Genomic DNA, 72,089 nt, shown 5'->3' with positions numbered 1-72,089 from the left:
ACACGACTTTCGCCAATCCTCAAAGTCCGACAGTAGAACACCACTAACGCAATGTTTTAAATGAAACAATTCTGAATTGTATGCCTGCACTAGACCTTAGCGCCCATAAATATGTGGGTGGAACTTTATTCCACCCCATCATCACACTATGATATGGTAATGACAGTGCTTTTCCTGTCCATTCATGACAAATACTGTCACTATTTAACTCTCTTCAAGCAGTATCTCATTATAATGGGGATGCTTTCTTTTTGTCCAATTCCCTCTGTCCCCTAGGTGGGAATTGGCGTAATGTGATGTGGTCGTCCCTTTTGAATGCCTGTGCCACATATTAAACTGAAGAAAGGCTCAGAGTGCACCCAGGCTAACTCTATAGGCTGCCTTGGAAGGAAATGTCCCTAATTAAATCACAATGATGAAATAGTATGAAATAAATACTGAGGACGGCAATGACAAAAAGAAGATAACAGTGGTACCTGTTTGAGCGTGTGAGCAGGGAAAGATAGTTTAGCAAAGGGATCTTTTTTTATTTCATGAACAGCATGTAGAATAATAATAAAACAACAAAAAATATCTTTCATTTGTAGGCATTCGAAAGGTTGAAAAAGATTTAAATGATAATTTAATGATATATTAATTAATTGCGGCGATATGTCACCGCATGTGCATTTTTTGTCCATGAGCATGCTAATGCTAGCGAAGCTAATGAGAGAGCACGCCATGTTTCAAGTCCATGGGCCGTTTTGAAGCATAATTGTGATTGATTGAATAATGGGCCTGTTCATTTTTATTTGATTGCGAGTTATCTTTGGCGGCTATTTCCACCAAGGAGGTACTTTACTTCACGGAGACGTGCTTAAGGGCAGTTTCTATGCATGTATAAACTATGACAACACTGAGTTGTTTGCTTTCAGAATAGTGGAAGTCAGTGCTTTTTTTCCACATTGACTTCCATTATAAAATGTCGCTTGCTGAGCAACTGCAACAGTGGTTATTAAAAATGTACCCTGTGAAGTCATTGTTTTTTGCTGTAATTACAAAACCTGGTACGCAACCTAACGGGGGTGTCCTTGATGTGCCCAACAAGTTATCGGTCGATGGGGTTCTCTGAAGGAGACTTTCATAGTCTTATTTATGTATTAATCTGACATAACTGACATCTTCAAAACAATCAAAACAAAAATCATACCATAAGTTCCGGCAGTATTAATGAGTATGTGTACCACATTTTTTTCAAGCTTTTCCAGAACATTCAAGGTACATCCAAATCTATCCTGACGGACCCCCAAAAAGATTCAGCATGTCAAATAAGGTCCAATACCAAATTCCAGTTTTTTTGTGCAACAGGGCAGGGTGGGTATGTACATTTACCTTTTGAATTTGGCAACTCAGAGGTGTTCAGGTTTGGAGTGGCTGAATTAAGCATGTTTGCCCTATTCACTTTCAGTATTCAATAATATTTGACAAGAAGAGACACATATGGGTGCATGTTTCAGTCAGGACTGGTAAGAGCAACATGGAGTCTTCAATGATGCAAAGCTGCCGCATTAAAGGAGGAGGAACAGTGGTCATATGATGAGGAACTCCTGCACGCATGACACTGAAATACAAAGCATACCCTGGCGCTCGGCTCGCCGCAACACTCAACCAGCATCTAGATGGGACCTTCGTATTTAAATATATATATTTTCTGTGTATTTTTTGGATTATGTTAAATAATTCAGCCTCATTTATATGTATGTGTGTGTGTGTGTGTGTGTGTGTGTGTGTGTGTGTGTGTGTGTGTGTGTGTGTGTGTGTGTGTGTGTGTGTGTGTGTGTGTGTGTGTGTGTGTGTGTGTGTGTGTGTTTGGGTTGGTGTGTAACTTGCCAGATATTATTTACTCGGCATATGGGCATCAGGCAACTTGAGTTTAGACTAGTATTTTCTCCTTTTATCCTTTTGACTGCCGGCTGTCGCCCTCAATATTTCATCACGTAGGACAGATTCAATTCACACTTGTATGGCCCTTTTCATATTCCTCATGGTTCTCAATAGATGGTGATTGAACACAGTAAATAAATATATATATATATATATATATATATATTAGTGCTGTCAGTTTAACGCGTTCTTAACGGCGTAAACGCAAACCAATTTTAACAGCGTTAATTTTTTTATCGCGCGATTAACGCTGTTTTTGCTTGGCAAACGTTGTAGTTTTTTCACCTACTGTCTAGCAACTACTAGTCACGTTAGAAAAACTACAACACCATACCGGATCTATCTACACCGGAAACAAAACAACAAGCACGTCGCACAAACTTGTTGGGGCAAGCAAGGATACGGAGCGGGTGAAAAACTCCTTAAAAGTGTGTGTGTGTTTGTTTTTTACTCTGTTCGAGTCTGCACGAGAGTTCAATGTTGTCATTAGCTGTTACGTCTTTCTGACGAATCGCAGTTCAAGGCCCACCTGGGCTGTACCACTTCGGGAGGGGCCGCTCAGTTACTCCCCTCTAGACAAAATGGACTTGTGTGTGTGTAGGCGTTATTCAATAACCTGGTAATGCGTATAGGCCTACGTACGGTAGGAATATTCATACTGGTTTAAATAATAAATGTTATAGCCCTATCTTTGCTGAGCAAGAATTTTGTTCGAAAGTTCAGTGATTGAAACAAATAAAAGCCTGGGCTATTGAAGTTTTACAGTAGGCCTACTACTGTCATGCACCTACCCGATGTCAAGTGGACCGGGTTGAATTCACTGCGGGTCTCTTATATCCATCTTACCAAATATATTGTAATACTGTCCTTCTCAACACTCTCTGATCTCACTAAAAAACTAGCAGCACGAAATTAAGGGATATTTTGAACAGAAAAAAATCTGTGATTAATCGCGATTAATCGCAAGTTAACTACTACATTAATGCGATTAATCGCGGTTAAATATTTTAATCGCTTGACACCACTAATATATACATACATTAGAGCTGTCATAGTGAACAGATTCAATTTTCATTCATTTTGAAAGATTTAACCAAAGGCCATTAGCCATCCTCGCTAAAGATGGAAAAGGAAAAGGGAGTTTTAGGTAATCTGCACAGTTTGCAAAGCCAAATTTAACTACCATAGACCTAATTAGTCTTTGAAATATCACCTCAAAGCCAAACACGCCACTGAAACTACAGGGCTTGGCCAATCTAAATGACAGGAGTGTGGTACTCAGCAAATAACGAAACCTGTAAGTGAGAAGGTGACTTATGCTTTGCCTAACTGGATAGCTAGAAACTGCCGCCCAATTAGCATAGTAGAAGACGATGGACTGAGAGAAATGATTCAAATGGCATCGGGAGACACCTCTTATAATCTACCCTCAAGAGGCACCATGTCAAGAATACACACTCTGTATGAAGGCAAGAGGGCACGGAGGATGAACATGCTTGAGCAAGCAAAGCACGTCACTCTCACAGGGGACCATCGGACTTCTGTGAGCAATGGCAACAACTGGGGCATCACAGTGCACTTCACTGACAAAGAATGAAATCTGAAATCATTTGCGCTGACTGTGAGTAAAACAGAAGAGCAACACTATGCTGAGGCATGTGCTGATCATTTTCTGGAGTTCCAAAATAATGGAAAATCAAGGAAAAGTTAATTGGAACACCTGCCCTGTATGGCCCACCATCTGCAGAGAGCGGTCACTTCCTTCAGGACAGTGGATTCCAAAGTGTTCAGGCCAATGTCATAAGATACTCGGGCACTTCAAGCATAGTCCATCAAACGCTCAGGAATAGCGAGTCGACAGAAGGAAGAATCATTCGTTCCGGAGGCTGAAAATAAATATTTATCGTGCTTTTTATGTAAAATGTGCTGTAAAAGTAGAGTTACATTGAATTGAATAAGACTTCTAACATTTATCTTCCATATCTATCCCTTGAGCCCTTTCAAGTATGCCAATCAGTATTTACACAGCCTGGGAACCAGACAAATCTCACAGACTCATGTTTAATTTGCTCTGCCGATAAAGTCTGGCTACCCTCGGTACAAGATAGATCGACCAATCACAACCGTTTATCTAACATGAGCTGGGATAAATATGATGATGGTGCAGAATAACACCCTAGAAGCATTTTCAAAAACAAAGATGGCTGCTGCTGGTGTAGAACGTTCTGTTGTTTCCGCCATCTAGGCAGTATCAACTGTATGGCAATTGTCAGAGTAAAAACGGAAATCTGGTTCACAGACCTGCAATGCGACGCAGTCACAGCTCTTCTCTGCTTCAAGCATGTCTTCTGTTTACAATGTTTTCCTCGCTCAGTGCTGCATGAACCGTCTCATTGCTATGATTAGTTGTAGGCCTATCCAATTGCGTCCAGAGGCATATTGGTCTGCGTCCGTTGGTGACGCCACTTTCAAATCGAAAAAATTAATGGAGGGGATCCAAACGAATTGCAGTTTGCAGTTTGTCTGCCAATGTCAGGCTAGTGTTAAAAGCCTGTATTCAGACATTTCCCCCAGACATTTGAGTTGTTTGTATCTCATGTCCAGAATGAAACATTTCATTTCAACGTGAGATGCTGTAGTCAACATTATATCACTGTTGGCTCCACTTACAGATCAATACAGCTCTGGGTGAGCATCACCATTCTGATCTGCAACATTCACATTCACAGACGGGGAAACGTCTTTTTTCGCATACCTGTAATAGCCGGATTCATAGCACCTCTATGAACTTTGATTGAAACGATACCCTATAAATGTTGACCGTTTAACCTTGTTTATCGCCTATTGTAGATCACAAAGGTATTCGTGGTCTATAGCATACAAGGTTCTAAAAAGTCATTTTGAAGTATATTCATTGGAATACAATGGAAACTGTGACCATTTGGCTTTGTTCTTTGAAGTATTTCCACAGATCAATAGGTAGTGAAACTTACTTTTGAATTCCACTGTGCTCTGCACCTTAAGTCACCACACACATCACCCATGTGTTTTCAAACTTCACCCCTTGCCTACCATATCAAACGTTGTCACAGCAACGATATATCCTTATTAGATCCTATTGGCTGTAAGCCACCGGCCCCTGGCCAAACACCCCGAGTCTGGCAGAGTCCCCCCCGCTTTAGAGTGTCTGAAAGAGGGTGACTTCAACAATCACCCGCCCCGCCTGCACCAGCGTTGTCTTTCCTTCATCAGGATCTTGGTCCCCAAACATAGCCACCCGTGGCTCTCCAGACTCCCTTCAATCTGGCCTCACTGCAAACTGCCTGGCAGGGGCTCCAAATCCCTCCAGTTTCTGCTGACTCCAAACCCATTCATTCTTTTTGACCTCTACATTTGACAGTTGTCCGCACCGTCCTCAGAGAATGTGTGGCTGAGTTGGAACTTAGGAGTACAAGTCTCTTCTTGTTTTGGTTCACAACCTTTCTACACAATGGAACAGACCCTTTATGCAGAGGGGTTATCGTAGGATGTCTATCCTACGATGACCCCTCTGCATAAAGGGTCTGTAGAGTTACATTGAATTGAATAAGACTTCAAGAGGGGTGGCTCATGACGCTAATTACAGGCATGCAACTTTTATGTTTAGTTTTTTATGACTTCAAGTCGTGCCCTTGTACATAAAATGCCCAGACCATATTAGAGTTATGAGCAAATCCTTTGTTAGGGTTAGGGTCCTAAGATGACGTGGGTATAAAGGGACTATTTGTCACAATGGGCCTTCTTCACATGGTGGCTATCTTGATTGTGAATGCTTGAAGGTAGCGTTTACAACCAGGATGGTTGCTCAGTGAGTAAAGGCCTATTCCCCAAGAAAATAGGCAAAAGCCCCTGCTCCCCACTTTTGGCGCAGCAATGTCTTTACTGACTCATTGACTCATGGCTATCGTGTGTAAAAAACGTAATGTATGGAAAACAACATAGTTGGTTGGATCTTTTCCATCTTTTCCGGTTTCAAACCGTTGGACGGTTCCAATGGTTTGAAACCGTCAAACCATTAAAAGCACGTTGAAACAATGAATCACTTGAAACTGTGCAAGGGGCCTCAAGAAAGCCATTGGACATTAATAATATTAATAATAATAACTAAATAATTGATAAAACAAGGAAATGTCATGACAAACACAATTAAATTGACATGAATTAAGGTTATGGGTAAATAGTTTCGGGTCTTTGTTCCAAGATGATTGAATACATTAAAGCTATCTTCACAATACAGTTCAATTTAAAACAAACAAACAGAGAGAAACACCCAAGAGGCTGACACAGTAAACAGTGCAGCTGAAATAGCCGTGACAACAGAGAGAGCCAGAGTGTGATGAACTGCTAAACACACGTTGTTGTTCCCACATGCAGGGGGAGAAAACCATGCGTAAGTGGCAGACCATCAGCAGCCATGAAGACACTGAATAGACAGCGCCACCACTACAACAGAATGTATTCTGGATACTACCCCACGGCTTCTCTCCTAGACTGGATCCAGCAGGAAGGATACTGTCCTGATCACTGGTGGGGTAGAATGGACATCAGGACCAGTGTCTGTGTCTGTTTGTGTGGGTTTGTATGTGGGTGGATGCGTGGGTGTGAGTGTGCATTAATGTTTGTATGTTTCCTTTGTTTTTATGTATGGAGGTAGGGGTTAGTGTGTGTGTGTGTGTGTGTGTGTGTGTACGTGAGCACTTGCTTTGTATGTCTGCTGCATGCTGAATTATAACAGGCTGTGCATTCATATGTATAATAGCAAACATAACAAGGATAATTGGACACTCCAGGGCATGGCGCTGTTCTCCTGACCAATCCAAAGCCATTAAAATGCAGGCTCAACTGGCCTTGCTGTAAAGCTAGCTTCGTAACGCCTGCTTCATAACACTAGTTTCATAACGCTAGCTTCAAAACGCAAGGCTTCATAAACTAGCTTCATAACGCAGGGCTTCATTGTTTTCTGAATATAATTTTGTATTCATCTGAACCAATCAAATGGAACAGCCTAAACAGCAGCTATTCTTGAGGAATTAGCTCTGGGTGACGTTAAATTGACTGTGTGTTGTTATAGGCATTCATGCATCCCCACTCTCCTTCCTCCTCTTTGTCATCACCCTTCTAGTCTTCAACTATGAAGTTTGGTTACACTTTATATTAAGGTACACATATTCACCATTAACATGTTGCTTATTGGCATGCATATGAGTAGATTATTTGCTCTTAATGAGTCATTATATAGGACCTATGTATGCCTTATTCTGCACGCAGTTAGTATGAAGTATAGTTAGTATTACGTTGAACATGAATAACAATCTTGATATACTTTTCTCAGTTTGAGCCTATAAAGTGGTAATACCACAAGAATATTCAATAACACTTTAAATTAGGGTCATCGTAATAAGCCTTTGTTAATAGGTGATAAGACACTTATTATATGCTTATATGCTTTACTGCAATGACTACGTGATTCATCCCCACATGCACAACGCATTGCAGCACTGTAGCCTACAGCTCCTTCTACATTAACTCAGATCAAGACTGTGAAGCATAACAATTTAAAGAAGATGGTCTCTGTAGCTGGCATCCTACTGTAGGAAGCCATTTTTTTACTGCCACTACCGCCTACATTGTACATCCACACATGATCACAGTGGTTTTGGCCGACTGAATATGGTTTCATGGTGTGCTCCTTTCAGTCTCTTTCTGAGTAGGAGTAAGTAATAAAGTTTGTTTGGAAAGACAAACTGGTGACCAGGGTCGAACAATATCTTCTTAACAGTGTGTGCTCATGTTTTGTCGGCAGAACCATGTTATTTGGAGATTTTCCTGAAGTTTTCATTTGTTAAATGTGAAGACTTTCACAATGCAGGATTCTGGGAATGCAGTGATGGAATCCGGGTCACACCTGTTCCCTAATAAATGGGCTCAAGATTCTGAGTCTGCCTGCAAGAGGTAGTGTGCAGGGAAGTGTGTGTGTGTGTGTGTGTGTGTGTGTGTGTGTGTGTATGCGTGTGTTTGCGTGTGTTAGCCACAGTGAACCAAACTCCCTTAGCAGTGTAGCGACTGCTTAAATAATTACACAAATGGCTGCCTTTTGCTCAACAGTTTAAGTGTTTGCATTCCAACTCTAAGGTAGCCAGTTTTGAACCTCACAGTGTGTAGCTCTGAAGACTGATATTAATGCAACGATGTGTGTGTTTTGTTTTGATGTGGGAGTGATATATTTCCACATGAATATCATTCCCATAATCAACAAAGTATACCAAACACATGGAGTGGAATGGAGTGAAGAATGAAGCAAATATTGTTATTGCAGTTGGTTCATTTCGATCCATGGTGAGAATACCTTTTTGCCATCAGTGTATCATCATTTTAAGGGCCAACTGCATGGGTACTGCACGTTTTCTTCATCTATATTCCCAGTTCCAGGGACTGATCTGCTCACTTAGTTTGTGATCTTCTACTCACTATTGGAGTCCTGTTTGAGGTGGTGTCACACCAACTCACACAGAGCACACCCAATCAGTGCAAACACACTTGAGTACAAAGAACTTTAGAATCAGGCTGTTGCTACAGAATATGGAAGCATGGAAATCTGTAGCAAGTATGCTTTGTCAAAAAACAGATCAGTCAAAACAAACAGTACATCTAACATCAAACAAGTGCACATACCCAATTTGTTATGGAATCTTCTGCCTCCATCAGTTGACAATAAATATATGCAAAAAACAGGGTTACATGCAAAAATGTGATAAGTTAAACCCAGAATTGGCCTAATAATTTAGCCGAAGATGCATCCAGCCACCAGTCTATTTAAATAGATTTCATACACTTAATGTAAATGGTAAATGGGCCCCAAATACACAGCACCTTTCCAACCAGTATCCACTCTCAGCTATTCCCCAATTATAAACACAGATGACGGATTCAACCGTGCAAGGCAAACGCCGGCTCGTCAGGAACAGGTGAGAGGCCTTGCTCAGGGACAACTCGGCACTCCGCACAAATGCACGTGGTTATGATTTGATTCAATGACGTTAATACCTTCATGATGAATATGGATACGTTGTGAAGCCGGGGAGAGGCAGACATTCCTCGTGTTGTTATATTTGTTATAGAAAATGGGTTTAATGTGGCCCAATGAAATGAAGGCATCATTACAAATACCGTTGATTCTAATGACTACAAACAGATGAGATATAATGTCATACGCAGGGGATAACAATATTCTCTGATAACAAATGCTGTCTGTATTATAAGTTGTGGAGGAACATCGTAGCCTTACCCACTTCATATTCCACGGGCCTAAAAGCAGTACGTTAGTTGGTTTGATCGGTTACTGTAGTTTAATCAACCTTAAAATTAGATTTTCTTATGAATGGCAAACCCAGAACACATTTCCATTCTAGCGGGTAAGCGTATACTTTCCATGCTTCACAAAGTCTCATTCACACCAGTAACAAGAAAAGGTAACTCTTTTTTCTACATTCAAAAACATGACAAGGAAGACATAATTTTCTAACACATTCTTTTTTATGTCCTGTAACTCTGTGGTCGTAGAAAAACTGGTTCCCTGTAAAAAGAAGAGGGTAACTACATTTTAAATGTGATTGGAAATCCTCGATGGGCCCTCTACGTGTAGGACATTAGGATAAGTGTAAAGTCTTTGGTTTATAAAGGCTTTTAATGCCAGATTTCAATCGGCTCCTAATTTTCAGAAAATTTACTCCTTGAAGACAATCTTGTGGAACGCTTCAGGATGGAGGGAGAGGGAGCGACAATGACCAATGATTGAAGTGAAGCTGATTATACTTAACATGTATGCAGACAAACCCAATGGGTTGACACAAAACTCGCGCATGTTTGCCGCTGTCTTCATGTCAAAACAGCCGTGAGTGATCGGACGAATAGGAAGGTAGAAGGGAGGAGGAGAAGCCAACATCAGTCAAAGGGATGCCGGTTGGAACTTGATTGGCACGAGGAGTCCAGTGAACATCAACGCATCAGGAGCTGTCAGGGTGTGAATTAATTGATAAATGCCCAGATCAAGTCTAATATAATCCAATCCATATGGTTTAATCACATTAGTCATTAAATCAATATCATATCATGGAAATTATATAATTCCAATGGATTTCATATTCATTCGGTTCTAATCAAAACTATCTACTATACCAAAAACAACAAACCAATAATCAAGGCATATTTTTCCAAGCCTTGCGGTGTCCAATGACATCGTGTTATCTTCTCTCTGTTCATCTGTGTGTTTGTGTGTTGCTCAATATGGGGATGATTGCTTTATTTTGTTGGAAAGAAGCAACAAGAGGAAAAGAGTAGAAAGTGAAAAAAGAGGAGAAAAGGAGGTGACAAAGAAAGAACATGTTATTCTCACACCTTCAAGGGTTTGGACCATTTGACTGTCCCTGGTTCTGATGCACCCAATATAAATACATTAATCTATTTATTACTATAGGATTCCCATTTAAGTATAGATGGCTGGCTGTACAAAGCACACATTAATCAGGCCACTGTATGTCTATTAATTTGCAATAAAATCCAAATAGTGTTTTGAGTGTGTGTGTGTGTGTGCGCGTGTGTTTGTGTGTGTGAAGAATCAATATTTGAGGTGTGTAAATCTATGTGTTTATATGTGCATATGTGTGTGTGTGTATGTATGCATGTCTAAGTCTGTGTGTGTAATGTGTATATGTGCTTATGTTTACATGTGTGTTTGGTATGTGTTGTGGCAACCCCAGTGGTCGGGGGCTGGGTCTCCCAATAAAGGATGCGCAAGCCTGGTGTCGGAACGAGGGTTTTTATTGAAGGACCGCTCAGGGGAATAACGAAAATCATACATCAACTGAGGTGACTTCCGCTATGGGGAAAAGGGGGGGGGTAGGGTCTCCGGCCGGCCCCGTCTTGGTGTCCGGCGTTAATGCTGCTCCCGGCGTCCTTCCGCTATTCCTGGGGGAAGGTACTCCATGAGTTAGGGCAACAGCATGTCGGTCTCACCTCTGCGTCTCTCTCACTTGACTGCCGTGTGCTCGGCCTTTAATGCCCTCCTGCCGCTGCCTTCCCCCAGGTGATCTCACTCCCCCTGATCGTCTGTTCCTGCTTGATTGCTGGGCGGTTACAGCCGTGTTGAAAGGGATGTATCTCCCTTGCACTACTTGTCCATGGAGGGGGCGCTGTTCCGTGCGTTGACTAGTTTCCTCCCGGTGTGCCGGCGTGGGGTTGCCACAGTGTCCTGTAGGAAGTCCGGGTGCACCAGTCCCAGTCCCAAATGCTTTCATTGCTGTGTTTCAGGTCTGCTCCTATGATGGAGGACGGAAATCGGGAGGGGGGTTCCTATCAAACCTGCAGTCAATCACACCAACTCAGGTGGGCCAGCCTGTCAGGGTGTTTGGGGGTTGGGGAGGTATGAAAATGATAGAAAAATGAATACTTGTGTGTGTGTGTGTGTGTAGGCTGCAGTGTATCGTAATTGACCTACTATGGCATTATACGTGGGTACTGATAACCAGAGTGCAATGATACATCATAATATTACATTTTAGACATAATACAAACCTACAATAAAGTTAGCTTCGTAATAATAGTGTGCAGCTGTGATTGCAACACATGCCACTCGGGGTGAGTGTGTTTGTGTGAGTGTGTGTGCATGTGATCAGGCAACCATTTCTTTTACAGTTTGACATTAACCCATGTCAAAAGGCACAAACAAATAACACTTAATGAGTGAACAATTAAGCCAGCGACAAATAGTTCCACCTTTAGCTGCACCACTTGAAATATTTGTGTGACAATATTTGCCAAGCACACTTGATTAGTATGCCGTTGGAGTGCTGCAAACACCCGCCCCCATGCCCCAGTCCCCCCGAAGTGGCATGAATCCCAATCACAACTAATAACAATTATAATTATGTTTTGAATACAGTCAGGTGGTCACCTGGTGAAAACGGATGACCAAGTTTCCCTAAAGGAATGGTTTGCAAATAAAACACAGGAACAAGCTGAATAGCATACGAAAAACAACAATCATTATGTTTACACTTTCCTGCTCTCCAAGGGGGAGACAAGAAAAAAAACAAAGAAAACCTAAGCAATATAATGAAATTGTGCATGTACTTGATGCAAACATATAGAAACATATGCACATACACACAAAGACAACCAACTAAACAATAGATAAATATACGACCAGCTCATTAACACAGATGCATGAGTCCGTGTGAGGAAAAGCCTTCCTGTAAAGCCTTAACATGAGATTAAGATTAAGCAACAGTCAGCCGACCTGATGCTCAGGGGAAGGCTGTTCCACGGCCGAGGAGCCACTGCTGCTGCAGGGGTCTGATCACCCTTTGTTCAAGGAGTGTCTGGGCTGCAGAGTGGGACCCTTCACAAAAGGTCTGGAGCTGAATGTTTTGTGTTTATTGATAAAGTCACATATGCTGTAGCTGTGGCATGTTCAGGGAATCCAAAGCTTACAATGTTAGGATTCCATCTCATGTTGGACTACATCAGATGCCCAGATTGACTTGGTTCCCTTCGTATTTTCACATTATTCTTGAGTTTTTCTTTGTTTACTGTTTGCTGTTTAACCTCTCTATCTGCAGCACATGTTACGTTCCCCCTCTCACACATACAGTACATATGCGTGTCAAATATGTAGAATAGCATCTTTCTTAAAAAATCAGTAGACATCCCGGTGTCTGTCATAACAACAGACCTTTACAAATCTTTGTGTCAGTTCAAAAAGAAGAAGCAAGTCCCAAACATCTGCCCTACTGTGTGATACTTGAGCCCGACTGCACCAGTGTCACGTGTTGTAACACTTGCCAGCAGCTGCCATATCTCAATTACCTTGATTCAATATGGTGATAAATGGTTTTTCAGGAAGACGTAGGCTCCTCTAAGCAGATGTTTTTTTTACAAAAGTATAACGGTAACGAGGAGGGTTATATAACACCACAGCGTTATGGGGATTTCGACAGAATAAGCAGATCTATAAACCTCTACATTTTACATTCATGCATGTTTTCAAGTCTGTGTATGTTGCTTTATGAGGGCGGGCCAATCACAGTACACAAGGAGAGGGTTTTCTAAGAACGCTGAGACTAGAACCCTCCTATTCAAGTCAAACGAACAACAACTCAACACCTGTAGCATTCATCAGCCCGGCAGGAACCTTGAAGTGATTCAAGACAAGGTAATCACAGAAAAATAACACCAATTAAGTCTATGGTCTATGAATGACAGACGGATGGACCCAAACACTGCCATGGATACTTCCTTTGAACTGCAGAGCGTATGCATATGCCTGGTTTCCTCACACACACACAACTCGGATCATCTGATGCAGAGTGTTAGCTAATGAGGCCAAAGGGGAGAGACTCTTACAGTTGCAGTGATGAGAAGCTTGTTTCCTCGTCCTATCCTCCAAACACTCCACCGCAACTCAATTACACTCATTAGGCGCCACTGGCCACGCGGCTCGCTGCAGCAGGTCACGGTCTCTCCACTGCATCTCCGTCTCTACACCTCTCGGCTTCCACATCCCTCTGTTGTCCTTATTTATTACAGAAATAAATTGATATTTATGTTTAATTCTAAATAAATAAGCTTGCAATATTCATAAGATTCATAACTAATTAATTAATTAATATTTTGTGAATATGTTTGAAGAGACCTCAAATGTTCCCGCCGATCGTTGATACGATGGTCTCTACATTTTGGATGTTGTTCGGGCTGGCCACGGATACTTGGCCGTGAACGCTGGTTGGAACGCAAGCGGCTATTGTCTCATTGTTAACCAATGAGAATTATTGGATGATCAGATGGGAGGGATGATCAGCTGTGATGGTTAATGGATGATCAACTGTGATGGATGATCAGCGGAGATGGATTATCAGGTGTGATGGATGATGACGATGATCAAGGTATTATTGATCAAGTGAGATTATTGATAAAGTGTGATGGATGATCAGGTGTGATGGATGATCAGCTGTGATGGATGATCAGGTGGGATGGATGATCAATTTGATGGATGATCGTCAAACAATCAATTGACTTCTCAGCCGATGGCCAATGGGACGTTATACTTTACATTAATTTCTAATAAAAATGTTCAAATGGGGTTCATGTTGACAGTATTCATTAATGCATTACTTAATAGGGTTGGGGTTTACCCTAACCCAGTGACCCTAACCCATCTCTTATTCATATGCTAATGCTTTATAATGATGCATTTTACTGCCTGTACTCATTTAAATTAATTGCTAATTAACGTGTCCTCTTCATTAATTGCTCGGATTCACTGCCCTGCTTGTTGACAGCCCTCTTTTGCCTTGCTGTGCTATGTCTCTTGGTCTCCCTCATCCCTTGGTCGCCCTCCTTACTTCTTATTCATATTCTTTAGCCCATCAATGTCTTTTGTTTTATACATCTGCCAGTCTCTCCTTGACAACCTGCCCATCACAGAGTCTCAGGTGCCACAAAGCGCCATTCAAATCTCTCAAATTCTCTCTCTCTCTTTTTCCTTTATCTCTTTTGATCAGTAGCAGCTGAATATTCTCTCCCTCTCTCTCTCTCTAGCAGCGCTGAATGCCTCATTACCTGGATGGTGAGGCCGTGAATTGGCATACCACTCACAAAGCTCTCTCTCCCCTCTCCTCCTCCTCACTCTCTCTCTTTCTCGTTCAGCAGCTGTGACTTGTCAGTGCCAACCTTGGCCCCCGTTGATCCACCCAACGCCTCTGCCTCTCTCTCTCTCTCTCTCTCTCTCTCTCTGTATCTGAACTTTACTCACTCTCCGGTCAAAGTTTCCTTTCCACTCATTGCACACTTCACTCCCTCAAGACCGTTTCACAACCTGACGTCCCTCCCATCTCCCTGCCCTTGTCCCCATTCCATTCTTTAACCTCGCTCCTACCCCTATGACTCTCTCCCTCTCTCTCTCCGCTCCTCTTTTCCCTAATTGCTGTCTTCTCTTGCTCACTCCTCTGGCTGGCATCCAAGCTCTTTCTCTCTCTCTCTATTCCTTATCCCCTGCTCCCTCTCCCCCTCTGTTTCTCATTGCTCTATCGTCCCTGTGCCTTGGCAGGGTCTAACACAATCTCTACCTACGGGGACTTAGTTTTCTGGAGAAAAAATAGAGAGAAAAAAAGACCAATCTGAAGAAAGAGGGCAGGTTAGAGAGAGAGAGAGAGAGAGAGAGAGAGAGATTTATCTTGTTGGCTTGATTTCAGTACTGCTAATTGGTTTATACAGCAGTCTTCCAAGCACTCCCTGATTCATTCTGTGTATATGGTGTGTTTGTGTGTGTGTGCATGTGTTTTTGTATCTGCATTTGCACATATACCTGTGCATTTTCGATTGCACTTCTTCAGCTATTTTTGTGTGTGTGTGTGTGTGTGTGTGTGTGTGTTTGTTTGTTTGTTTACTGCCCAGTCTCCATATACAGCTGTAGTGTCCCATCCACTCAATCCCTTCTATTTTTAAAACAAATATTTCTAAGTGTGTGTTTGTGTGTGTGTATCTGTTCATGCGTTTGTTGGTACGTGTGTGTGTGTGTGTGTGTGTGTGTGTGTGTATGTGTGTGTGCGTGTGTGTGTGTGTGTGCATGTGTGTGTGTGTGAGGAGTCATTAGGGGGCAGGGGGGTGGGACAAATGTGAGGGCACCTGAGCTGGAGAGACAGGGGAGACTTACGGACAGCTGACGCGGAGAGCCTGTGAAATCACAGTTAATTGTCGGTCTAACAGCGAGATATCTCAGGACAGAAGGAGCTAAATCTAATTTCGCTCTTTAGTCTGAGGAATAATATCCTTAGCCGCTGGGAAATCGGCGCTATGAATAGAAAATTGAATTGCGGGGGGGGACAAAATAACTTTGAATGGCTGGATAAAGACCAACAACAAACGCAGCGGTAAGACGGAACGACTTCCACTTGAATAGAATCTGTCAAGGGGCTTTATGCTAGGCTAGGCTAGGCTAGGCTAAAGTAAACCTCCCGCTGGGCCTCAAAAGGAGAGGCAGGGCATCGGCTGCTCTTTGAGACGGCATGCCAGAAGCTGGAGAACGCTAAAGTGGTGTGTGTATATAGAGGCTGACAAATCGGGGGTCAAAACGCAAAGCATCCAAAGAGCAGTGTTCATTTACCGTCCTATAGTTCTGCTGCCGAGCCATTCATGGAGCAGAGAGGACATGAGGACAGAGGGAACACAACAGTCCCAAAGTTTACTCTGGAATAAAAGTTGTAACCTTATTTTGAAGGTATGGTTCAGCAATACAAACACAGCAAAATAATATCAGTTAATTATTGAGTATGACTTAATATGTGTGATTTACACATATATTAAATAATCAGATATCAACCTTATATTAAATATTGACTGGAACAGACAAAGGCAACAGTTCGATTGGATTGGTTTTTCCATGTAGTTATAGTTGTCTATCGTACTGAATAGTTAAACAGTCAGAGAGCCTCACAGTCTATAAGTTATATAATTCCAACCAAGAAATCGTATTGGTCAACGGTTGTTACTATGTCTTTGCAAATACTGCAGTGGTTAACTAGGTGTCATGGCAGAGTAGTCTATGTACATGACTGACCCTCTACTTCCAGGAAATAAAGACATTAGCAAAACAATGTTCACAATAGGAATATATTTTGATTGAATATGTTGATTTATTGGTTGTTTATTGATTTATTGGTATGGCGTTGGTAATGACGATAAGCACACCCTCTCCTGTCAAATTGCCCAATTAAGGGTGTTGTTTCTTAACCATAGGTTCCAGAAATCCAGGAATATGAATCTATTTCTTAATTAGGATGTGTTTGGTGTCATTAGAAATACACACACACACACAAACACCAGTAGACATCAAGCTTCTGTCCGCCTCTTTTCAGAGTCCTGCTCTGTGTTACAGGAGAACACAGCATCATGCGCTTATTGATATCATGTGTCGTCTATAAGTCAACATCCTTTGTAATACTAGCAGTCTGAATGGCCAATGGATGAGAATGATGAGAATTTTACACAGCACTTTCTTCATTGAATCTAGTGCCAACAATCATAATACAATCGAAATGCTGCCATTGATTAGAGACAGAGAGAGAGGGAGAGAGAGAGAGAGAGAGAGAGAGAAAGAGAGAGAGAGATGCATTGGAAGTCAGGATAGCTAGCACATTGGATATCAATTTGGTTGGTTCCAAGAAGAGCTGTTTTAATGAGGCTTAAAAAAGATGTGCTCATGGGTAGGACGAGGCAGGCAATAATTCAGTATTCATTCGAAAACTGGCAGAGCTTTTTCACATGTATTTGTTAGGCCCAGGTTCCTTTTGAATGAAGTCCAAATGTTTTACCATGGCAGATTTATGGTTCTAATCCGCATTCACACTTCCACTGGAACCACACACATGCACATATACACACGCCAACATAAAAACAAATCAGAAAGTTATATGTAGTTTACCAAAAAAAACTAGCAAGTGTAATAAAAGGTCGCTGTGATATACGCTGATATGCATTTTGAGCAGGAAATTGAACACACAGGCACACAAAACACACACACACACACTCACACTGACAGCCTTGCTGGGACACCTTTTTAATATAGGCTCTCATAATTCACCTGCATTGCATAACTCACAGGAAGAGCCTCCTGAAGGATTTACTGGGCGGTGGGATGGTCTGGGGGCGGGGGGGGGGGGCACAGCCGGGGGTAGACTTTAGGATGACAAATCTGGTGGCAGCGCTGTGGTTTAACTGCAGATGGTGTGACAGCGAAGATGAGACCCTGCCAGAAGGTAGTAACGCCGTAAAGTGGCAGTGCACACTTTACCAACACACGCGGTAAACAAGGTAGAGAGTAATGCAGACGACGACGCCTGTCTACGCAGCTGTAGTCTGAGTGCCGTAAACTCCTACGTTCATCAACGTCACGGCATCCGCCTTTAGGGTTTAATGCACACCTGTGTGCACACAAGCACCCATGCACGCGGGAACCCATGTTCGCCCACGCAGACACGCAGATTTGGAACAGGCCGTGATTTAAGGCATATGCTGCCGGAGCATCGGCCATGTTCAGGATACACGCATGAAACACATATTATCCTCGCAACATTCATTCGAAAGAATTACCTTTCCCTAGATGATTTTAAATATTCATGTTCCTGAAAAGCATGAATTAGCGCTGACTGAAGTGAAAGACACCTCAACATTATATTTTAAACAAAAACATTAAAGGTAGCAAGGGAAATGAACACCTAAACAACAAAGGGTTTATTTTTAAAAGGTGGATATTCAAATGAATGACTCCTCGAGACTCTTGAAGTGTGAATCACTTTGCATCCGGTAAATTGGAGGCAAACGGATCAACGCAGGTGAGTAGACCCTTTTAAAACCCACCCCTTAACACCAATTATGGGTCTGCTTTTTATTTTATAATCTTCACTAGTTTAGTCTGCTTCCTGTGACCTGGTAGACACTGTTAAAAAACTTCCATCAGTTTTGGTTTTTTAAAATGGACTAAATTAGATACCTGATTTTGACAGCTATTAAATTACAATTTTAACATAACTAACCATAGGGTATTATTTGTTGACAAAAGTATCTTTGTTTGTCGCTATTTGACAATGTTTCCCTTCATTTCAAAATTACCGGAAAATCCTTTTAGAATATATTAGAACAATTATGTGATACATGTGATACAAAGATCCGGTATGAATTGATTCAATTAAATAGCTGATTTTGTAACATTTTAAATTGCTCTTAAAAAATAAAACAAAAAACCAACCACTAACAAAACAAAAAATAGAATACAATACTTGATTGACAAAAGTAACACCATTCTCAGAAATTGTTATGAACCTACTTTTGCTATGGCGATATTTCAGTCTCAAATATATACAATTACTGTTAATAATACATATAAATAGATATTATTGCAAGAAAATATATCTCTAAAGATACATATGCATACATAAACTGAAAAAAAGAAGTTGAACAGATTTTGACTTTGACTTTATTCTTTTATATAAAAGAGGATTATTTTTGCTAACGATTATTATAGTTAGAAAACTAAAGAAAAATTATATTATTTTGGTATTATATGCAAATGAGCTTACATTTATTGTTCTTTTTGTAAGAACAATATTATTTATCTGTAATTAACCATTTTTAACCAAACCATCTTTATACAATTTTAAAGATATTCTTTTGGTTTTATTAGAGGTTTATTAATCTATCTTAAGTAATTATGGTTAAGATAATGTTTTTTTTTTTATAGTTCATCTATGTTTTTAATCTGACAGTACTTTTATCTTCTTTTGGCTATTTTCCGGCACCCCAGCTTCCTGAAAATGCTTCCTGAATGGTTCAATGTATACATTGATGACAATATTTGACACCATCCTTTATTATGAGCAATATGTATAGTATATTTAATATATTTATAACAATTGGTGTTTGGTTTTCATCTTCAAAACAATTGTATTTGGTTTTCCAGTATTATTTTCCAGTTTTTTGTTCATCATACTGAACTTCACGTTCAAGTCCAGGAGGATGCTGTTCCCCAAAGGAGGATCCTTCTGATCAGAAACACGGCTGACTAGACTGCATCAGACAGTTGAAATAGTATACACTTGGCAGCTCAGGAAAAATTGTGGGAGTGCATCTCCTTCAACCAGGTCCGTTGACTGATGCTGTAGTTCCTTGATAGATGTTCTTCACAGTTTCTGTTCTCACTCCTTTCCTCCTGTAGGAAAAGCCGAAAGCCCAGGCTCTAGCAGAAGGCATATGGGATAACACCCAGCCTGGTCTAGATGTATGAACTCCCGGAAGAGCACCTATCTGTATCACTTACCCAGCGCTCTTATCAGACAACGCAGACCTTGTACCCACTCGGCTCCCGTACAGATAAGCTGTTCACTATTGATTACAAGCATAGTACCCATTGTAAGATGTTCATTCTAATGGATTACCTTAACATAGAAGGTATTTACACCCCTGATTTCAGATCAGCTGGAAGAAAAATTAAAGGGGTCTAACGCATGCTTCCCAAAGACTGTCTCAAATCAAAAATGTCGTAGATTGCAGCTAGTTGCAGTGTTAGAAATGTGTAAAATGATACATAGTCATTTCTTGTCTGCCTGGCAACTGTTGTGCATTGGGTAGCAATATAATCGATAGCCAAATCAGCAAGCACACATGACAAGTCTGCTTTTCTCTGTGTTTTTCAAACTGTTGCAGAATGAAGTGAGGGTGGTCTGCTGCGATCACTGCGGGTGTAACAGTCGAACAACGTTGCACTGTGGTCACTGGCACGAGTACTATGCAATTCTTTTGAATGCATATTTCTTGGCAAAAACGCAGATGTTACAGCCCTGTTTGAGCATTATTATAGTATGTTAAGCAGTGTCATCCAGACCACTGTCATCCACCCAAAAAGGTATGAAGAACATATATTTTGAAGGGCTCATTTGGTTACCCTGAAAGAGCCATAATCACTAGTGGACAGAGGGCGTTGCAGAACAAATGAACCTATTTTATACCATACTGTTAACTACTTAATCCTTATTGTAAAATAATGTTCAAAGGGTGTGCAGTATTTTTTGATAACGCCTTCCAACATTCCTAAATCAATCTGCTATGAATCCAACATTAAAAACAACCGGCAAACATAACTATTGATCAGATTTAGTTTGATGACACAAAAACAATATCTTCTGAGCCCAGTAGTAATATTTATATGGTGATGATATTATGGATTCAACTGTGAGTGAGAATGCGACTCAATTCAGTGGCCAGTAAAGCTAGTTCAGAACCAGTAGACCAGCTGATGTGTCACACATCAGTGTTTGAAAAGACCCAAGAAACCAGGCATGTGCTGAGGTGTCCCCGATGATTGCGCTAGAATGACCCTGGGTATGTGGGGGGAAGAACAATACACTTCCTGACAGAGATGTGGATTCACACTGTCTCTCTTCCTCATATCCCCTCAGAAGCTTCTAGGTAGCCCCATGATAACCTTCTTAAGATCCACAGAGCATATGTACACTGAGCTATCTTGTCCCCCCCCCCCCTTCTGTGTGACGTGCCCCCCTCTACCATGGACATGATGGTTTCTGGAAACAACACAGTTTCAACCACATTAGCCTTTTAATTAATGCATCAGATTGTGCAACCACCTTTGTCTACTTCTTGTTGACCTGAAGCGCTTTTTAACACATTTAAAAATGTGCTCTCAAAAGTTTTAAATATTTATAATGATATAATTTGGTCTACTTCTATTTCAAACCTCTTAGATTTTCTCTGTCTGTGTTTTAATCAGCATGGGGGTGAAGTAAAGGGTGAATGCTAGTGTTTTGAGAGGCAGGAAGTGAAGCAGAGAGAGGGAGCAGCCCCTCCGGCCCTCCGGCCCAGACCACGTCTACTCGTGTTTCTGGAGAACATGCCAGTGAGCCGAGGTGGCGGCTGCTGTGCTATCCGCCAGCTTTTCAAGTACATTTCACCCTGTAGTCCTTCATTTTTTTGGCAAACTACAAGTTGAACTCCAAGTTTGCGGTCGTCTGTCAGACGAGATTAATGCAGCGAGTCTTGAGAAAAAAAAGGCCACAATCTCAGTCATATGCCTGCTAAATATTCATATATTTGTCAAAACCAAAGAAATTCTACCAGTCCCTTAAAATATAGATGTGTTTGGCCTAGTCCTCTTAAATGATAGATGCAGTCAGAGGGGAGAGCAGAGTGAGCATTTTCAGTGTCACGGTAACAAGCTAGGGGCGGTGGTGCTGGAGATTCATTATGGATTCCTCTCCAAGATGCCACCGTGCAGCTAACATGCTAGTCCCACATGCCTCTCAGCATCATGAACATCATGAATTATTTATCACAAGAATTACACATTTCTACCAGGACGTGTGTGTGCGTATGTGTGTGCATGAGTATATGAAAAGACAGACAAAACTACTAAATGGGTTTTGCAATAAAGCAAAGGAGAGGCGTACGCAATGGGCATTTCTAAATCGACTTATATATATGTAAAATAGATACGTGCATAAGTGTATTTTTGTGCTTCTGTGCATGTGTGTGGCGTTCTGTGTGGCTTCTCTGTGCGTGCGTGCGTGCGTGCGTGCGTGCGTGCGTGCGTGCGTGCGTGCGTGTGGTGCTCCTGTGGGCGGCCGTATAATGACTCCAGCTGTTGCTAATGAAGATGAGTGTCAACAGGCCTTGGCCCACAGATGCCATTAATAATGGTTCTCCACAAACTGTCACACACACGCGCACACACACACACACACCGGACACACACAATAAAGAAGATCTGCAACCAGCCACCAGTGAAAATAAAACATATATGAGGGTGTCCATGGATGTTGCTTGGAGATGGTAATAATGTACATGCCACACACCATCTGCTTTTACTGGGTTCCTCCATAACAAGGACGCAGGGCGGTGGTGTTGGAACCGGTTTATCACAGAGGTAGAAGATAATATACAGAGCAGGCGGTGTACCATGCTGCCATGTAGGAGATCTCACTGACCAACCAGTCTGACTCTGGCCAGGTGTGGCTGCTTACACCAGCCATCATCCACACACACCCCACAGTGAGCTCAACTGAACGGTAGACCTGCTCCTCAACATAATGTGTCGGCTGAGTCATCTATCCCTTGCTATGGGACAATATGAATGAGTATTGATTAAATCCAAGTCCGGTTGATGCCCACTGTCTTCCATAAGCACATTGATTTAGACTATTCTACCAGGAGAGATGGAGAGTCTTGCATGTAATGTTGGCTGCTATTCATGCATCGGAGTCATCAAAACCAAAATGCGTCTCTGCTTTATGGTGTCTGGCGCAATTATTGTATCCGCTTAGAACAAGCAGCGAGGGGTCTGAATAATACTTGACTCACTAGTCATGACCCGGTGATGGTTGCCTCAAAAAGTGCAGTACAAATTCAGCTAGTAAATGTACTGAAGTCTGACCTTTAAACTGCCATATTTTTTTGTTTCACAGCATGCAATCTTCCAAGCGTTCTGCAAAGAAAACCTCAAACCTCCTTACTGAAAATGCCAATTTTCAAGCTGTTAAGATACCAGAGACACCAATTTTGTTCCCTTTCAAGCTATGCTTTTCAAAGACACAAACAACAAACATTTGAATTCAACTTCAATTTTCGCTATTTCAATTTACGCTCACAAAGAATCCCTCCCAGTTGTGCCACTTCTTGCCCACAGCAACAAGGAAAAAGTAACAGTTTCAGAGCACGTTCAGACTATTACCCATCTGTATTCTAATCACCACGGAGCCTGAAGGGAGAATTCTGCGCTTGCGTTGAATCCCCCCCACAGGAAAGGCAGCAGGAAAGACCAAATCCCCCCGGGCCTTCCATCGCCGGGGCGACGTCCGCTTGGCTTTTTGGAGAAGGTTGCAGGTAGGTCGGGTGGCGGATTTTGCGGTATCCGGCAGCTTTTTCCATGCAGAAGCACTGTTCACCCTAAGGCCCTTTTTATCTTGCTAGATACCAAAGACACCGACGCAATTCAATTCAAGCTCTTCCTTATTTCTAACCACACTCAAGTCTTCTCCCCAGTAGGGCCACTTGACTGTCCACAGAAGGAGAAAGCAACAACAGGGAAATAAGCAGCGGTTTCAAAGAGCCTTTGGAACTGTTGTCACCCCCATCGCCCCATCCTGGCTCATAAGCCCTCCCCCTGAAGGAAACCCTTATCCATCCTGTCCCCCCTACAGGTAATGGGGCTCTGCGGGCGTCCCATGACCCTCCCAGGGTCCCGGACGGGGCGGGCGACCAGCAGGACACAGGGGGTGAGGATGGAGCTGTCATGGGGGATTAGTGTGGGGGGGAAAGGAGGGGGATGGGTTACATAGCACAAATATAATAGCTTCTCCTTCTCCCCTGAGGAGCGGATGCCATCGATAACATTGCTGTCCGCCATGGAGAGCCCTGAATAATGCATGGCTAGAGAGAGAGAGAGAGAGAGAGAGAGAGAGAGAGAGAGAGAGAGAGAGAGAGACAGAAAGAGAGAGAGAGATTTATGAAATCCCTGTTACCTCTTACATTTTTTAATACAGTGTAAACATGTTACTTTATATATGACTTGGGAACGGATGTAATTGAAAACGGTCCGTCCGTTGAATCAATATGACATATATATATATGTAATGCTGTGTCCATTTTTAGTATCATCCTTTCTTTTAAATGCGGTTTTCAGTCCCAAGCCATCAATCTTTCAACCTGTCCCCGTTAACGGTACTGTACCCCGGTACAGGGTGACGGGGGTAGGGGACTCAGCAGACAGGGTGACACCAAACCCTCCGAGGTCTCCCGCTATCTCTAAGTGTATGTACATCTGAATTGTGTCTCTGACAGGCTAAGTTGGGAGGAGGAAAGCCCAAAGCACATGGAGAACCCCTGGGGAAGTGTGGGGATTCAAACCCCCGGTGGAAGGTTGGATATTGCAGTCCCAAAAGCACCCCTCAACAAAACAAAGTGCTTTATATTGGCTTTAATCATGCTATGAATTCACTGATGATTGCTTTATTTAACATTATGTATCACAACAATTTAATACTTTTATTTGATCAAGAACCAAGAAAGATATAAAGTTATATCGAAGCATATATTATAGACCGACAGGGCGCCACAACCATCTAAATGATTTGGTCCAAAAATGTTCCCTTAATATGTTGCAGATGTTAATGCATCGCCGTCAGCTGTCTAATTTGTTGTCTGTTCTATTGACAGCAACTATGCTCCCCCCTCCCCTTTCTGTCGCATTTGTCGGTGGACTAAATGAAGGGCATTTCTGTCAGGGACACACTCTATCTGCTCCTGCATGAGAGTGGGAACAGAGATGATGGGAGAAGGAAATGGATGAGGAAGAGCAGAGAAAGAAGTGGACCGGCAGGTTATATTCTGAAAATGGTGATATTGTCACGAGGTCAGCTGCTTGAAAAAAATCTTGAAAAAGGGCTAGGAGGTTGGGGGGGAAAGAGTATGATAACAAAGATAATGGAGGGTAAGGATACTATCAGGAGGAGAATGGAGAGGCAGAGGGAAAAAAGAGAGGCTGTGGGTGAGGGAGCAGAAATAAATGTCTGGATACCTCATTTAGTGGCACAGAGCTGTCAATAAGAGATTGCAGCCAACGTGACGTAACGGAGCTGTCGCTATATTTAGCTTGGGGAAAAGAGAGAAACAGCTCCCTTATCTGTGGTGAAAATTCTAAATTCTAATGTAGTATGAAAGGATATCAACACTGCTGCAAATGAATCAAGGTCATTTTAATTGACTGGAGGAGGACTATAAGTGGTTTTCTTGAAAATGTATCCATGTGTAAAGATCAGACTTTTATCTGGTGTTGTGACAAAGCCGCTGATTTTCACTTGATTGATAATTGAATTTGCTTGCTGCCTGTTTAGAAGACACCACCAAATGCTTATGTATATGATGAGGTTGTGCATCTCTCTAGGTCTGACAGATGTGCTATTTTGTGTTTAATTCAAATGTGCATGTTTGTGTGACTCAAACCAGTAAAGGGCCCTCTAGGTCTAGGCATTTCAGATAGTTTAGTTATTTAAAATAGTGAAATATCTGACACTTTCGGTTCATGTGGTTGATTGTTGTTTGAATGTTATTTGAAGAGACCTCTTTCAGATAGAGGACATTTTTCTTATTGAAAAACATTTCCTTGTTGACACATCTCAATGTCCTTTCAGATCAGAGGCTGATGAATAAAAGATAAAGTAAAAAAAAATAAAGTAAAAAGGCGAAAAACAACAAGGAGGAAATTGTCTCGTCTAAACTACATCAGCTCCGACCGATATTCTGCCTCTTCCAATAAGAATTGCGTCGGTGCAAAAGATGGATTCACTGCCCAATCTATGGAGCCAGGCTACAGCCATTAAATATAAACCTTTCTGCAAATATAATTATTGCTACTTATTTGCATAACAGAAATTGTCTCATATATGTACATTGTCGTTAAGCTCTGAACTTTAATTATTTTATTGACGTGGGAGAAAATTGTAACAACCGCATACACTGTAGAAGGACCTTAGAACACAAAGGTATAGAGGCTGTTGTCAAACATAAAGGTCAAAAATCCATGTTTTATAGTTGGCCAATTACCACAATGTCATCCTAATGCTTCGCTAGTTTCGCTGCACTCTCGAGTCTCACAGTATAACCTTGGATATCTCTGCAACTCTATAAGTCCAATCATCGCCTTGGCTCCCCTCTCTCCCTTGATGAGTACATGTCACGGGTTCCCTTGACCTACAAATTACAGGCATGTTGGTACCTGTGTGATTACAACCTGTGCTCCTCAGATTGGATGTAAAGTGCTCCAATTCACAGCAGCGCAATCAGCAAAATTACTTGCCAGGGCAAAGATAATGACTCCTAATAATTCCAATTGGCTTGAACACACCCACACACCCCCACACCCCCCCCCAGACACACACACACAAACACACACACACACACACTCACACAGACTGAGCTATATGTATTAAGTCAGACAACAGAAGGGTACATAACCAATACCAGCACAAACACATTGGATTCTCTCCCCGATCAACTCAGTTATTGAGTGCAAATGTAATGCTTTTAAAAGTTGCAAACCGCTCTTTATGACTATAATCTCAAACGGTTTGCCATATTATGCTTTCTTATTTTACGACAGGCTAAACATCAGCAACACAACCTGACAAGTACACTGATTATCCACTTAGTATCCACAGAATGTAAGTTGGAGTTCCACAGAATAAGGTGGATCTCATAGCAAATTGTATGGAGATGCACAAACTAACAAACTTTGTGTTTTTATTGAAATGCATCTTTCCCCTCATTTAAGCGTGGGTTATTATTCTGTCTGGAACCCATTATCTGTGTTCATCTCGCCCTACAGCGCACAGATGAACAGAAGGGACAGCATTTCTAAATTAAAAGCAGATGCAGAATATCACTTATGTGTTGTGATTACTAAGCAATAAAGTAGTGTTATTAATTACCGCCTTTGGGGAACACTGTAATGTAGTTTTCAATAATTGTATGTCTATATTGAATGGGTGTCTAATGAAATTTTTACAATACAATATCCGAGAATCCTTCTGTGAGTCTGGACATTATATGCGTTAATAGAGGCGTATATGAAACCCTTTTCTCTCGCAAATGTTATGTATTCAAGGCCATGCTGTTACCAATATGCCATGAACTCAAGATTCACTTTTAAACGATATGATATGTTATGTTCTTATCCTTTATCAGACAGAGCACTCACCGTAAATGCAAATTAATGCAATAATGGGAGAAGAAAGACATAGAACCGGTGGAAAAGATTGCGCAGAATGAGCTAATGTATATGCTATCTCACTTATCGGAAACTATGTGCAGACTAGGCATCAAAAAAGATTGAACACACAGACTCACACCTGTACCTACTCTCACAAAGGAGCAGCAAAGAGATAATGAAGCCTTTGGAGGAAAAACAGTCTTATTAAAATGAGGTAGTATCAAACAAGAAGGGAATTCTGGCCGTGAAGACCCACAATAATCAGGTGGTATATAGAGATTTTGAAAAAAGACGATTGGGAAAGATCAGGAAGGGGGAAAAAAAGATAAATTAGCCTTAAAATTGCATGCGTATCGACGAAGACTATATCAAAGTCAAACAAGGTCCCCAATAAAAGCTAAGAAGGATCTTGGGCACTGAAGTTGTGGCCGCACTATAGCTATCTGCGTAGCACTGCTGGGGATTCTGGCAGAAGTGTCAGAGGGCTAGTAGGGAGTGTCATCCTTCTGAAATATATATCCCTAACACCTGAGGATGGACACGGGCACTCCGTCCTGTCGAAGAGCACTGTCTGTCGGGTGAGATGTTAAAACCAAGCTCCTGTCTCCCTTGGTCATTAAAGATCCCACGGAACTTGAGGTTAAGATTAGGGGTGCTAACCTCTGTCATGGTCACATTCACAACCTGGCTCCAGTATTAACATGGGCCCCTTGTCTTCCCTGGTCTCCAGTTGGACTGCATTATCGCTCACTGCCCTGTGTAGCGAGCGTTCCGGAGCAGTGGCTTCTGCCGTGTTCCGCACTGGTAGTGGACGGGGTGTCCACCACACAGACGCCATCTGAGGCGTGGCTGCTTCACCGGTACACACTGTTAGTGGACGGGGTGTCCACCACACAGACGCCATCTGAGGCGTGGCTGCTTCACCGGTACACACTGTTAGTGGACGGGGTGTCCACCACACACATGCTAACTGAGGCGTGGCTGCGGTGATCCGCACTGGTGGTGGACGGGGTGTCTACCACACACGCTATGTGAGGCGCTTTGGGGGTCTTGAAAAGATCTATATATATTGCCCTACCACCAACACCTTTCAATAGAGTACTCACATTTTGTGTTTTATTAGATGAATGAAGCTAAAGGGGTTATTGATTAAAAGATCCAAAACATTAGAATCAAAATCCGGAAAAGCAAGCAAGACAGGATTGGGAAACAGCAGTTGGAAAAACAATGACAAAACCAGAAAAACGACATAATGACCTTTGCACAACACCCACTCACCTCGCCCAGTATAAAACTGACATTAATAAGCTAAATCAAACATTCGTACACAATAACAGTTGCACTCAAAGAAGCCTGAACAGAAGAAAGGAAAGTAATACCAACAACTCATCAAAATAGAGATGGACAAATAAATCGGCTACAACCTTAACAATATGATGTTAAACACAGAAGCATGTTGTGTCAACTGACCAATTTGTGCATCACTGTCTTTCCTTAACTGATATCGCTCTGATGGAATGATGTTCTCCCAATTTCATTTGTTTACCTGCACCATATTGTTGTCGTCCTATCCACCGTACACACTGGGAACACAACATCTGATGTGTTAAGGCTGGGTGGTACAGCAGTGCTGAGATTGGGATGGGGGCAGGGGGGTGCCTACAGCAGGTTCAATTTGAATCAGTACAAGCACAATGAATGTTCACATTCTACAGCCTAAAGGGGCACGGGAATGAGTGAAAAAATAATGAACACACGGGATGAGAAGATGTGTGGGAAGAAAAAACATGCATTCACTCACAAGGTAGGACATGTGCTGAAACCTAATGAGCTCACTAGTGCTACCATTAGTTGGCCCACTAATTAGAATAATTTAACATGTCATTGGATTCACTGTCATGGGGAGTCATATAAAAAACTGGACTCTCATCACATGTGCTACTATGACCTTTAGTACAATATCCCTGCAGTTTAATTTTTGGAAAAGTTCTCATTGATTAGAATAGGAGTAATGATCTGAAACTCCATCTGTGCCCAGACATTATAATCAAATAGACCATTGGTTTGGTTCAACATGGAAAGCCTCCTTCAGTAAAGTGGGGATTTTTTACATTCACAATTACATTTATATGTAGGGCAATTAATAGACACTTTTACCAAAAGTGACTTACCACAGAGTAAGGACATTTGTCAAAATAAATATTTCTGGCATTACTGCATTCTATTATACACAGGGTCAAAATAAAAAAGTTGAATATTATCAGAAGTAGTTTGACTTCAGATCTGAGTAATTTCCACTAATGAGATCCAGATTGAGTGACATCGGTGCACCTTTATTTTAGAGTAAGAAGATTTTAACCAGACCCTTGAGAAGCAAGTCGTTGAACATATATTATTATTTTTTGTATTTGTCTGTATCTTGAGTTGAAATTTATTGCTCAGGTTGCAGCAGACCTTGAAAGTTACAGACAGCATAATGAACTGTTCTGCACTATTTGGTGTGACATTTACTTTGAGCACATCATTTCAAATGTTTGCCAGTTAAATAACTTTTATAGCATACTGTATTCAAGAGCTAAAGTGCTCTGGTCAGCGACAAGATTATCAGTCGCGGTGTTCAATTATTATTCATGACATGCTGAAATACCGAGCCACAGTTTGAGATCTTTCTGGGTAATGCGCCAAAGTGAGAAAATAATGAAATGAAATCTGAGATTATGTAAAGTTCCTTGGTTACACTGAACAGGTCAGAGGACATGGTTAGGGCTTTACATTTAGTCCTGACCTTGAAAGCTTAAGCTCAGCCAATTACCTTCCTGTCTCAGCAGTCAACTCCACGATAGTCGTTTCCTGGGGGTTACATGTGCAATTAGGATTCCACACATTTTTTCCTTTTCACTTCTGCGCACACACACACTTTTTTGGAATTATAGAAATGCAATTACAGAACATGATTCGTAGTTTTGGTAAAATAAAATAACCCATTTTGTGAATGTATGGGTGGCCCGGTAGAGATTTAAAAGATTATAATAATAACATGACCATCACTATATAAACAAAGCTCACACAACTCCCTGTTCTGTGGGTAGCAGCAGGGGTTCAAATTTAAAGTCTTTGCAAAACAAGATGTTTAAATAATGATCTGATGGAGAAGGCCAATGAAATTTAATTAGCCTGTTGGTTCATTGACCCTTTGTTCAAGGTCTCTTCTTCTGAATAATGCCATCATCCTTAAGCTATGATTGGCAGAGAAAACATTTGTTTGCTCTGAGGCAGACCTTGGTGCACACCTTGGTTTCTTTGTGGGTATTGAAACTGAACAAGGTGTATGACGGTAATTAACCATAACACCTCCAGCCTCCATCTCATTAGAAACTTGGTGGGTCTAAATTTACACAAAGAGTATTCACCCAAACAATTACATTAGTGAAGGGGAACCAAACAGGAAACACTTACTGGAACCATATCTCGCTAAATTAATAAATAACATGGAAGACAGTTATATTTGTTATAACCAAAGGTCTACCTCACCACATCCAGTGTTTATCCACTCTGAAGTATTGCATCCAGATGCATCTTGGGTCGACAGGAGGGCACATGAAGTACTCCTGCCAAAAGCTTGTCTCTCCCTCCTCATCCGTACCTGATTGGCTTAAACAGCTTTAAAGTAAGCACAAAGCAACGCCTTCTTTCACCCAAGTCCCAGTTTATCTTCCAGCACATATGCAAAGATCCATGAAGATCTGCGTGACTACTGAGATGTGCACGGCCCTTTGGAATCTGGATGACCTCTGATTCAAGATTCAAAGGTTTTTATTTGTCACATACTGATACAGGATATGCAGTGAAATGGTTGTATGACATACTTAGTATTTTCTGTGCTAAAAAGTAATGATAAAATAATTTAAAAAATGAGATAGAATGAAAATAGAATAAAAGTAAATGAAATACAATATAACTTTTAACAGAAATTAAGAATAATATAAATATATGTAAAATTAAATGTGAAAGACAGGGAGATGTACAAAATGTATTGTGCAATATGGTGGGGGGATTATCCAGTGGTCCGGTATCACTTAGTGACTGAGTTCAGGGCGATCGGGGAAAAAAACATTCCTCAGTCTCTCTGCGTGTTCTGTGACAGCACAGGCGTCTGCCTGACCTGAGGGTCACAAAAAGACTGTTACCGGGGTGACGGGAATCCTGATGGGGATTCTGTGTGAGCTGATACCTGCAGTCCTTCTAGGGGTGATCACCAGCTCACTCTTCTCTGTGTCCACTGAGGCTTGCAGTCCTCCCATGGCTGTGCACCAGCTCACCTATCTCTGATCTCTCTCAGGTTCATCGCAAGTAATGGCTGGTCGGACGAGCGGGGAGTCTGTCTAGTGTTTACTTCTGTTTGGACAGCCAGACACGACGATAAAACACACCCAGGGAAATCTATTTCCAACGTGGATCTTGGTAACAGCGGGGTCCGTGGGAGCGTTTATTCATCTTACCACCGCCGCTCAATGTAATTGAAATGCTAATGCAGACCTCGGGCCATCCCTGTTATCCAAGCACACATGGAGTTCTAGCTGCAGCCACACTCGTGGAAAAGCAGTGTGAGACGCCAGCACTAGCTCCACCCCCCCAACCTGCTGCAGAGCTGAGGTGCGTTGGTCCAATCAGCAGCCCAGCTGCAGCTGCTGTGGTTGATTGCACCAGGGGAGATGAAAACCAAGGCCAGGTTGACTGCATGGCGGTGAAGTTTGAGGTAGGAGTGACATTAAGTACTTTCTGCCAGACAGAAGTAGACGTTTTCACTCAGGCCCTTACCCAGCCAGCACCAGCTTTCACCAGCTGATTTCTTGGCAGAGAAGAAGTATGTAGTTTAGTTTTTGCTATAAAGAAATCCCTGACTAAAACTTTTATTTCTAGGAATTACTTAAAGGATTTTTTTTTTTGTAATCTTATTTGCATTATCAGATGTTGTGTTAAATAAAAGATTATGTTGGGACAAAATGTAGTTTGGATGGGATTTAATCACTTGAAATGTGATAACGTTTAAAGTGTGTCAGGCCTGTGCTGTGTTTAGGCCTGTTATCAATGTGAAGGGAGGCCAAATCCCATTTCATATTTGCAAGTTTAATGAAGGTTCAACAAATTTCCTGAGATCATACATGGAGCATCCAAAGTAGAGAAATAAAGCATCCTTTTTTAGCCTAACTTTAACTCCTCCTATATGGAGAATCATGTGGGCGTATTAGTACCGGCATTTTTCATTGTTAGAACTCCGAAAGTTGATAACTTTGTGGGCCCTTATGGCCACGAGTTTCTCATGGAATGCTCCTTCATCAGGGGAAAACCCTTATGATCTCATCTTTGTTCGATTTATACCAAATACATATATTTGAACAATGTTATGCACTTTTAGAAACAAATCTTTTGTGTTCAGCCATCACCAGACACACTCAGTGAGAGATCTCCTGCATGGCTGGAGGTAGCACCAACATCATGTATCAATGTCTGCACACCTTATAGTAAACGGGATTTCCAACGCCACCACCTGCTTCCTTGTCTGGAGGAGCCCAGTGAAAGCCATCTAGGTAGAGTGTGGCAACCATCTAGGTGGCTTGAAGTATTGACATTGTTAAAACGACATTCTTCGATATTATAAAAGTTATTTATTGGCGTCCAGAGTAACAGTATGAGGGACGCTGGTAATATAGTCACGTGTATAAAATATAAAACTCATTTGTCATTCTTAAAAAGCCCTATTTTAGCTTATAAATACAAATGGTGTGGTTGAGGTATAGAAGCCATCTGAACTTTAGACAGCGGTAATCCTCTCCTCCAGCAGGTTGTTCCTGCGGGTCTGCTGCCTACCGTTGGGGTGGGTTCTACTGATGGCTCGGGTGTTCTCATTGGTGGTAACGTGTGGTACACAAGCTCCTCCTATGGAGCTCAAACTTTTGCATTATTTATTAGATTATATAAAAATATGATAAACATAAATGACTAATTACCTTTTTTTTATAAGTGTATAAGTTATTAAATCCCTAATGTATGATGATTATACTCCTAGCGACATTTTTTTCCCACACATGCCTGATCTTTCCAAATGTAGCGTGCGATTCTTTTGGCAAGCTTGGTTGAATATGTGCTTAATGTTTCAGCAAATCCAACAAATATTATGACCTATTTCTAAAGCAGCTCATTATAATGTTCCAACTTTAAGTCAATACCTATAGTGAAAGGCTATTTTAAATGCACGCTATTCAAACAGATTTACATTTTAAATAATTCAATACCACTTTCCTGTTCGGAGGGTTCGGGGGGTCGTCGACAATTGTTTTTGTATAGCCCTTAATCACAGTTACAGTCTCAAAGGTCTTAACAGGCCATATATTGATGACATCCCCCGTAGCCCTTGCCCCCTTAAGGGCAGAAAATACTCAGCTTGTCCATGCTTGAAAATGACACTCGAAATGTTTCCATCTCCGATTCAAAATATCATTAACCTCCACTTTCTCCAAGTCAACATTGAGGTCATTGCATCTTCCAGAGGTCCCAGAGAATACTCTGTTGTTGAATAGCAATGACATAATCTCAGTAATTCTCTTTCTTTCCCTCAGATTGTCCCATTTCTGTGCCAATTCAATATTGTCACAGGGTGAAGGTTTGGGTTACAGTTAGTCAAGTAAATAGAATACAGATGAAGTTTGTGGAGCTGAGCATTTTTAATTTGATCCAATTTAATGAACACTTTGTGTCAAGCTGGGGTGAGGCTGCTATCGGGACTTTTTTACCAATGCAGTCAAATATTCAAATAAAAATAATTTCAGCGGGAAAGGGAAAATGAAATGCAACCAGAATTATCTCCACACCTCACTTAGCACGGTAAGTGGTTTCTGTGTGTGTTAGGGCAGATAAATATGCAGCATAATGGAGACAGCTCAAAAGTTAAGAAGTGTTTGTAGCCTACAATAGTGTAATAGCCTTTTGTATTTTTTACAGATCTGTTTTTAAGGTCTTAGATCTTAAAAACACCTCACCAGATGATCAACGTGTGTGGTTGATGACTGTTTTAAGCAGCCTCACCTGGCCCGAGTCAGTCTGATTGGATTTTGGGGTTGGGTGTGGCTTCACACCTGTTGCACATTGAGTAATCAATGTGCACCGATTAAAACAGCCATCACCCCATACAAACACTCCGGAGATCCCAGACATGGCCAAATATAACCAAGTGGTGCGCCATGCAGAACCAGGGTCTAGTGCTCTAGGCCTTTCTCAAAACCAAGTATGACAAGGATGTCAAGTTCGGCCTGGCATACTTGGTAGTTCGGACTTCGCAAGTACGAATCGGAAGTACGATATCCCGAGAACGGGAGAACGCAGAATGCTGGTTGTTGTGAAATGCATTCTGGGATGCTCAGCTGTCCCAAGTTGGCCCAACCTCCCAATGCATACAAAAATGGTCGGCACAAGACGATTTCCAGCCATTTGGAGTTTACTTGGCTAGATGTAGCCTTTTGAATGAAACAATACTTGTGCTGCTACTGGTATACTATGTTTAAAAATTCCACAAGAACACAAGCCCAGACAAGAACGCTGATTCGGAACAGCCCAGGCAAAGCCACACCTCTGCCAGCCAGCACAGTAGCCTAGGGCCCCATGCTCCAAGAGGAACATGGTGAAGTTATCACCCTGTGTTCTGGTTTTGGAGGAGCCTACTTAAGCCACTTATGTGGAATGTGGTACCCATCTCAGTGGCATGTAGCAGCTGACATAGCTATAATGATTGAATTAATAATTTAAACTGAGCATAGCTGAGGCTACAATGTAGCCTTCATTTTGATAATTTTATAACAGTAGGATAAAGTTCATAGTTTTTCTTTGTTTTTTAAGTATGGTTGATGGTTCCAAAAAAATATGTTAATTAGCAATTTATGACAGAAGACAGAAAATGCTAAACAAGAAATGGTAACGTTCATGATCTGTGTCCTTTTTCGGTCATATTGATCGTTTTCGTGAATAGCCAACTTGGCACTTGGTACTTGGTACTCTTCTAATGGCTGCCAATTGGCTACTATTGGGTCATTCAACTTTATTTTCATTTTTTTCTCTCCCTTCATGGATTTCTTTACTTGGTATGAAGTGACTCAGGGTGCCATGGTCTGCCTTTAAAGGTTTGAGTTCTTTAACCCTGTGGAATACTCAATGACGTATTGATATGAATATATATGAATGCACAGAAGGTGCATTTATAAAGCTTATTATTCTGTAATTATACAATCACAGTATAAACTATACAGCAATGAATGTTGCACTTATAGCCTGCAGAGGAAATAAAGTGTACGGGGTATAAATAATAAACGTAAAGTAATAGAGGGGCAAAATACCGTCACCGATCATGACAACTGATACTGCCACAGGTTCAGGATCTATCTGTTCATCCTATAACTACTGAGTAACGGTAGTTTGTTAATTTGTCCAAATGATTTAAAGACCCTGGCACCACCACTAGCACGACCTTCATAGTTGATGAAGTGCCGTCCACGTAGAGTATAAATCCATGTATACTCCATGCTGCTAATCAGCTCAAACGTGACCACAGCTCCCCAAAGGAAACATGGCTAATTTGTAATTCTAAATATATAAAACAACACAGCATTGCATTGTATGAAGGACCTTCAAATATAAGTCTTTAATACCACTTGTAATAATCCTTTAATTGCTGATTACAATGAAACTATCTTTCCTCATTTTGTTTAATTTCCTCTTTTAATCATGTCAAATGTATCACATTTCTAATTCCATTGTTTGTTCTGTTTTGTGATACCATTCATTTTGATTATTCAAATGTTTATTTAATTAAACTATTCACAATTAGTAGTTTTTTGACTCCTTTCAGGGAATGCATGAAGCAAATTCACTGCACTAAAAAATCAAATCAATTGTACTCTTGTAACTCTTGAAAGGTACTGTAGGTTGAATTCAAGAGCTATGATTTGAGGGTCATTTGTTATAAATGGTATAGCCATCCTGTTCTTAGCGAGTGGAATGAATGTGAGATTATCTGTTTGGAGTTGGCTGTACCAGCCACTGTATGAGCCAATTCGGATTTTAGACTGCTCCCGGCTCATCCGGGCAATTTCTGACCAATGTTGAGCATCACTCTCCTGATTGGTTTGGGGAATCTATCTGGCCTGTCAGTCAGAGGGGTGTTAAATGCAAGACTTCTAAATGGCAGAAAAACACAGGGCAAAAAAACTCAGTTTCAAAATCTGTCTTATCGTACCCTGTCTCTTTTACATTTACATTTAGCGGACACTTTTATCAAAAGCGACATACAGCATTCACATGTTCACACACCGACGCTGGTCAACCATGCAAGGCGACAGCCAGCTCCTTGGAACAGTTGCAGCTTGGTGGTTAAGTGTCTTGCTCAGGGCCACCTCAACTATCTCTCTCAAGCTAGGAGGAGTCTGGGAAAGAACTAGCAACCTTCTGGTTACAACCCTACCTCTTGACCCACTCTCTTTGCAGCTGTTGCAATTCGCCTTCAGCTGGTTTTATTGTCTATACTAATGGGCTGATCTGTATTCCTCCTTCCAGGAAAGAGCATGACTTGAAGGGCAAAGCAGCATTGGATGACCAAGGTCTCTCGGGTCACCTGTCCCTGCAGATTAGCTGCAGACAGCTTGATGTTGTCCCCCCCCTCCGGCTACACGGAGGCTAATGACAGAAAATCAGGTTCGAAGGAGGTGGCGATGAGATCAGGTCAAGGTAAGGTAAGGTTAATGAAAAAAATGTGTCAATATAGTATGGAGAATGTTGTTAGCATGCACCTTTACATTGTCCCCAGGGATGGGACAGAGCAGCGACCTATTGGTGCTTTGGGAATGAGACGGCCTGATGGAGCGCCGTTTGGTCCTCCAATAGATGATGAGGATCAAACTGCATGGGTTATGGCATTGGGAGATTGTTAAAAATGAACATAATGACGTTTTAAGAAACGTTTTAAATCTGTCATCAACAATGCTAAGAAAGTATGGCATGAAACCAAAATTCAGGTTGATTTTGACTGCTTTGAGCTCCAGCCTTCTGACGGTCATATTGCAGGTGATACGCAATCACTCTTAGCAAGGGCGTAGGAACCGGGAGAGACGGAGGCGACGTGTCCCCTCCAATATCGGAGACAGGCGCATTTGTCCCACCTAAAAATTATACCGGATCTGTCAGGTTTCCGATATGTGTCCCCTCCAATGTTGAACTCATTCTTATGCCCCTGACTCTTAGTAATTCAAGCAGCCTCTGCATGAATGCAAGGTGAACAACATTTGAATCAAGTTTGTAAATAACATTGTTGGCACTTTTGCCACAGTGCCTAAGAATACAAGAAGTATTTGTAGTTTGTCACATTATTACATTTGGCTTTCCATTCTGCTTGGTTTGTTTTGTGCTGCATCCACTATTGAGTCCGAGCTATAAACATTGTGCTATACCTCTCGCCTGCTTGCTTGCAGAACTGCCAGATTCATTAACGTCATCTGAATTTGCTTCTGTGCCTCTCATTACGTAAAACCTGTTTTGTTTGTGGTCAGGGCAAATGGCCTCAGAAACAACCATTTAAAGACTGAACCACACACTGTCTTCCTTTGAACCTTCAGGGGCAATTACTGGTTTGTTTGAGTGTGCGTGTGTGTATGTGTGTGTGTGTGTGTGTGTGTGTGTGTGTGTGTGTGTGTGTCTTAGGACTTCCATGAAAAGCCATGGCAGCAAGTTGAATGGCACATTTTTGGGGCTGTGTATGAGTGGCGCCAAATTCAGAAGGTGACCATCCTGAACTGCTGTGGATGACTGCCCTCAACAAGCTGCTATGAGGCGCATGTTCTATTTTTTACTTTAGTCATTCCCACACATGTCTTCACAGCTTATCAAAGGGTTTCAATCATGTGGCAATCAATCATGTGGCCATCATGTGGCCTTCTTCCATAAAAGTTCAAGCCCGCTATCTTGGTACTTCTTGCCCAAAGATCATAATAACCAAGCAAGCATTTGTTATTATTTTCTTTATAATGATGAAATAGCACCACTATTGTGGTAAGGAATGTTTGTGATGTCATGTGAAACCCTCAATGATGGAACTAATTGGTTGATTCTAGCCACAAAGATCTTCCCAGTGACTCTCGTGCCGGTTTCAGAGTGTTGGCTGTGCTTCTTCCTAATGCCCGGGAGCTGAAGTACACACCCCTCACTGTCACTTTAACAGAAACACGCTGATTTCCAAGGACCAGCTTGACATGACCCTGCCCTGTCACGCCGTCTGTGAACGCCACGCCGCAACACCCATGCATCCTCGCTGACAACGCCACCGCTGCGACCACTGTCAAACCCAGGGGGCCGGGGTCAATGTTAGCATTCAAATACATGTGTGTGTGTGTGTGTGGCGACGCGAGAGGGGGACAAGAGAGGCTTGACAGAGTGCACACCTCCCCCCTCCCATCAAAGGACTCCAATCTTCTCAACGCAAATAGAATTCAGTGGCGTCTCTAGCTGTGTGTTTTCTCCTCCCTTTCTTCTCCTCCCCACAGAAGTGCCTACTACTGAGAGGTATAGTTGGAGAGCGCTGGCATTCAGAGAGAGAGAGAGAGAGAGAGAGAGAGAGAGAGAGAGAGAGAGAGAGAGAGAGAGAGAGACCCTGGGTCAGAGTTTGAGGTCTGAGGGACGATCCGAGTTGGGTGCGGAGTGAACGGTGGATATAGAGAATGAGAAAATGTTTATTTGTTTTAGAGAATACGAAGGGATGGAGTGGTGTGGGGGGGGGGGGGGGGGGGCGAGGGGGGGGAAGAGGAGTTGGGGAGAGGAAGAGGAGTGGTGGCAGTGTAATCAGGGGAGTAGCAGGAGCGCTTAGCAGCTGATCATTCACCCGGCTCTCCACCCCGGCTGTTAATAAACTGGGTGGGGGGGGATGCAGGCTGGGAAGGCTGCGCGGAGCGACGGGTCTAACGGGGAGAATTGAGTCGGCAGAGAGTAGCTGGGGATTTATTTCTTTATATATATCAATATTCAGCTGGTGCTCTCCTGGGTCTACTCTGTGGTGTTTTCTGTTTTGTTTTGTTTCTGAATGTTATTCAGGTGCTGTGTTACTCAGTGGATGTAGAGGGAAAAACAAAAAGAGGAGACAGGTTAGCATGGCGAACAAAACGCACTCCTGGCACTCCTTGGCTTCAAACAATGTTTCAACCTCGTGCTGCCGTTTGCATTTCCACCTGGAACTGGACTGGTCTGAACACCTGATGTCCAGTGAGTGACTGGGACTGGAGCTGGCATTGAATCTGCCACAACTCAACTCAAACATCTGCATATGTACATCTAGACGCACACACACATACAACCACACACACACACACACACACACACACACACACACACACACACACACACACACACACACACACACACACACTCACACGCCTGTGTGATTTGTCTTTGGGGGTAATATCCATTTGCATATTTGTTGATTTATCAGATGAGCAGGGGAGGGAGACAAAGTATATTAATACGTTGTTGAATCTCATATTTGTTTTAATTTGTCACTCGCTGCGCTCTGTCACTTTGTTATGTTCGATGTAGCGGCCGTTTCTATTCAGCAGCAATTCCTCTTCCACCCTGTTGTGCACGGGCGTCATCCGTGTGTGTCATCTGCGCTCCTCTCGTTATTTCTCTGCCAGAAAACAATTGTTCTAATGCCTCGCTTCACCCTTTTCTTTTCTCACTCTCGCTCCAGAACACCGCAAACCCATGTGGCTCCAGCCTCCCCTTCATATACAGCTTTATGTTATGTTTGCTGTTTGGCCGTTTGCTCTTTCGTATTCCACGTTGCACACTTTTTTTTTTTTCCGTTTTACTAAAACATTTTAATCGGAAAGAAACACAATTGAAAAATGCACTATTTTTGAAATTGTCTCGCTGTTCACTTGTAGTCGGAATAGTCTACACACATGCACAAACACACACAGGCACACGGACACGCGCACACACACACACACACACGTACACATTGGAGGGAGATAGCAGCGGGGGTTTTGGTTTTGCATCAAAGCAGCTCTCTTCTATGATGTGTGTGTGAACCGGTGGCCCGAGGTGTGGCGCCTATGTGTGTGTGTGTGTGTGTGTGTGTGTTTGTGTGTGTGTGTGTGTGTGTCTGTGTGTGTTTGTGTGTGTGTTGGCATGGGAAGAATTGGCTGGCTAACTAGCATAGCATTTCAGAAGCAAGCCCTCAGGTCATCTTGCATTCTACTGTACATCACTGTGGCTTTGTTGTCTCTTTTGCTCTCTCTCTCTCACTCTCTCTCTCTCTCTCCCTCTCTCTTTCTATCTCTCTCTCTCTCACTCTTTCTTTCGCTCTCTTTCCTTCTTTTCTCATGTCCGTCCTAATGAGCCTCTTTATTTCTTCTCTTAACTGATGGCTGAAACCCTTATCGTGATTGAACCATAAAACATTTAAATTGACCGTTAATCTGTAACATTTAACGCAGGTACCATCGACCCAATCGAGGGTTTACGCGCGGTGATCCGTCTCTTTTTTTTATTGGTCCTTTTCTAGGTCAAATGAAAGGATGAGAGAAGAGGAGCAATGAAATAAAGACACAAGACATCAGGCTTTATGCACATCTTTGTGTGATACTCCTTCCAAACCTGTTGTATCTAAAAAAATATTCCTACTTTCTGCAATTAATTGAAGAATTAATTGTTAGTTCAATTTCTTTTTCTTTACCCTCCAGTGCAATGCATGGCATACATGTTGGTGCAAATATGGTGCAAGAACAGACTCCTCTTTGTCTGTGTGTGTTTGGGTATTGATCCCAAGTGTGATTCCGAAGGACAATTAGCATGTGTTGAACATGTATTCAGAAGTCCCTGCTTCATGCTGATAACCCAGAAGCTCTCTGAATGCTACTTGTCTTTGCATGTGTGTGCCATAGTCTAAGCACAACGCAGATTTCTTGTGTGTTTTTAGTCCTTGGGTAATCTCAGCTCCAGCATTACTACTATGTTAGGCAGATTTCCACTGGGGTACGGCACAGAGCCTTGGCTGGAAACCAGAAACTGCTGGTTGGGAGGTATTTTATTGAGAAACTTTTTAATTTGAAGAAGTGCATTTCCACAGTGGCTACACGCTGTTGATTTGAAATCAATCTTTTTTTTACAATTGACGACTGCTGGGCGAGATTTTGTTTGCCAACTGCAAGCTCACAAATCCTTGTTTCCAACATGTTTGGACGAAAGAAATTTGAATTGAATGAGGAAAGTGAAACTCCCCATTCACCCAGATTTGAGTGTGCCATCAGACTTTATAGATATTAAAGGCAACATATTATACCACCAGGTGTGATTGTGATTAGCTGGTACAAGCCGTTACGAAAATCGGCCTCTTCTGACATCACAAGTGGCCATGTTTACCTAGATGAGTGCTGGATAGATCAGTCTACCAGCCTACCCAATGGACTGTAGCAAACGTTGCTCATCTATCTGTCACACATCTTGGTGGACACGTCAACTTGTGATGTCAGAAGAGGCACACACACACACACACACACACACACACACACATACACACAAACACACACACACACACACACACACACACACAGATATATAAACACAGATGTATGAATGAAAATTACAGCACAAAGGGCCGGCACTCAGTGAGAGGCGCCTGCTGTAAAGGAATACCATGTGAATACTGATTCATGACAAATTACCACTCGGTATTTGTGAGTCATAATCCAGGGAAACAAGCCTTGCTGCAGGCCAAACCCAAAAAGGGCTAAATGGTTGTTCAAATGTTCAAGCGCCCAGTGTCAGAGTCTATTCTGTTCCGATTAAACCCACCTGTGCTGGGTCCAACACATGAGGCCGTAACATTTGTGTGTTGGGGAGTTCATTACTATGTGTGTGCGTGCGTGTGCGTGTGTGTGTTGAATGTGAATAATTCAACAGCTGTGGGAATCTCCCCTGTCAACGTCTAGTTTTAATTTAGGTGCAGTTCTTTTATGTTGCTCATCTGAACACAGAGCAGCCAAATGCTGGTCCAAATGTTGGACGCAAAAAAGATATCTCCTCCCAACTTGGCCATTAAGGGCAATGGTTTTGAGATTGGAAGGTCTTGTATTATGTAATACAACAGTAGGAGACTTTAAAGTTATGTTATGGTTTTGGCAGATTTTTTTTCAATAACTCACCCATCGCCATGCATAATATAGTGAGCTGTTTCCAATAAAGGTGCAGTGCATAGTTTTAGTGGAAATTAAATGTAACACTCATAACTCTTAAGAATTATTTAATCCCATGAATTGTACTCTGTATATTGTATTTCATTACCTTAGAATTAACCTTATTATAGTTATATCTACAAAGGGGTCCTCCTTCACAGAGCAGACAAATGGCTCTGGACAACACACTTCTTCTGTTTTTGAAATGAAAACGCTATCTTACTCATTATCAAGCTATGTAACTATTAACTTCTAAATACAATTTATCAATGAATCATAGAACCTCATTATTTGTAGACAATGAAATAATTATAGAAGTACCCCCTGGCACCTAAAAGGCCTGTACAGGCCACCGTAACTTCTCATACCTCGTCGGAAAGGGAGGGCTGGGAGGTGTTTTCAGTTGGTTGCAATCTGCAACCTCACCGCTAGAGGCCACTTAATCCTTCAACCTCACCTTTAAGAGTGGTTTGCGAACAGAAGCAGTAAAGAAGTTTAGCAAACGGAAAAACATAATAATGGTAGTTCAATATATCAAAACCAGAAAATGCCTATTACAGACAGGAGGGACTAAATAAAGCTGTAAAGACATGCTCTCTGTCCTTTGCCCCTCTCTCTCCCTCTCTCTTTTGTTCTCTTACTCTCTCTATCCCTCTGGTTCGATCTCAATACAATGGGGACCAGAGAGGTCGTCATGACTGACTCTTGAAAAGGAGATTCCCCACTGCCCTGCCATGGGCTAAACTCCCAGCTGTATGGGGGGGTTAGCTCCAGTCCGCTCTGAGCAGCAGGGGCTGTCAAGGTGCTGCAACACTCCAAAACAGATACGCTCCCTGCAGGCATCCTGCAAAGAACATTTAAAGGAGAACCAACCCCCTGACCCCATGTATAAAGAATGCTTTCAGTTTTTTTTTATTCTGAGGCAGGGCTGCCTGCAAACACCCCTTCAGTACAACTTCAATCAGCACAGGTTTATGTCAAACGCTTGATCAGCAGGTGACAAGGGGGGCGGGGGAGGGCGGCTAGTGTGGACTAAAGCTCCCCCTGAAAAAGGCTGAGCCCCCTCTAAGCACCCTCTCCCAAAACCCCCAGTCATTTAGTGATGAAAAATAATGTATATATATTTTTATAATAGCATATATATATATATGGAAACATCAGACTTACTTATGTATGCATTATTACATTTGTGTAAGTTACGTTTACCATTGAGCAATTCTGCTTGTTTTGTGATTTATGAATCGTACTATGTAATAGTGTGATTGCATCGGCAGAAAAGTGTTGATTTATATAAACTGTGTGCGAGAGGAGCTTTTCTTCCTTAGGCCGGTAAAGACCGTTCTGAGCAATAGAAGAGCAGCATATCAATTTTGTAGCCTATTAGCAAGGGATCAGTGAGTCTTGCTTTTTCTCTAGTAGCATTATTTGTTATCGTTTGCTGGGTCAAAATGTATTGGCACCTGCTACACCTGCTGGTAATGCTGTGGCAATAAACCTTACACAATTGGAAAGCAATTGATGTGTTTCAACAATTTTAAGAAAAAAGCATCAATTCAATTGTATATTCTTTTATGAATTGTTTGACCTTGTTACTGGTCAAAGAGCAAGGCATTAAAGTGCCAATCCACTTCCCCGCAGTGTTTTTAGTTTTAGTTTCAAAGCTGTCTATTCAGACCACCATCCTTCTGGTAAAGTGTTTTCTAGAGAAAATAGCTCCCCTTCCCATTTCCTTTTTTCTATTACTAAGAGCACCCTCTGCCAGAGTCTGTCAGAACATGTTGCGTGCCGATTTCCTCACCTTTCAGACTCGTCAGGGGATATGGATGCGAGACGGAGATGGAGAGAACTTCCTCGCAGTACAGTCGTTCCAGGACTGCTTCATTAGGTGCCACTTTAACTAGCTGCCTCACTCCATCACTCCAAGTGGACTGCTGTGGATGTTCCAAAAGGGCAAAAAAGTCATAAAAGCTGTTTCCTTATGGCTCACGTTTGCCAAACAACGAGACTCGCATTATAATGAAACATGTTTCCGATTAGCTTTGTGCCACTTGATTAAAAGTCCCTTGAACAGAAAATACAAGCAGTACTTGAACGCTTTGTATGGAGTCAGACCCATGGTCAATTCCCTTTTCATTCATAAAAATTAAATGTAGACAGCCCCAAACTTCCTTGATAGTTTTGCTGCCTTCTTTGCAATCACCCTTCATATATGATAATGTTTTGTGCTCGTAAACGTCAGTGGTTAATTTTGTTGTTATAGGGCATGTAGGACACAATGATGTGTGAATATCACTGATAATGGCGGATAATGGCATGCAGAATAAAATAACATCCCAACGAGTGCAAACACCAGTGTGTACCAAGAAGTTATCCCTTTGCAAACAGTTTGTGTTTTTGTGTGTATGCATGTTTTTGGTGGTGGGAGGAAGCCAGAGTACCCAGAGAAAACTCACACTGACCCTGAGGAGAAAAACATGTAACCTCAACACAGAAAGGGCTTGGTCGAACCAAGGAATCTCACCTGGGTCATTCTTGCTGTGAGGCAACAGTGCTAGTCACCAGGTCATCGTGCCACCCTGTAGTTAGAAGTCAGGAGAAGTATTATCAGCAATATGTAGATACACATGGCCTGTGTAATACTCACATGGACAGCTGCAGACATTAGGAGGACTGTGAGCTTTGTACATTAAAATAAACTAATATTTAGTGGTTGTAGTGATTTACTACTTAGAATGTTTGTTAGGCGCATGTTATGCAACAATAATGAAGTAGAGGAATTTCCTCCTGTTTGGGCTATCAAGAAAATAATATAAAATAACAGAAATTAAATCAAATGTAACTTCTAAATGGGGTACCACCCAGAGTTAACTGGGAAAATGATAGCTTACCTAAATCAGTCTCATAAATATTATCAATTTAATTGAGAATTAAAGTAATAACTTCATTAAATTAAGTGTTTAATTAGACGATTTACCTTTGAGCATTTCCTATTATAGGCTACTGTGTAAAATGCTGTTTAGAATTAACGTTTGTATCGAGAAAGGAAAGACCCGCCCCCTGGGGTCACACTTTTCGGTGGGTCGCAGAATTCGGTGTAATACCGGCACCCTTTCAGGCTCCTCAGTATCCCAACGGAGGAGTACTGAGAGACGAGTACGGCTGAATACGGCTCAGTCCGGAACACGGCCACTTTCGGCGGTGGAAACGCGACTCGTGCCGCACCTTTGCAGACTAAACCAACCCGCACCCTCCGGTGGAAATGTGCCAATCTCTTTCGAGTGTGTGTGTGTGTGTGTGTGTGTTTGTGTGTGTGTGTGTGTGTGGGTGGAGGTGTGTTAAACCTTTTGGTTTTGTGAGCCCTGTCTCATGCTGTGAAATAGACTGGATGGTCAAGAAAGGGGGGGAGGGGAGGCCTAATACTTTAGGTCTCTCTTTCTCCAATAAGTACAGTGTGATACCAAAAGTATGTAAATCCAATTACAAAACAACAATGAATAGTTCAAATCAGTGAATATAAATTTCAGGTAAAATAATCGTATTCTTAGCTATGTGCTATGTTTAAAGCTGATTATCTGCCCAGTGGTCGAATACGATACCGTGTTCCCTTGAAAACCAGTTGAAGGGGACAGAGTTTGGGTTTTCGGCCAGTCCAGTCCTGTTGTCTCTGGGCTACGGTTGTAGTTCTTAGCTTGGTAGTTCTTCTTCCTTAGAGGGTCAGCGCTGTTGCCAACTTGGTTCGTTCCCTTGGTTGCTGGTTGCAGGTTGGACCCTGGGGGGAAACTCAATGGGCCTGGATCAGCAGGCGTGTTGTCCTGCGGAGCGGGCCTTCACGGCTGCCCGGGCAGGCCGTGCTGGAGACGGGATCGGGAAGAGGCTAGTAGCCTGCTCCAGGGGTCTTGGAGAAGTCCCCCTTCCAGTTTGGAAGTTGGGAGAGAGCAGAGAGGTGACCCTCCTCGTCGGAGTTCGGAAGTGAGGGAGCGAAGACCCCCCCTTGTTGGAGGTCAGGAGGAAGAGAGCGTACCACCACTTCAGACTTTGGCTGGTAGAGAGAGAGCTAATGCAAAATGCATAGCTTATTTAAAAAGCAAGATTAGACTTTTTGACCAATTGCAGAAGAGAAGGGGGGTGCATTACGGCTGGGCTGGCTCGGCGCCCCACTGGGTTGAAAGGTGTGAAGTAGGGCTGTACGGTATGGACTAAAATGTATATCACGTTATGATTTCAGGCATAGACGGTAATGGTATTATATCACGGTATGTTAATTATATCTTCTTATTTCGATATAAATGCTTCTGAAGGGGTAAAATACTGGTTAGGCAGCAAAACTGCACAGAAAAAATGTTAAATCTTTTCTCAAGTTACTTCCATCTCTGAAAAACACTAATTGTTTATTAGTATGGATTTTTTTCTCCACCTGCTCGCATTTTGACCATCTCTTTAAAGCCCTTTCTATCAACATTTTGAAAGGGAACCATGTCCTTACAAGTTACACAGGTAAACCAGTGACGGCGTTTGTTATCTCGTTCCACCGCTGGCCTTTTTTGTCGTAAGGACTGGCTGTGGAAAATGCCTGCGGAAGCGATGTCTGAGATGCAGAGACAGCTTCACGCTACTAGCGTCTGTCTCGTACGGTGTGGAATTAGAGCTTGTGAAGGGACTATTGTGCTTGTGCAATAGCATACTGCTTGAGAATGCAGTATCGCTGTCAAATTTGTCCCTGGGAAAAGTAACTTTGCGCCAAATGGAAAAAAAAAAACTATGTTTCGTTACCATATTTTAGTAGTAACCCGTAACTTTACTTTTTACATGAAAAAGCAGTTACGGTATTGTATTAATGCGTTACTAACTAACGTCAAAATCCATACCGTAGTGCAAATTCACACCGGTGTACTTTCTAAACCGTTTATACCGTACACCCCTAGTGTGAAGTCATAAACAAAGCCAAAAGCTACCGTTATCTCAGGCAGAGGAATGTTTGGGGGGGGTTAACAAACATTTGGTAATCTTAGAATCAAATACAATTAAGATCAAACTACAATAAAAGTCTCAATGAATGAACAAATGTACAAATTCACTACATTGTTGTCCTTTTACCTTTAGATGTCTACAGAGACACATGTCCAGCCTGCTGATGTGGACTCATGCAGTTCCATCAGAGACAATTCTGACAAGGTAAAATGATCTACATTTACTTTTGTATTTTACAGCTTTGAACTCCTGAGAATTAGCAGCAGTATGTACATACACAAGTCCTGTGTAATTCTCACCTGGACAGGTGCAGTAGCAGGACTGTGTAAATCTAGTTGAGTATAGTCTGTATGTTCAGATTTGAATTTATGCTCCAATTGTGAACTCACAATATCATATCTTCTGTCACTTTCTCAATACATGATTGGGTTATCCCTTGCAAAAACAGTCTTGGTGTGAAAAAAATATCTTTGGATTTTTTTAAATAAGGAGAATCATTTATTTTTCCTCCTTTCCAAAAAATTTAATTTTGGATGGACTGACTCTACATTATGTTTTTTTTTACAATGCTTTGTATGCGTCAACAATCAGTTTAGCTTTGAATTTAATACTGTGCATTTTAGAATTTGTAGGTGTTTCACAGCAACATGTATACCTGAATCACTGTCTACATGTCTACATATACATGGTTGGTGTCATGCAAACAATGTTCAGCCTCTTAATACATCAAATAGGTGCACTTTGACTTCCGGTGGCCCGGCAACTAGTATGGCAGCATAGAAAGGAGCTCCTGCATCGACCGAAATAATACCCCATAATACACGTGCTTAACACGACTAGAGTGAGTTAAACTCAAAGAATGATGGGTGGGGGTAGAAAGAAAAAGGAGGGAGCCACGTTTCACAGTCAAACCAGCCGAGAAACGCGAAACAACAGCAATGCTAGCATTAGCGAAACTCGCAGTGAACATGGCGACTTAACCCTAGATTAGACACAACAAATCGAGTGAGAAGAAAGAATCGCTTAGAAAAACAAATAAATAAAATTCTTCAAGACCTTGGACCAATTGATATTTGGAGATATTTACACAAACACGATAGTGATTTTATCTTCTACTCTGCAAGGCATAATATATACTCTTGTGTCTTCATGTTTAGCAGAGATGTCCATAAGGTGAAAAATTGCACGATTGGACAGAGATATTTCTGATCACTCAGGTTTAACTTTGAAATTTACTTTAGATAGAAATCCCAAAACTACTTCATGGAGGCTGAATACTGGTTTATTAAATTGCAATTCTTTCAAAACTGAAATGGCCAAGGAACTAGAAAATTATTTAGAACACAACGATAATGGAGAAGTCAGTCCTGCAATTCTATGGGATGCAGCAAAAGCATTTCTTAGAGGAAAAATCATCGCTAAATGTGCTATGCTAAAAAAGATCAGAGATGAAAAGCTGTCAGACTTGCAGAAGCGAATAAAAGACCTTGAGCAACTTCATATTTCTAACAACGACCCCTCTTTACGTGAGCAAATGAGGCCGTTAAGCAGGAGATAGACAAGATTCTTAGTGAGGAAATTTAAAAAAAAATGAAATTTTTGAAACAGCAATATTATGAGGCAGGGCCTAAAGTGTCTAATATGCTTGCATGGAGAATTAGAAAACAGCAAGCAGAAAACTCAATTCACAAAATTAGGGATCCTATAACAAATAAGGTAACTACTAAATTACAGGAAATTCAGAGTGCATTTGAAAAATATTACAGATTATTATATACACAGCCAGACAAATCAGACAGAATTACAATTCAAGCGTTTCTTTCTTCTGTAGATCTCCCCTCAATAGATAAAATTCAAAACGACAAGTTAATTTGTGAAATCTCAGCTGAGGAAATAGATAATGGAATCTCAAATCTTAGTAGGCTGTGACGGATTTCCTTTTTTTTGGTCCCTTTACTGAAGGCTTCTTTAAACTACACTTTCAGGGGTGGGGCTCTCCCGCCATCATGGAGCGAGGCGTTTATTTCAGTCATACCAAAGGAGGGAAAAGACTAAATGGACTGCAAAGGGTATAGACCAATAAGTGTTTTAAACATAGACTATAAACTGTATGCAGCTATGTTGGCTAGAAGATTAGACACAATAATGCCTTCCCTGATAGATGAGGACCAGACAGGTTTTATAGGTAATAGGCAAACACAGGTAATATTAGAAGAGCCCTAAACATTATTGATCAAATTTCATGATCAAAAAAGGAACATCAAGCGCAGTCCTTCTCAGCCTTGATGCTGAGAAGGCAATTGATTCGGTAGGATGGGATTTCTTATTTCAAGTTATGGAAAGATTTGGTTTTAGTGATTCATTTATACAATGCATAAGAATGCTGTACTTCTCCCCAACAGTGGGGATACAAGTTAATGGGAGTCTTTCGAATCAAATAATGCTACAACGAGGATGTAGGCAAGGTTGCCCATTAAGTCCACTTCTTTTTAATTTCTTTATCAAACCCCTTGCCCAGGCTATCAGAGAGAAGACTGCTCTGGAGGGTATAGATGTGGGAGGTGTAGAGAACATTTTTTTTCTATATGCGGACGACGTCCTTGTCACAATTAAAAATCCTGAATCTGGTATTCCATTGCTTATGAACATCCTGGGAATGTATGGGAAATATTCTGGTTATACACTGAACGTGCAAAAAACCCAAGTCTTGACCTTTCGTTTTACGCCTTCAAAGCAATTGACAGACAGGCACCAATTTAACTGGCACCAATCACAACTTAACTATCTTGGTGTCTTCCTGACAAAAAACCTCACAATAAAATTTGGACGATCAAAATGAATATTCTCCCACGATTATTGTACCTATCTTCAGCACTTCCAATAGAGGTTCCTGCAAAACAATTCAGAGAGTGGGATAAACATTTTTCAAGATTTATTTAGAACAATAAACGACCAAGGGTGAGATAATCAACCTTACAACAGCCGGGGGCGAGGGGGGGCATAGCTCTGCCTTGTCTTAAAAATTACTATCTGTCAGCTCAACTGAGGTATCCTGTTTGTTGGTGTAACCCAGACTATGAAGCTAGGTGGAAACATATCGAGCTATCTTTAATGGAAACACCTATTCAGTCAATCTTGGGTTGCCCTGGCAGGTTTAATGATGTTCACCAGCTACATAATCAATTTACTAGTTTCTCTCTGAAAATGTGGTCAGACTTAGTAAAGAAATATCAGCTCTGCAGAGAGATTGGAGTGTTGAGCTGGCCTGCATTCCATCCACACTTCCCCCCAGCTTTACAGGACCATAGGTACAAACAATGGACTAAACGAGGAATGACCTCCTTCTGTAGAATAATTAAGAACGGAAACCTATACTCTTTTGAGGATTTGCGTCAATCTTATGAGTTGGGTAAAGAATATTTTATCGTTACTTACAGATTTGCCACTTTTTTTTTAATACAATAAGGACCCCTAATTTAACTGAACCCCCGAAAATAATTAAAATCTTTATAGACGCTTATGATTCAAAAAGTACCAAAGGTATCACTGGAAAACTATACAAAAGCAGATTATATTAGACAGCGCTGGGAAAAATAAGATAACATAGTAATTCCAGAAGAAACGTGGCTTCAAATTTGGAAGAATCAATCCACTTCCACAAACTCTTATTTCTGGCGAGATTTCTATTGGAAGAATTTGATACGATTTTTTGTTACCCCCAACCAGACATAAAAATTTAGTAGAATGCAAGTGTCTTGCTGGAGGGAGTATGGTGGGATTTCTGCAGACTATGCTCATGTTTTTTGGTCTTCTCCTTGAATTCTGCCTTTTTGGAGGGAAGTGAGAGAGTTAATTGTGGAGACTCTGGACATAACATTTGACTTTTCTTTTAACTGTTTATATCTTGGAGAACTCCCTGGTGGTCTCAGTAAAGGAGACACATACCTCCTGAAGATTTTCATGGTTGCAAGTAAAAAAGCAATTACTAAATGCTGGCTCCAGAGGAATCCTCCTACCATGAGACTCCTAACAAACATTATAAACTGCGGCTTCAAAAGGATAAAGGGGAGGAATACTGGAAAAAATGGGATCGCTACAAACATAAAAACTCTTAATTCTATTTCATTCTATTCCGATGTGAGAATATATTTGTATTGTGTACTGCACCTATGCTTTTCTTATTTGTACCTGTTTTCAAATGTGTGCATCGTTGTGTCCTAGCCCTCTTTTGTTTGCTTGTTTCTTGTTTAATGTTCATATATAACAAAAAATAAAGTATAGATTAAAAAAAAGAAAAATAGGTGCACTTTGAGAGGCTAGATCTATGGAAATCTTTGAGCTCTGGTGAACAACTCTTTTGTTATGTAGTAAGCAATTTAATCAGATATGGATTGTGGTGCAAATAATTTAACACATACCTATGTGTCATTTGCAGCTGCACTTAAGTCATTTTCAACAATGGGACACAAACATCGGCCTTTAAATGACCATCCCTTCTACGGTGCTTGTAAATAGTCACTATAACAAATTGCATAAAATGACTAAGTCCTGGCACAACAGTTGTTATGTTAAACACATGAACACCACTACTGAACTTCTGCCAGAAGTGTTTCCTGGAATTATTCTCAGCAGTATGCTTTCCAAGTACACAAAACAGTAATCCTGTTTTCTGTACTTGGAAATCCCATTTTTGATTATCAGACTTCTGAAGAACAAAGTTCAAGTGAAATGACATAATCAGAGGAGGAATATGTTCCTGATTCTCAAAGTAGTTCAACCAGCTCTGGGGAAGAAATTTTGGAGCTTTCAAAAATCTATCCAAAACATTTGGAAGCACATATTTTTGAGATGTCCACCAGTAAGCCTCCTTTAAAAAAGAAAAGGCACTATCGAGACGGACTCATAGGGGAAGATATTGAACCATTATTTGAAGCTGCAGAATGACTGCCTCAAGATGCAGTCAGCTCAAATCATCTTGAAATATCAGGAAGTCAGGCTGAAGTTGAGAATGGTGATACTGATGCTGAAGACATGCTTGTCAATGATAGCGCTGAAGCTGAAGGCATGCAGAGCTCAAACACATCCTCCTCTCTCAGAAATAAAAGTTACTGCTACATTTGTGTAAAGCCACATACAAAGTTTACACGCCACTTAAAAACTCATGAGAAGATACCTGCTGAGTTTGCTTGTGTGCTAATTCTTCCAAAAAAGTCAAAAGAGCGCATTAAAATGCTTACTAAGCTACGCAACAGAGGGAACTTCAACCATAACATAGAGGTTGTATCGAGTGGAGCTGGATTGCTAAAACATAGATGCACAGCCAAGGAAAATTATAACCAAAAAGTATGTGCACTGCATGTACTGCCAGGCATTATATCTCAGAAGAGATGTGTGGCAACATGCTCACAAATGTTCTTCAAAACAAGCCAATTCAGTGATTGGAAAAACTAAAGTATTGTCGTTTCGAGCTCAGGGGTAAAAGAGGGTGAAAGGTTGCTTTATTGCTGTCACCAGATAAGGTTTATGCATTAATGCACCTAATAAATAAAAGAAAAGACTTGCGTTCCAGAGGAAAACCAATTCCTCTTTGCAAGGCTTCGTTGTCTGACCCCTTACAGAGGACAGGACTCTCTGACTTTATGTAAGTGAATGTGGGTCTAAGAACCCAAAACTCCTCAGGTCAACGCAGTCATGGAAACATGTTGCAATGTTGTCACAGGTCCTTAACCTCAAGAATCATGAATTAGACCAAGTTGCTGACTTCCTTGGACATGACATTCGCGTCCACAGGGAATATTACTGATTTTCAGAGGCTACCACCCAGCTGGCTAAAATATCAAAACTACTGCTTGCCATGGAGAAAGGGTATCTTTCAAGTCTTCAAGGCAAAACACTGGACGAGATCGAAATTGAAGGTAATGCCATTTAAGGTTGTTGTGTTGTTAAAAATTACAATTGTTTGTAGGAAATAGTTGATATGGCAAAATGGGATAAAGATTTTCTGCAGACAATCTATAGCACTTCATAATGGTAGCAACGGCAATATATAGCACTTCATAAAGGTAGGTTGACCAATCTGGGAACTAAATCCTAACCAAGAAATTTATTCACCAAAGTGTTTTTGAAGGTGTGCAAAAGCACATAAAAATGTTGAAATTCAACCCTAGTGCAAAACATTGTTAGAAAAAACTGCACACATTTTTTGAGAACTAGAAAATATATAATTTGGCCTTAAGCAACTTTTGAGGGTTCAAAATAGGGTTTGTTTCATTATTCTGAGTTGATTGCAAACATTATGGTGTTATCCATTTGTATTCTACGCCGGTACGTGCAAGTTGTAAATCTTCCAGCTTTCTTGCGGCAGTTGCGGAGGCACGTCCCCGTTCGGTCGTAGTAGCTTTGCCGTTTCTCACTGGCTAGTCATTGTAGCTACATTAGCCTCTTTAGTAAACCAGCTCGAAAACAAACAACACAACTTTACATTGTATTGCACGCACAACAAGACTGGTGACTGGTATAAAGTTGTAATGTTATGTGTGTAAGAGCATTTAAAATCTGCATTAACATGGCTTACGTGATACAAATACAAAGAAAATAAATCTCTTTACGGGGGCAGCCATTTTTGTTGGAAAGTAGTACGGTCGGCCTCACTGAACTCGCTCTACTTTCAGAATAGCGAGCGGGACTGACCAAAAGGGGAATGCCGCAAGAAGGTTGGGAGATTTGCAATTTACGACTTGCACTTACCGGTGTACCATCAAAATGGATTACAGCATTATTTTTTTTATTTTTCCGCTCATTGGAACAAACACCTCCCAATCCCTTCCAACTGCTGGGTATGTGTAAAATAAAAGGTTCCTTTATTAGTTAATTTTTTGTTGTTTTGCCATGGTAAATGAGCCAAATTATTGTTTAGTGGTAAGATGATGTGTCATGACCGATGCTGAATGATATAGTAGGACACATTGGTAAATAGATATCATGGTAAGGATTTAGTTCCCAGATTTTCACCTTTCCTTTACTAAAGTAAGAATTTGTTTTGTTAGAAAACCTGGATTTGAGTGATGTCCAGAACAGTGAAGAGAGTGACACCGAGGAAAAAATTCCCCCCATTGATCCACAGACTGACTTAGGTAAGTGCAGCATGATTTTCCAATCAGAAATGTACGATCGCCCGGCGATTTCACCGTCTTATCTCAAGTTTCCTGTGTAAAACCGAGGGGGTAAAATCCCACGTTCGTCACAGCACAGGCTTTCTTGGTTCACTGGAGAAGTCAGGGCTGCGCACAGAGTCTAGACTAGAGATGCGCGGATGAGCTGTAATGTCATCCATACCCGCTGCCTAATATAAATATCCACTCACCCGAAGCAATTTATTTTTTTTAAACAATTGATAACCGCATTGCACCCGCCCGATCATCGGGTGACCAGACGTCCCGATTTTGAGTTGCGTGTTCCGCGTCCCAACAAAAGCCTGTTGGTACACTAAAATGTCCAACCACTATGAAACATCCTCTGTTGTCAGCGATTACATAGCCAACGTGGTCTTATTATAGCCCAATCATTAACTAACAGCCACATAGAAAGAATAAAGAATCCAGCATATTTCAACAATGTGTGTGAGGGCATACGCAGCAGCGATGATCACACAGTGGAATGCTTATGGAAAACCAGCGGACGAGAGCTGGGCGGAGATGCTGTCGCATTTCAGACGCAGGGACATTATAAAAAAATATATGTCAAATTTGTCAGTTTGCCTTTTTTCTAGTCAATATGTTAACCTAACCCCGAACCGCGAGTATGACCGCCAACAGCGCATCTCCAGTCTAGACCTCTTTAGAATAATTTGCGTACTCCCGAATGTTTTTATTTTTGTATGAATGAAGAAACCCGTAAGCAAGAATGAGTTCACGCCTGAGTGTAGGATACAAACGCGATTAACTATTTACAAGTGCAAAAACGCCAACATATTCTTTATTTTGCTGACCACCACTAAAGCCTCGTAAGGACAGTTCCTCTGCGTCTCTCTCGTAGATCGCACCATCTTTCAACGTCTTTGTTTAATGCAACTGCATCACCTTCTCTTACATAACCAGCAGCTCGCGGATTTCACTTTCTCTCCAGTTAGAACTGCTCATGATGATATCGCTGCGTTGTCTATGTGGAACACCTCTACCCAAATAAATATATTGGAAATAAATATATTATTTTATTAACATAATGTATTGTGTTTTTATTATATTATCAGTAAGTAATACCTCAAAATGTAAAAAATGTTTTTCGGGACGTTTCCGGGACGGTGGTGAAAAAAGTTAGTTTTAACCCCTGGAGACTTGCAATAAGACATAGTAGGTATAGTATCTAGTTGATTGCCCTCAAACAAAACCCATACAGTGTGCTACAATCATAAAGATTACATTAGCTATACTTAGCTATATTATACTACTATTTCTACATCCATATTATTATTCTCAAGAAAAGTATAGAAAATGTTTCACATTTCCCATAACCTTTTCAGTTTGTTCTTTTTAGTGTAGCTAATCTTCTCTAAAGCAAAATAAACGGTAATTCCCCTCAACCATTTTGCTGTGACACAAGGTGTGTCTGACTTCCAAGAGCAAGTAATACATCCTTTGGCTGCTAAAAAACAAATATTCAGTAAAGAATTTACTTTTTGGGTGGTAATGAAGCCCTCTAGGTAGAGATTTAATATGCATCATTTTGGATCGAGAGGAACTGATTTTGCAAGCCAGGTTTAGCAATCTCCTCCAAAAGGAAAGTAGCTGTGGATATTCCCAGATAAAATGAAATAAGGTACTTTTTTGGCCTTTACATTTGAGTCAAGTATCAGTATAGTATATTAGTATATTAGGATTAAAGCGATGCAATTTATCTGGAGTTATATGTAGTCTAGGTAGCCATTTATACTGCAGTAATTTTGAGTTTGTATTGATTGATTGGGTCTGAGCAAGGAGACATGCATCTGACCATTCCTCCTCTGTTAAATTTTCCTGCAAGTCTGTTCTCCACTCTTGTAGTAAGCGTTCAGATGACTCTTTAGACTTACTTACAAACAGCTTATATAACAATGAAATCTGTTGTGTAGTCTTCCAGAGAAGATTGGGGAGGAAGTTTCATACTATTGCTCTGTTTGGAGAGGATGAAGCTTCTTAGTTGCAAATATTTAAAAAAGTGTTTTGCAGGAATCCCATATTTTGATTTAAGCTCCTCAAATGACAGAATCTTGGCTATACCCTTAGGAGTCCAGATTTTAAATCATGAGTCGCTCTACCAGGTAGGAAGTCATCATTGCCAAAACTTTAGGAGAACTGAGATAGTTTTGTGATTTCTCCCAGGTATGCAAGGATGTTGTTCCAAACCATTAGAGCATTTTGTGAAAGGGTTTTTTAGTATGTTTGATTAGTGTCTGCTTGCTTGCAGAGTTTATATACAGGTTTAAAGGAATGTTAACTAAATTAGATTATATTAAGACCCAGGCTGGAGGGAGATTTCAGGTAGGAAGTCATCATTGCCAAAACTTTAGGAGAACTGAGATGGTTTTGTGATTTCTCCCAGATATGCAAGGATGTTGTTCCAAACCATTAGAGCATTTTGTGAAAGGGTTTTTTAGTATGTTTGATTAGTGTCTGCTTGCTTGCAGAGTTTATATACAGGTTTAAAGGAATGTTAACTAAATTAGATTATATTAAGACCCAGGCTGGAGGGAGATTTCTGTCAAAATTAAACATTGCTTCTCTGATTTGAGCTGCCCAGTAATACCATTCAAGATTAGGTAGTTGTAAACCACCTCTATCATATGGTAAGTACAATAGGGAACGTCTGACGTCTGGGTGCTTTTCGTTCAATATAAAGTTTGAAGAAAGATTTTTGAGTATATGAAAAAGTGAAGTTGGGGGAGCAAGTGGGAAAGATTGAAACAAGTACAAATAATTAGGTAAAATAGACATTTTGAAGACATTTTTTAGCCCAATCAAACAGATGGGTAGATTAGTCCATCTATTCATAAGTTGGGTAATGTTATCTGTTAAGAAATTGTAGTTATTGGGAATAATTTTTAGATTTGGAGTAATTTATTTTGTAACCTGCAAAGCTACCAAAGTAGCTTGTTAGGTCAAGTAAAGCAGGTGAAGTCTGTTTTTAAATTGGAGCAAAACAAAATTATATCATCAGCGTACATGGCTATACGATGTTCCATATCTCCTATATTTATGCCTTTGAACATAGCGCTATTCCTAATTGCCATGGCAAGTGGCTCCCTAACTGATCCATCTCCAGCCGCCAGGATCTGGAATTTATCATCTGCTAGGTTAAACAACAATGGGGACAGGGGGTAGCCTTGTCTTGTGCCCCTATACAACTTGAAGGGAACTGAAGACAGACCATTTGTTAGAACCATAGCCTGGGGGTAAGAATAAAGAAGCCTAAACCAGTTGAGAAAATTCCTCTTTATGCCATATCTTTGAAGGACCTCAAACAGGTAGTGCCACTCTACCTTTTCAAAGGCCTTCTCAGCATCTAATGACAGAATAGCAGTGTCCATACATCCAGTTTTTTCCAAAAACAATATTAAGAACACGTCGTATATTGTGAAAGCCTTGTCGTCCCAGAAAAAAGCCGTTCTGGTCAGGGTTCTCCATTTGTGGTAAAAGTATATCTAATCGTCTAGCTAGTACCTTTCACAGATCTTTAAGATCATTATTGAGTAGTGAGAGTGAGATATGATCCACATAAGGTTGACGTTTTTTGGCTTCAACAACCGTGTGATTATTGACATATTTAGAGAGGGGGGAAGGGACTCACTGTCTAGAGACTCTTTATACATTTCAAGCAAAGAGGGTATTAGTGCATTTGAAATGATTTATTAATTTAAATGGGGATCCCATCTGGCCCTGGTGTCTTTCCCCTTTTCACTGTACCAATGGCCGCAGACAACTCCTCATTGGTTATGTGAAGGTCTTAGTTAGCCAACAAATTCTCTTCAAGAGGTTTAATGTTTAATGAATCCAAAAATCCTTTTTTTTGTAAAATTGAGTTTGAATAATCTGTGCTGTTTAAGTTTTCATAGAAACCTAAGAAGGCATTAATTTCCTTTGGGCCACTAGATTCCACACCATCAACTAAATGAATGGTATTTATCATTCTTTCAGTTTCAGATTGTTTAATACGCCAAGCTAGAAGCTTACTAGCCTTTTCCCCTTGCTCATAATAGAACTGTTTCAGGTTCAGCAAGCTTTTAGTTGTCTTATTTAAAGACAGAACTTTATATTCCAGTCCATTAAGTTCCTTAAAGCACCCATGGCATTCTACTTTATAGATGCTTTAATAAAGATATTAGTGGGCCCCTAACACAGTATTTGAAGACGTTCCCGAAATTTAGCCGTGATGCAGATTTACAGCCACTACGAGCCAGTCGCACATTGAGCTTTCCCCAATCACACCGTTTTGGTGTCTGTAGCTTTAATGCAATTGAGGACGAGAGAGGCGGGTCAAGGAGGAGGGTGGGGGTGTGGCCCTGAGCAGCTTGCGGCCACGGTACCATGCGCTTTGTTTACAGTGGCTGTATATCGCAATAGCGAGGCGCACACAGCCTTTGCCGTGTTCTGTAAATATTCTAGAACACTCCGGGTGCTCCGGCAAAAGTCCTGGAGCTCTATATCTAAATAATATCATATTATACATAGATATCTATATCATATAATATATATTATCACGGCCAAGAGCTGTGTGCGCCTCCAGACAATATTATGAATCTCAAACGACTGCGTCGGGTCCTCCAACGTCTCTGGTTCTTCACGTCCACATCAATCTGAAGTAGATTGAACCGCCCGCTGCCCACTGCCCACTGGTGTTTCAGGGCGTTGTTGCCTCGCGGCAGTGGACAGAAGGGCTCAACGATGGCTGACATAACCCCAACTACAGTCTTGTTGTGGAAATGCCAGCGACGTCAAAGAACCGACGTGTTATGCGCCATAACACCAACAGCAGAACGGCTATCCAAATAACAAAGAAGTGTACAACACTTGCGTTACAGTGTGAAATCTCACACAGACACACACACATGTGGCGCTCGCACGGTCGTAGCTCATTGGCAGGCCACATTCTCTGGGCTGGCAAGGCAGAGAAAGGGGTAGTGGCATCTCCCTTTATGACTACATGTGGGGAAAATTCCAAAACGGCGCGTCTGAGCTTCGTTTTTTCAAAGGCGGAGCAGAATGCCTAGTGCTCGTTATACACCCGACGAATTTTCTAGATACTGGGAGAGCATTAAATGGTCTGTTTCAATATCTTCAATCTTTTTTCCTAACTGATCCATCTCCAGCCATCCAGAATAACATGAGAAGGTTGACTGCTTAGGGTGAGCTTTTCTCTATACATCATTTAAGTTTAACTCTTTAATAAATTGCAACAATTCCTTTCTAGTCTCGGTACGGGAGGTATATATCCCTGTAGATCTATCGATTCCAGGCTGGAGGGTGCAGTTAGTCATGGACATGCTAGTGGTCTGTATTTTCAGAGATGTTGTCTTCTTCATTGGTGCTAATTTGGTCTTCTGCTTTGGTCATTCGGCCAGTCAGTGCTTTAGTTCAGCCTGCACTCCCTGGATAGCACTCAATAGTCCATCAAACCTTGACACAAAATACTCCTTCATTGAGTGAATAGAATCAAGAATTTGGTCAGAGCTAACAGCATGGTCATTGTTAGCATCCGTTGATTTAGTGGTTTTTGGAACTTTGGTTTTCAGTTTTTTTGACAATTTAGTTGTTTCTGTACTTTAAGAGACAACTAGTAACTGTTCATTAATTTAAAGAGGATGTCTGATAGATATTATATTAATTCCACATGGGAGCTCTATGTCATACGTCTGCCTAGCAGTGCGCCATAACCGGAAGCCCACAAAATGTATAATATTTATAAAATCATTGTTGAACTTTACTCCAGATTCTGCAAAAATGAACAGAACAGAGCAACCTGTTGAGGGACATCCAGCCAAATCTTTTCTGTCATCAAAAGGTTAGGCCTTTAACAGTGTAACTACAGTGTAGCCAATTGCATTTTCACTATCAAGTCAGTTACTGTAGAGGAAAAACGACTTTCATTCATACCACAGAGAGATTAATGAAATCTGAGATCTGTCTGCTTATAATTAAACGGGAGAACTTACTTTGGTACAGCTCCACAGTGGCCTGCAGCAGGATTTAAGCTGCTGCAACAGCACTGTCAAATCATTTAACAGTTTTAAAAATTTCATTTTAAAACTTTTTTTATAACATATTGTTCTGCAGTGGTTAAAACAATCAAAGTTGTAATAGCAAACTCTGGTTACAGGTGCAGGCTTTTTTTACACTACATAATCACACACAGCCTACAACATGTTCTGAAGACTTCATTCAGAAGAACAGTAATGTGAAAGCATGGATTTTTGTTTTCCCCATAAATAACTTGCTCTGTAGTACTTATACTATTACTTTAGCAGGAAATAAAACCTTTAAAGTCCCAACACAACAAAAAAAGGCGGCAAATATGTCCCATATGACTTCACTGGTAACTGTTTGAGGATTTCCTTTTGTGTGTTTTATGTATTTAACAAAGTATAATAAACTATCTTTTAGGCTCTGCAGTTGAGGAGGTAGCCGGGCAATCTGTTGAGGAACCTGCTGGCATGTCTGTGTAGTCCTCACAAGGTTAGCCATCAACCTCAGTCTACCAACATGTCGTCTTTGTTTGATTGCATGTAGGGTTAGAAATAATATATGTTGTAATATCAAATTTGACGTGTCATTCACAGATCTTGAAGCAAACCAAGAAGGTATTCCTACAACACCACCTTCTTAAAAAGATAAACTGTATGGCAACTACTTTATCTATTTCTATTTAAATGCATTAAATAATGTATTCACATAGTTAACTTTTTAAATAAGCACAGGACTAAAATTTATAAACAATATACCAAAGATTTATTGCCACATCCCTGATTTTCGGAAATAGTTAAAGTAACAAGAGTAATAACATACAGCATTCCAGTAAATATAGAAAAGACACTGCTTATGTTTCATATTTTTAGCATTTTCTAATACCAGTACTAGTTTGTTAGTCTGGTAGAAACTTCTCTTCCAAGATATTTCCCATCTGCAGGTTGCCTCACCCCAACTCTATGTGAACACCATTAACATTAAGTTCCCCATTGAATTATCTGTCCCTGGAGAGATAAACCATTCATCAATGGTCACTTTTGGCAATCATTCATCGATCGTCACCTTAGCAACCATCCGTCAGGGACCCCGGTATCTTTGGAGAGTTTGAGGCCTCATAATGTGTCCCCCACACTGTCAATGGTTTCATCTCATCGTCCGCAAAACCAGGAACCCCAAAGGCAAAGAACCTTCTTGTCTTTGGGATGTTGCCATCAATTCCAATTCATGGGGCACCAACAATCACTTAAAAGCGTAAACTTTGGATTCAAGAGACAATGATGAATTAAATCTAAAATATGAAACGGCGAGTAGGGTTCTCTTTCCCTCTTCTCTGCTCCAGCTGTCCGTCACTAATCACTCTCAGTGGAACAAATCCTTTTAGGAGAATAGCCCATAGGGTGTCCAACTCCAACTGGGTCCAAGAGCTTGACCACAGAAACTCTGTTCGACCTCATTCCATTTTGGTACAAGCTGCCTGTGTCTATACCTGCAGCGTTGTGTTTTAGTTTGAGAAATTCATTCTATCATGAGAGAAAGTCACATGTTCAATATTATCTCAATAAACCATCTGCCAACTTGAATAATGACTTATTGATCAACTTTGTCTGTCAAATTCTCCACATAATGGAGTTGCACCACATTTGTGTGATAGAATACTGAAGCAGCACTTCAAATTACACTTCAAATGAATGCTTTATTTGTAATCTCTAGGGTGCCCTCAATCTATGTTTATGTGGAGGTCTATCGAACTTCACCATCGCACTAAAGCTTGCACAAAAAGTCAGCCATCTGCACCTTCCTTATCAGGCAATATAAATATCCTCCAATTTATCTCTACAATCTATTTACCCATAACTGTCACTCCAATTTCTTCCACCCCCAACACCACTTGCTCTGCAATGGTATGCAATGTGTGGATGGTTATCGACAAATGCCTCTTTTCCATTCCTGCTATCTATACATCGGGCTGATTATGTTATTCCCCACGCTCTGCTCTTCAAATGAAGATGTTGACTTTTGGATGGGGAGTAGTGGAAGGGCAGAATTGGATAAATAAAGAGCCAGAAAGAATGGGCAAGCAGAAGTATCAGAATGACTGTTAACAAAAGCTGGCCTCATTCAGGATTGTGGTGAAGCTGAGGTTTGCGTTCAACATTGGAGGTATCAGGGAAAACACAAACATGGGCATGTTTCTGTACAGAGACGATAGAGGACATACATCTCTAATAATATCAAGTTATAAGCGCATGCCTTTGACAATATAACTATGTATTTGACCATCATGCTCAGATCAATGAAGGCGCTACTAAAAATATAAAAATAAGCTTAGCTATGACTACTCCATCCTAAATCGCTGGTTGAATTGTTCCTGTCATCTCCAGGTGCCATGCTACCATGGATACATTGAAACACAACATCATCTTTGTCTTCTGCTTGTTGACTAGTAATTTGTGTCGAGGCACAAACCTTCCTATTGCTTTGATAAAAACATAAGTCTGCCGGAGTATGGGGAGGGGTAATAACCCCAACGGATGCTATAACCCCACAATCAGAAATACATTTCGCCGAAATGACCAGCGACCGGGCAGACCCTGACATTCAACAAACTTGGAGTGAATTGTAATGCAGTGTAGCAGCCTGCAGCTATCTGTAAGGGTTGGTATCGCCCAGCTGTTAGAGCTGGGAGATATGAGTCATGCAAGCTACCGTGCAGTGGCACATTATATTGTAGCCTAGCAACATGGAAAATGCTAAATCGAATTGCCTAAATAATATAACCGAAACACATTCACACCTGGAAATGACTCAACTACTATCTCTATGGATATAAATTATAATTTCTGTTGATAATTAGCTACGGCAAACGATATACTACGCTCCAACCTCTACTCGTATAAAGCATTATTTTGATATTTTAAGACATCTGGTCAATATCAAGAATGTGTTGATAATGGAAAACCATCCAATTCAATACAATGATATATACATCCAATCCAACTTTATATACCATGCTATACAAGGTCAAATGTTGTGTCCCGCTTTGTCTACCTGATCAAAGGGCGCATTAAGTCAATCCTGTGCTACCTTGTTTTTATCCATGCTGAAGAAATAGTGTGTTGCTGTTTAATGCAAAATTCTGTGAATGCTTTCTAATAGAGCATCCATTTAAAAAGAGGTGTCGATGAGTGTGTGGAACCCGTCCAAGTCATGGCAAAAATTAAACACATGCCCAGGTGTGGATTAACTGGTGGTGACTACCCCAGGCCGCAACGTAATGGGCCACGTCTGCAAGGGGCCCTGGATTGGCCAGACTATTTTCAATTTTTCTTAAAATAAAAACGTGACCCCTATTGGCCCCATAACAATAAAATTAAAAAAATGAAGCAACTGATGTGTAGATATCTGGGTCATGTGGCACGTTCTTAATTTAAATTTCGTTCGACAGCACAGCGCCGAAATGTGTTTTCATTTCATTCAAGATAAACTGAGACTGAGATCCACGATGGGCCAAAACAGACTGAATCACCTTTCTCTAATTTATCATTTGAAAGCGATATTCTGTGCAAATTGGATTTTACCAGCCTCATTAAGAAGTTCTGTGTCAGAAAAACTTCTAAAGAGTAAGAATGATTGTGCTGCTGTGGCATTATTGCTGTTATTATGTCCTGCTACTGTTTGTATTGTATTTGTATGGCTTTGTTTTATTGGAGAATTGCATAGCGGTTCAAACTGTGTCTCTGTAAGATTGTTGTGATTTTGTCTGAGTAAAACAGGGTGTTGTGTACTGTGTGAGCCGCGTGCTTTACCATACATACAAAAGTATGCGCGTAGGAACATTTTAGCACTGTATATGACATACTGCTGCTGATGTTGAAGGCCTTCCTCTTAGGTTAGAAAGCTAAAAGCTGTTACCAGCTTGCAGATGCCCTGTGTATGTCCTTTTAGATCGCTCTGCTGGTCGGTCGGATGGTCCACGGAAATACGTGGCCGCAGCAGCTATAGCGAATTTGCACTTGTTTCTGTATCATTGCTGTTTTAGTGGAGTCTGTCTCAAGGGGTTTGTATGTATGCCAGGGCGCCCCTAGTATGTGCGTGTGGGCCTTTACACATGGCACTATATTACTCTTATTTTGGTTAAGTTAGGTTATTTTGCATGATCAGTAAGAGGGCCTCACACAAATAGTAGTCAGGGGCCAATGACCACCTTAATCCACCACTGCACATGCCCTTGAAAATACCCACACACATAGATGTGCATTAAGAGAGAGAGAGAGAGAGAGAGAGAGAGAGAGAGAGAGAGAGAGAGAGAGAGAGAGAGAGAGAGAGGGGAAGAATCACGAGGTGTGCAGTGAGAGATAGGGCTCGACTCGGGGGAGGAACAGTGTTGTTAAAGTGCCCGGAGTGGCAGAGGCAGAAATAAAGAGAACAGCCTGTTGTTGTTTTGAAGTGTGTCTGCAGCCAATCAGAGCGGTCACAGGCTCAGTGGACTTTGTGCACAAAGGAAGCACCATTGCACCCTGGGAGCTCTTTTTTTATCCATCAATAGGTTCCCCCCCCCACCCCCCGGATTCATGCCGACAACTTTTTAGTAACGCTGGCATCACTCAGCTCCTATTGCACAACACACACACACGCTATCTGGTGACATATCAGAACGCATGAGAAATCCCACAACAAAAACAAAGATAAAAAAGAGAGAGCTGCGGATTAAGGGAAATATTCCCTTTCTTTCTGGCGAAGGAAGATCCTGTGGGGGCCAGGAATGATTTCTGCTAAAGGTACGCTTTGAAACATGGTGTAGAAATCCCCTTTAGCTTTAGAGGTTTGGAGGGGACTGTGAAGCATGGCGGAGAAGAGCGATAAAAAACAAAGTGTAAGCGTGAGTCAAAGTGATGAGGGGTGCAGAGAGCAGGGGAGACGTGATGCTGACACAAGCACGAGACACTGAGAGGAGATAAGGAGCTCAGGAAGGAGGAAATAGATGAAGAGAAACACAGAGGAACAACGTATCACAAACAACCAACCAATATGAGCATATATGGGTTCTCCTCTGAAATCCGATTCGGTAGGAGGATCCAGATTTTAGCCTAATTTTCCAAATAAAAGAAACATAGAAGAATAAATAATCAAGCATTTGATTGCCACTTGGAAGTTTGCAAAGTAAATATCGTTGATTATCCCCCTTAAAGATAACAATTAGATACAAAGGAACAATAGGGTGAGATAGAAAGAGAGTAGAACACCAACAAGTTCTGATTATGGTTTGTCACGCTTCCAACCGGTTTGACACGAGAAAGCAGACAAGTCATCAAAGGTACAATTGGAGCTCCTACTAATTACGACACTCCAATTAGATAAGGAGACATTGGCGAGACAGAGGAAAATGAAGTGATTATAGAGGGGAAGAAAAAGATTAGAGAACGGTTTGCAGGTCAGCATATGAGTGTGAGAAGCCTGGACAATAAGAAAATAAGAAGACTTGAGGCAACGGGTTATCTGCCAAAAATACCAACATCGAATTTTTTCGTATTTTCATTGAGTGAGTTATTCTATCATTAGCAACAGAACACTGCTCTCACTGCTGGAAGATGAAGTCATTTGGAACTGTCAGTGTACATCCTTGCTAAAAATGTCCTCACTTTTATTCATCTATATTTGAGATACATTCAATCACAGATGGCATTTTTCATGATGATTAAATAGAATGGAGCACATTGCCTTACAAACACATTGTAGCATAGACACATTAAATATTCCTTCCCATCTCCTGTAAAGAAGTCAGCCTACATCATGTAGAAAACAAGTTTGGCGAGGAAAAGCCAAAAAGTATGTTGTAGAAAAACCTACCCCACACTAAACGTTCATGAAAGCTTTATGCCCAATGCCATTTCCTACCCTTACCCCTTCCCCTTCCCCTTGTTTTTGTAGGGGTAGGGCTGTCCCAATTCTCATTTGGGTTAAGAGCTAGGGGCAAGACGTGGGGCTACATAGCCCTTGAAATGAAGCTGCCAAAGGACCACTCTTTAAAGGGAGGGCTTTGAGGAAAAGACGGCCAGCTAATTTGGCCGCTGTCATGAATCCTTTTCTTTTGCTTTTTTTTGTTTTTCTTAGCCCTTTTGCTTTATTTTTTCTTTTGTGCAGCGCATTGGGTCCTAGAAGTGCGCTATACAAGACTGATATTGTTATAATTATTATTATTAGTTGTTATCATTCAGAAACACGCCTACTCTTGGCCTCTGTTGACATAGAACTCTGCAAACTCCAAGCGATGATGACGCGAAGTAATGGAGGGGTGTCTCATTTCTTAGGGGAATGTTTTACCCCTCTGTATTGAGGGGCAAGGGGAAGGGGGGAGGGGTAAAGTGGAGGGGTAAAGGGTGGAAATGGGATTGGGCCTAAATCTGGCATGAAAATCTGAGCAAAGACACTATTTACTCCAAACCCGACTCAACAGCACCTGGTCCAAAAATATGCCAATGTGCCTTTTTTCTCCTCATTAAACCTAGTGTAGGATAAGGCTGGCACACGGGTCTTCTTCCTATTTGAACGTTCTGTGCCTGGGCCTTTGTCGAACAGCATCCATCAGTATGCCTTTGCAGGTTTAATTTTCTGTCTTTTGCTGTCGTAAGTCAAAGCACTGTCACAGCCTTTGCATTGAACATAACCCACAAGTTCATTAATCAAGCTATGCACAATGCCAGTGTTTCCCCACCTCTGACGTTCCCCTCACTATCTCCTGCAGACTCTAATGGCCTGAGGCCAGCCGCCTGCCACCTCATCAGCAGCATCCATCCTCCATTCCTCTCTGATCCATAACAACACATCTGACAGGTTATTCGATAGCTTATTGGTCGATCAGCTCCAATGGGAGTGGAAAGGGGGCCGGTGGCCGTGGGCTGCTCAGCGAGAAAGAACACCGGCTGATCTAGTGAACACGGTACATTTATTATTCTTTTTTATTGTAATTAATGCAGCCTGAATTTAGCGTGGCTTGTGAAGTAAGGGAGGATGAAGAGCGAACATACCCGACCCCGTCCCGCGGGTTTGGGTAGGAGTCTCCAGCTCTTGTGATCAGTCAGAAAAGCAAGCAGACGAGATTTATTTTGGTCTGGTTTCACTGTCTCCATGGAGACCCCACTGGTCTTAACTAATGGACCATACTGTGATCAGACTGAAACGCATTAAGTATGAAACAAGGTCATGTGCAATGGACTTCTTTGTTCTCAGCTAGCCAAAACAAAATCTACTTATTCAAAGCTTCTTAATGAGATCAATCCTCATTGATGTCAGTATTGTTAATTATAAAAATCAAAACAGCAGAATAGAGGTCTTGTGTTTGGTGGAGGATAAAGACATGTCAATCGCAACTGGGGGCTAGGTCTGCCCTCAGATGTATGCAGAGTAATGCTGCATATGTCCCTTTCATGTCCCAGCGTCTCTGCAGCCTTATCCGGGTTCAGATGCCGCCTGTGCCTCTGTGAGCAAAGCACTGCTCCCCTTCTGCACAAATGGATAACCAGGGTGAAATCCCTTGGACCAGCCAGCGAGTATATGAAATTATTCTGAAAGATGGCTTTTAATATATGCCTATTGATCTATTATCAAACTGTCCCCAAAGCAACAGAAAAGGTTGGCTTAGTTTATTGTGTAGACAACAGCAATGAAAGTGTATTGATAGTTATATATTTAATCATTGGAAATATATTTTAATTCTGTATTGTATTTGCATTTTGTTAATCATATGTATATTGTTGGCTGTATAAAAAAATATTCCCAAAGGTGCACTGTGTGTGTGTGTGTGTGTGTGTGTGTGTGTGTGTGTGTGTGTGTGTGTGTGTGTGTGTGTGCGTGCGTGCGTGTGTGTGTGTCTCCGTGTTTTTTATATTTATTATAAAGTTTCCATGAAATATGATTTGTTTCAGGTCAACTAATAGTAGCCAAGTTGCAGTAAAGTGGAAGTGATACAATCAAGTAATAAAAGCAACAGGGATTAACAAGTACCATAAACTTAAAAAATATGAACCTCAACGTGTTTCTATAGGCACAATATGGGGCCAGTGTTTGTGTAATTCTGCAAAACAATTAACATTTGATGTTTGTCAGCACGTTTGATAAAGCAGGGGTTATTTGTAGCAGGTATGCATGGGTCAGTCCAACACATCCAGCAGGGAACTACTGCCATAAAGTTCTCATTGTCACATGCCATCACATCCTCTTCCTTCTTCTGGCCCTGGGCAGAAGCACCACACATTCTTTTTCACATGTTCTCTTTGCCTTTTCATGCAAGGCTGCTGTGCATTCAGTTAGATGACTTGGTTAAAGCTTTGACATGTGGTGTGTTGGGGTGGCAGCTCGGGTGAGTAGTAACAGGCAGCAAGCTCTGGTAACCCATTTTTCTCTACGTATCTTTCTTTCCCCTCTTTCTTTAGTTTGTCTTGGTAAAATATAGTTTTTCCATCCATTTATAACTATACATTTTGTATTGATGTTTACTGTTACTTTGTTCTCCATTTGACTCTCATTGCTGTTGTCTAGATTTTAAATATCCATTCATATGGCAAAAATACCGATAATTCAACGCACCTGGCATGACGTGGTGGCCAGAAAAATATTTAAATGCATTTAAGGCTATTTAAAAATAATGTTATTTTATGTTATGTTTATTTGGATATTATAAAACTAATAATATATTATTCGTAATCTGGGATAATCATCCCAATAATTAACTTTATAAATTGTCAGGTTAGGCCTGTGCATAATCCTCTTCCACGCTGAGTGACAAGTCACTCATTGCGATAATGCAGTAGACTGTTTTTTATTGGCAGATCACACTGAAGGCTTAATACTAATGCAGGTGCTTTTCATGCTTCTGATTTACTCCATATTATATCATATGCAGCCTGCAAGGCCAAAAAGAAAAGATGCAAATTGGCTGTACTCTGTAATGAATAATATCCAGATACACTCTCCCAACCTGAATGGCAGATGTGGTTTAGGGTTCGGAGATTCTGCCAACTTCCATTTATTAAGATGTTTTGACTTTTTAATTTCTACCTCACTGGGATACCTAATTCCATTTCCTCCATTATGTTGCCTGCCCTTCATCCAGCTCACATTCTTTAGCATGTGTAGCTCCCAGGCGCAGTGCTGGACTGAAAGGGGAGCCAGTCCATAATGTATCGCCCTGCACGCCAATGGAAAATGGGGCCGTGCTATGAATACCATATGTGTGACCCCTTTTCTTATCACACGTGTGCTCATATTAAAAAGGTGAACCATTTAAAGCAACCAGTTTAAACATTGTGGAGAATAACACGCAGAGGCAACAAAGATTCCAAAGCCAAGAGTCCACTGTGTTATCAACGCAGGTCCCATTCCCCGCTTGTAATGGCCTGTATCCATAATGCACACTCTGTGGGCTTAAGGCTCTGTATCCCTGCTGCATTCCCTATCGATCAACAGCCCTGTGTTTTCACCCCGTCTCCAGCTAATACTCCATCCCTGATACCGGTATCTTCCCCTGTGGGGAGATCCAATCCTTTACTGCAAGCTGCAAGCCATTCTTACACATCCGTGTGTCCCCGTTGCCAAAATGTCCCAGGGTATAAGAGGTGGAGGAGGAGGGCAGGGGGGGGAAAAGGGGAGAGCAACGGTATGATTTGAAGCCTGGATTCAAGCATCTCAAGTATCACACTGGGCTAGCACCTCTTCTGCAGTAGCATCACACCAGAGTCGTCCATCTGGATTGGACCACTAACAAATCACAATCCTCTTCTGTCCATCACCGTTTTTTCAGAGGTGTTGCAGACCTGTGCTACAGCACAAAGCACAAAGACACATTGTAAATATAAAGACCAATGGAGTTACAGATGTGCCCATAATGGCACACATGCAAACACACACACAAAATGGTTATGGAAACATCCAACCTAATAGCACGTTGGTTTGGAGTTCTACATTCACTTTGAACACAGTCTGTGGATAGTGGGATATTTGGGTGTTAACATACCGCAGCAGAAATGTCAAATGTTTGTGCAGCGATGGCTTAGTAGTACCAATGATCAAACAAACTCTGCAGTCTGTCCTGGCACTAACTTCTCTTTATTTTTGTAATGGTAAACTGTTTCATGCCCAAGGAGGTACACTGAATAATGTAATCTTTGACTTTGTAACTCCCAAAGTTAGCGTTATGCTTCCATGTAAGCCCCCATTGGTTGATGGTAGTACATTTAACATAATTAAATGTACTACCTAACTAGTACTAACTAGTAAACGACGTTTACTAGTTTATTACTATATTAGCAATTCTAAGCATGTTATCTATTTACATGTATTTGTATCTGTATGTATAATATTTGTGTATTTTTCTATATGTGCTGCTAGAATAATTATCAGCAGCCTCATTAGTAACCAAAGTGGTATGGATTTAATTAATTATCAATAATTATCTCAATTTTGTACACACATCTTAGAGGAAGCGGTATGCAGAAAGCACAGAGAACAGCCTTACACATCATGAGGCAATAGTTATTTTTCAATCATATTTAATTTAGTTTATGTCTGTTCGTATTTCACGGGTGTAAGGCATGGTAAAGTTGATTGATTTTTAATTATTGACAACCTGTTCATGTTACTACTTTGTAACATTACTTTATAACATTTGTGCAGAAACCATGGTTCTTAATGTTTTTGTAAATATAAGCATTTTCTTGAGCCTTCCCCAATATGGAATGTATTTATGCTTTCCTGGCCATTTGTCACCACAGAGAGGTCCTGATACACATATCAATATTCATATTGGATGGGTCATTAACTTTTTACGGACAATTATGGATGCGTAGAATAACTTGGCGTAACTTGAGATTTAACTTACTTTGGAGCACCAGTTTGTTTTTTTATTAATCACACTATTGGTTGGCGTAGACTTATTTTTTTCTTTTTTTTTTCTTTGTTTTGTAGTTTTATAAACCAAGTTTGAGGAGTCTGATGTCGAGGTGTTGGAGGAACAGGTTTGCGACTCTGTTCTAAAAACATGAGCAAAACAGCTTTACATACGCAGAGCTCCAGTGAGTAAATGAACGCGCAGCGTACGTTGGTGCGTGTTTCTGGGAAAGCTAATTAGTGTTGCCAACCTCTGCGTCCTGATGCAGTGCATTGTGAAATAGTGCCGTGTTAATTAATCTTAATTGCAAAATGTTGTGGCAGTGATCTCCCTTTGCCCCCCGTTGGGTTGCAAATTAATCGGCTAACGGGTGGATAATTTATTAATTGTGTCCACCGTCAAGCAGCAAGTGTCAAACAACTTTTAATTACAGTTGGGGTGAATGCTCCATCAGCTCAGAGCGCTAAAAAACAAGT

Source organism: Pollachius pollachius (assembly GCF_949987615.1).
Source record: "Pollachius pollachius genome assembly, chromosome: 10".
Taxonomy (NCBI): Eukaryota; Metazoa; Chordata; class Actinopteri; order Gadiformes; family Gadidae; genus Pollachius; species Pollachius pollachius.
Note: the sequence above shows the minus strand (reverse complement) of the source record.